This window comes from Miscanthus floridulus, chromosome 18 (assembly GCF_019320115.1).
Source record: "Miscanthus floridulus cultivar M001 chromosome 18, ASM1932011v1, whole genome shotgun sequence".
Classification (NCBI taxonomy): Eukaryota; Viridiplantae; Streptophyta; class Magnoliopsida; order Poales; family Poaceae; genus Miscanthus; species Miscanthus floridulus.
In genome coordinates, this window is record NC_089597.1 from 105,231,599 (window position 1) to 105,303,687 (window position 72,089).

General features: G+C 44.5%; 1 protein-coding gene across 2 annotated transcripts; it reads right to left on the reverse strand.

Annotated features, from left to right (window-relative positions):
- Positions 1-36,584: 36,584 nt before the first annotated feature.
- Positions 36,585-40,371, reverse strand: LOC136521646 (transcription factor MYB77-like). 2 transcript variants are annotated; one of them, XR_010775599.1, is made up of 3 exons: positions 39,190-40,371; positions 36,865-37,064; positions 36,585-36,784 (listed from the first exon to the last, which is right to left on the reverse strand). XR_010775599.1 is itself a non-coding variant. In XM_066515400.1 (2 exons), the coding sequence occupies exon 1, from the start codon at positions 40,150-40,152 to the stop codon at positions 39,214-39,216; it is 939 nt and encodes a 312-aa protein (XP_066371497.1). In that variant the 5' UTR covers positions 40,153-40,371; the 3' UTR covers positions 38,506-38,923; positions 39,190-39,213. The 2 variants fall into 2 exon arrangements, 1 of the variants encoding a protein (XP_066371497.1); XM_066515400.1 differs by lacking the exons at positions 36,585-36,784; positions 36,865-37,064 and adding an exon at positions 38,506-38,923.
- Positions 40,372-72,089: the final 31,718 nt, after the last annotated feature.

Below are 72,089 nucleotides of genomic sequence, written 5' to 3' on the forward strand. Positions count from 1 at the left end.
TGATAACTAAAAGTAGATGAAATCAATCTGTGCCTGTGAATGGACGTACCGATTTGATGATTTCTAATACAAATTCACAATAGGATAGCTCAATTTTTTCTTCTACATTTTTTTGTCCCTTTGGACCAATTTGATGTAACTGGATCTGGATCAGGGTCGCTGTGCATAATCTCATGGTGGCGGCAGCGGCGGCGGCGTGGAAGCCTCCCTGTCAAGCAGCGTTGTTACCAGCTGTGTGGTGATCGGTCGTCGCGGCATCGGCTCCCGTTCGGCTCAGTGGCTGCTGCTGCAGCCAACAAGAGGAAAAATATTTGTAGCGATGAAATGGCAACTAGTGAAATGCGCGCGCGCGAATGGAGGTAGAGTTCTGAAAGGCTAGCAGCGTGGTAAGTGATAAGTGTGCTACTGTGCTGGCTTCTGGAGTGCTGTGATACATACTATGAAGCAGGTAGAGAATCTGGTATAAACTGGTATGTTTATGGAGCACCAGTAAGGTGGAGAAACACTTATAGCTGACTTTAATATTACACAGATAAGGTTCACAGGTGTAGCGACGATCTGACTGTACATAGGGTTATACATAAGAGTTAGTGTAGCAGTGTTTGGCATTCGACGTTTTTATACTCTGGGTACGGTGTCTTACTTTATACACAGAGCCTACTTTGTACACATAGTGGTAGGTAGGCTAATTGTACATTTCGATCTGGAGGGCCGTGATGATTTTTGTAGTATGTTCGCTTGTGGTCCGAAAGGCCTGTGTCCATGGAGGATATGTTGTTGCTGGATCAATCTGTTGGTGGAACTAAGTGTGTAAGTCTTGTTTTGCCTGTGAACTGTTATGTAAGGATATGTAACACGGATGACTGACAAGTGTACCTGAATTTTGGTAGCGACACATGCATTCCGTGTGGTCGCTGCATCCGGATACAGAGCCTGGTAAATATCAAGGTGAATATATAGTGACGGTTGACGCCTCTTTTGTTATCGTTTTTCTTATATATATATATATATATATATATATATATATATATATATATATATATATATATATATATATATATATATATATATATATATATATATATATATATATATATAAGAAAAACGATAACAAAAGAGGCGTCAACCGTCACTATATATGCATATTTATTTGTTTTTTTTAATTACCTTGATATGTATATGTATCAAAATACTCCAGTAGGCTATTAGTGGTTTTAAGTAACATAGGATTAAGCTGTGCACTGTTTGGATGAATCATGCTGTACCTGTGGAGTAAGGCGGCGAAATGTTTCCTTCATGGTCACTGTAGTCTGCAGGAATGATGTCATTGCAGCTAACACACTCTTGATTTCTTGCCATGACGACTTCGTCTGTCAATCATTAACAGTTTATTAGTGTGGAAAAATTTTGAATTACCTTTGTGTGAGTGTGGATGGTAACTGGTGTGTTATTGCCTAAGTGGAACAGGCATGCATTACACAAGGAGCAATTTTAGTGTCTCCCTCCTCAACAAACACATAATCAAAGAAAATTGACAATTGACAATAGGGAGTGCAATCTAAATTGGCATTTTAAAAGAACCAAGATCAATGATTTAGTTATTTATTTAGACAAGATATTCAGTAGGGCAAGCCAGAAGCATGCGTAGCATGTTTACAGTATTCGGTAAAGTGCAATTTCATTGATCTATGTAGCGTTTAAAGTAATATAAAGATAAGAATCTTGGAAGCCATAAACTCAAATCATACTCGAGGGTATCATCCTATTGATCTGCATATAGTAGCTAATCAGGTACAACAGAGATATATTGGAGGCCTAGTAACTCTGGTTAAATACAGGATGTAATTTGATGTTGTTGTTTTTTGCACTTAAAATTGGGGGGGGGGGGGGGGGGGGGGGGGCGCATCCTACTGTAAGTACGACATCAAACCAGCTGCAAACCATAAATAAGTCACCTTTAGCTCATTTTTGTTTACCCTGTTGAGTAAACCCTTCAGGAAGTCATTAAAGTTCGCGCTCATATTATTTGGATATTTTACAGGATCCTAGCACATTGATGGAATCATATAAATCAGCTGTGACAATTACAAGACGCGGGTATAACAAACAAGGTAACTAAATAAACTCGGTAACCTTGACAATGTGCTGGATAAGTGCATAGACCGAATTTGCATAAAAAGGGGCCTGTCCAACAAACAATTCATACATGTTCAACCAAACAATAAATTTAGATTGATAGGTAAATTTATAACCCCAAGGGAGCATAAATCTGCTATGTGATTATATGGCGGTTCCCTCACCAGTTTTCGAGCCACATGTAAAGGCATTCCTGCATAGGAGAAGCAAGCTTAGTCAAACGAAAGGTCGGCAAAAGGAGGTCATCACAATATGTCCGCAAGATCAAGCAATATCAATATAGCATATGCCTCAATGATCCACAAATATGCAATAAGGGCCAGCACAATTGAAAGGAGACAATTTCATATAACAAAATACAACAGCTGTGAGAAACGATTTCACAAAATGAGGCATATGTTCATCATTGCTTTACACTGCAACCATGGTAGGCAGCAGCCGAGGAGAGGAAAGGTAGCGGCACCATGAGGGACAGTAAACAGAATGCAGGATGGGTACAAGAAGGAAACAATGAAAATGAGTCCAAAATCACGCAAACAAAAACAGGAAGCGGGACTGAAATCACGTATGTAGCAGAAGCAGTGGACTGAAATCGATAAGAACAGATTCTATCTATTTAAGGAAAATCTAAAAGAGGCAACGGATCCAAAAGGCAAGCATCTTTGTGCTATGTAGGACAAACACCGGAAGGCAGCGTAAATGCACAGAGCAGGGCTAAAATTTGCACAGTAGTAAAATTAGGACCTCTTTTTTTTTTGCACATATGCAAGAAAAGCAGCAGATTCAAAGCGATAAAGACATGTCTTGTGTATCTAAGGAAAGTGTAAAAGAGACGATGGATGAAAAAGACAGCATCTTTCCGCTATTTAGGACTAACAGCAGGTCCAAATGGTGAGCGACATCTATTTTGTATTTATGCAGAACCTACAACAGGCAACAAATTGTAGATGAAAACGACTGGTCTAACCATTTGAGGAGGTCTGATGAACTAATAAGCAAAGTATTACAGTTTTCAAGAACCCAACATATGTAGTACAAAATTTTAGCAAATAGTATCTGGCCTGCGTAGGGAAAAAAATATCTTGGATCCTTATTTTAGTAGCCTGATCTGCTCACTGGTACGCAAACCCACAACGACAACCACGTAAGACAAATAAGACTAACAGTGTTGCAATGTGCATTGATGGCTACAGGAAGGGAGTTCATAATTAAAGGACATAAAAATACCTTGGTTCAATGGTTGCCTAAGAAAAGGCTAGGGATCAACGTACATTGGTAAATCACATCTGTTAAAAAAGAAGGGTAAATGAATATACAAAAGTGGAGGTCATTTTGCAATATAAAAGAGAGAATAATGGTTTGCTAGTTCCACGGACCATAGAAAAATGTTAGCAGGGCAAGACCAATATTACTAACCATGTGAGAGAAACACAAAGTTACGACGACAGTTGCACTTGTAAGAATATTGTGATTATTTGGGATATTAAACCACTATATTTTTTTTCTATAGGTCTACATTGAGGACAACTTTAAATAAATAATGCACCGACCCTAGGAGCGCAGACACCAAAAATATAGAATTCACTACCTTATAATATTGCAAGTTAGGTAGGCAGCGCAATTTTAGAAGCAGCAAGAGTGGTATCAAGCAGAACAAATCGCACTCAACATTAATCTTGAACTCTCATGTGTCATGTTAAAAGGGGGTTACTAAGAGAACAGATGGTTAAATTCACACAAGCTTCACAGGCAGAAAACCGTTAACAATGTATGCACATACTGAAAATATGGAAACTTATATTACCTGTAAGACCATAGTTTTGTAGAAAAGCAAAAGTAGTTGCAACGTCCTAGTTATACCTGACAGAGAAACAAGGATCAATGTTATTGATTCCTGTAGGATATTTTGCTAATTCAGTCCTGGGAACCTTACTGGTGTTTTGTTGGTTCCTGCGCTCTAGGCTGTATCAAGTGCTCCTGAAATAACAAAATCTCAGTTCTATCACCAAATTGGCACAGTTAAGACAATACACTATATCAAAGTTCTGAATATGATGGCTTGACACCTGAAGCATGAATTAAGTGTCATGTTTAAGAATAGTGAGTTGTGGTCGCAGTGTTGCATTGTAGATGTCTAGATAATCACCTAAAATTGAAGTTTCTTTTGTAAGCTCCAAAATATTTGAAGGATCTATTTTTGGTACTTTTATTGTCTCAAACTGCAGTCTATCAGTAGCTAAGTATTCTATAGCAGATAACTACTATGTATTTTATACATGTGTTAAGATCATGGCACTTGCTAATTTCATTTTTATGGGGTGAGAAACAATTGTATGTGAAATGAAAACAGAGAAACTGATAGTGAGGATGTCAATGTACAGTAAACCAAAGCAGCAGACAACCATGAGGCTATCTGCATAAATCAACCTATTTTTTTAACGCAAAGAAATTAACCTGATTAAAAATGCTTGTCAGAGCCATGGAAATAGAACCATCAGCAAGAATCAAAAAAAAAATTCTTTTGGAGGCACTTATATAACATATACGTAATGATATCATCTACCAAAATAATCCTAGCGCTAACCTTTTTTCATGTTGCTATAGAGCAGAAGGTACTTCCCAATAACCTGATCACTGTCCTGACATTATGACTCAGGAAGGCTAACTTGCAAAATTGGCATCAATTCTTGTACTGAATGTTATATTTCTTGGCATGCCATACTATAGAGCCTATTGAAAAATTACACAAAGTCCTGAATGAGCAAATAAAAGCTTGTTTTTATACAGTACAAGAATGAGAGGGAAAAGTAAAAACCGGGAAAAGGATTAGAACCTAGACAACAACTAAGCAGATAGCTGAAGAATCGATGATGGTTCGAAAACCAGCATAAAGTATCACCCAAGGTCTACAGAAAACAGTATATGAATATAAATACAGCCAGAATGTAGGAACCATAAAAATAGGCAATTAACTGACCAACTACAGAAACAATAGGAACGAAAAGGAAAAGGAGGGAAAAGAGATCCTAACTTCAGTACTCAATGGACAGATGTAGCAATAGCTGGTGCTAGGTTCTAAAGATGCAAAAAATAGGACCTGGTGACTACAGGAGAATGTGCAAGATAAGCAGGCTCTGCTGACCTAAAATGTGCTTCTAAATCAGCCAAAAACAGCACCCAGTGACTGCAGGAGAATCTGAAACATAAGCAGCGTGAGCCGAGCTGAAGAGGCAAGGGAAGGAGGAGATATGGGGCATGAAATCTCCACAAGATAGTACCTAGACACTGCATAAGAATTTGAAAACGAATTTAGGTTGCAGTAAAGAAAACAGGCAGAATAAATATATAAAAAGCAGCCCAGAAATATAACCATTCATTATGAGGTGACAATATCAAACATAAGAGGAATACACAATAAAAAATAAGAGCTAAAAAAAGAAGGGAGCAAAGACCTTACCTAGACAGAGAGTAGGAAATCAGTTATGGACCACAGCTGGTGGCCAAATAAGCACTAAATATAATGCAGTCACTGTAGGGAAGCAAGAGGGAAAAATCATTACACCAAAACTGAGCAGGTATAAAAAATGTATAACTAAAAAAAGAGTAGGATGAAAATGTACGATGATGGACGGGCTATGCTCCGGCGCTGCATGTTGGGGTACTGAAAAATAAAACCAAAATCAGAACAACAGTCGCCAACAAATAGCTACATCAGTCCATTCTCAAATACTATCTGCAAGATATATTTTATCCCTAAGCACAACCTGATGTCGCAGGCATCAAACACAAATAGCTACATCAGTTCCTTCCACATGTGCCTATAAAGATGCTAAAGTACCAAATGAAGATATGTAAGCACCTAAACATATGGAACTACTATGCTCAAATAAATATGTCCTGAGGAAGGTCGCCATGGATTGGTAACAAAGAAAATGTAGTCCATCAGTCCAGATAGAGATAAAAATGGCATGACTTTAAGTTCAAACAGGAAACTATTGGAAAGAGCACATGGAGATGTGCACTAACTAATAGGTGCCACAAAACACACATGGAAAAAAAGGACAAAAAAAGCACTGACCTTGCTGCTCTTTCAAATAATGCTATTCCTTTTTTTATTTGTTAGCAAGAAGGCTTGGCAGTAGAGTCCTAATCCAGGTGCTATAGTCAACGCGATGCATTCCAACCAATTGCCAAGGAGCTGCAGTGCAACGAAAATCATGTAGCTATAAATTACGATTATTGCACTGCAGTGCCCAAAAGATTAAAAAAGAGATAAATTCGTAGATATTTGAAATAGTTTTGGATTGTACAATTAGGTAGCTGAATCTTTTTCAAATGAAGAATCAATCTATTGCAGCTTAGAGAACATACTAGTGTGTACTAGTGCAGGGGCTGCAGGCTGAACTTGTTGGTGATTTCAGCATGCTTTAGGAAGATCATGTTGTTTGCCATCATGAGAAGCATAGCATAATGGACCTTTACTACTTCAACAACGGATTGCTGTAATTCTATTTTGAGGTGTCATTGCATCACTTATCATACATGTGCATCTGCTGGCAAGAATATATTGCCATCATCTAAGATGGGAAAAGTATTCAGAATTCTAAAGATCAAATGTTTAATGTCATAACTTATAGATGATGTTTCCTAGCATAAACATAGAAGCAAATGTAATGAATTATTTGAGGTCTTGACACTACATGAGCAATATTGTAGATTTTGTTTTTCACACTGACCATCAACCCTGAGTATTAATGTTTTTTCTGTATAGTCACATAGGAATTAGAAACCTAAAGAAGGCCTCGCATAAGAGTCGTAAACCAGGTACCAGCAACAGTCTTTTGTAAGCAAATTCTTCAAGGGTTATAGATATGCACTAACTAATCACCACCATAAATCACACAAGGGGAAAAATGGCATTAAAAACACTGACCTTGCTGCTCTTTCAATCAATAAACACAATCCAATCCAAAGAGATGACAAAGAATAAACAATTGTAGTCCTCTTTTTATAATTATTTGTCAGCAATAAGCCCTGGCATAAGAGTCGTAAACCAGGTAGCAGCAACTGTCTTTTTCATAGCAAATTCATCGTGTTATAGTTACCGTGATGCATTCCAACCAATCTCTAATGGGTAATAGAAAATACAATCTCCTACATCTCCTACAACTAAAAATAACAAAGTGTGGACATTTTTTGGTGCGACATTTGTTTTAGTTCGTCCGTCTACCCACGCCTACGATTCCACGATAATCATGCACACTGTTCGCCTAAACGGTCGTTTAGCCCATTTAAACACCGTGTAAACGCTACACGGTGGTGCGCCGTTTCCGTTTAATCACTCGTTTACCCCGTTTAATTGGCGGTTTAGCCCGTTTAATGGGACGTTTTGCCCGAATAATGGCTAAACGGTAGGTGACCGATTGTTTACCGTTTAGCGTTTAGGAAAACACTGATCATGCATGGAAGGAAACAATAATTATGCATGGAAGAAAACGATAATCATGCATGGAAGGAAACAATAATCATGCATGAAACAATAATCATGCATGGAAGGAAACAATAATCATGTATGAAAGGAAACATCAGTGGTGCCAAATAAAAGATGTGCAGGTTATACATGGTGAGACTGGTGAACCTTCTAAAATTTTCTAAACAAATATTCCCACCATTATTATATAGGTCCATTCCCCTGCATTTCTTCGTGCTCCCATTAGCATATAATATGAAAGTATTATTGTGTTCATCACCACTTCCAGTTGACTACTCTCATTAGCATATACTTCCTCTACCCTAAAATATAAGTCGTTATAGAATGCGGGTAGGTCAAACTTTCTCAACTTTGACTAGGTTTGTAAAAAATACGTGCAACATTTATATCTTCAAATAAGTTTATTATAAAACTATATTTAATGTTCTATGTAATGATACTAATTATGTATTATAAATATTAATATTATTTTATATATAATTGGTCGAAGTTAAAAAAAAGTTAACTTCTCGGGAAGCGAGAATGAATTATATTTTGGGACAGAGGGAGTATATGAAAGCAGTGTTGAAAATATTTTAACAATCAAATTCGTCTCTGTCTGATTGGTAAGCTTAGACATCATAATAGCACAAAAAATTTCGACTCTCATGGACACCCTCGTGGATCAGTGCAAAGCATCCCAATCCTACAGCATACACAAATGGCAACCTTAAAGTTATGATATTTTTAAAGGATGGACAATAAAGACCATCTTAGATGTTCTGGCATTAGAGTATATACGTGCAGACACGTAGGCATGGTGGTGCAAGTGAGCAGCCAGCAGGAGTCGAGAGTCAGGGGTGTTTGGATCCCAGGACTAAACTTTAGTCCCTGTTACATTGAATTTTTAGATATCAACTAGGAGGACTAAACATGAGCTAATTATAAAACTAATTACATAAGTTGTGGCTAATTTGTTTGCCAGCGCCGTGTACAGGATGGTATGGAGATGTGGTGGAACTTATTCGTGGATTTGTTGGCGCACGAAAGAAATGGATATCGAAAATCTCTTCCTGCCGGTATAAAAAATGATATTAGCCGCATCACAGAAAGATCTACATAGTAGAGTTTGTGAGCCACGACGCCACGCTCTATGTGACTGTGTAAATTTCACGAACTTAGCTTTTTGGATTAAATGTCACTTTAATGTCGGTCATATACTTTTACAGTATTATTATCTTATCGTGCGATCTGTGTGTTTTTAGTACAAAAGTTTAGTTGTCCCGTAGCAACGCACGAGTACGAACCTATTTGCATATATACTCGAACCTGTGTGTACATGATTATATAGAGATGCAGCGAAGCTTATTCATGGATTTATTGGTGCATGAAAGAAATGAATATCGTAGAATTCTTTTTGTTGATATAAAATATTATCTTAGCCGTATCATGAAAGAGTCTATACAGTAAAGTTTGTGAGCCTGCGACGTCGCGCTCTCCGTGACTGTGTTAATTTCACAAACTTTGCTTTTTAATTAAATGTCACTTTAACGTCGGTATTTAATTTAACAGTATTGTTATCTTATCGTGCGATCCGTGTGTTTTTAGTATAAAAGATTTAGTTGTCCCATAGCAACGCACGGGCACGCTATCTAGTATTAAATAAAGGGAATAAAATTAGTAAGATGTACACCGGTAGGAACATAGTTTGTATCTGTCCCTGCAATATATTTATACAAATACAAATTAGGAAAAGCATTAGAAACTGCAGTTATCAACTGCCATAGAAATTGTTGTGAGGATCTGCTGATCCAAAAAAACATGAGGGAGAGAGGATTTGGGGAGGAGCTCATGGGACGAAGGAGGAAAAGAAGAGGATGAGTCACAGTGAGATCCAGCCACCGAGCTTTGCCGCCGCTGCCGCACAGGTACCTATGGTTTCTCAAGCAGAGGAGCACAAGCTCCCCAGTGGGAGGTGGCATTGAGGACCCCACACAGAGGATGGGGGAGAGAGAGGGGCCACCGAGCCCCACCCGCGTCGGCGCACCGCCCGCAGGGGGCGCCATCGCCTCGCGGCTGCCGCCGCCTCGCGCCCACCGCTGCCTCGGGAGGGAAGGGGAGAAAGAGAGGAAGGAGAGGGAGAAACGAAGGTGAGAGGCAGGTGAGGGAGGGCGGAGGAGGACGAGGAGGGTGGCCGCAATGAGCTATTAGTGTGTTTTCTTCTCTAAAAAACAGAAGATTTGCACTGATTGGTGGGTTTATTTTCATCCAATTGTTTTGTCTACGTGGACAACCTAAACATACAGTTCCCAACGAGCTGTACTAATTTTTGTATCATTCCTTCCCGTTTCCATAGGCTGAAGTTACACAGAGAACTAATAATACAAGGGAGTGGCAACTGGTAAATCGACCTATTGTCCGAATTTTTTGTTTTTCAGCCCTTTTTTTGAAAGATTTTCACAAATACGTCCCTGACAGTATACTTTCATAAAATAGACTCTGACCTCGGCGCCGAGCTTACATGTCTCGGCGCCAATTGCTTTGGCGCCGAGGTCCAGGGTCATTTTCTTCGTGTCGTTGAAGTGGCTGCTTGCGTGGCGCGGACGTGGCATGAGCTCGGCGCCGAGCTATGGAAATTGATAAATTTTAATTTTTATCGTGACTTGGATATTGAGAAATGTGGTTAACTCTAGATTTTTTTACAGTGACTTGTTGTTTGATCACTTAAAACAGTCTAGAAATACTTAAGATAAAAAATAATCTAGGGTTTATGTTCATGAACTAGCCTAAAAATGCTTCTAAGTGTTGGATCAATAGTTAACTCCTTTTTTCATGTTGCTGTTTTGACTAGGGTAAAACTATAATTTCTTTTCTAGATATGAAGTTTGACCTTTAATAGAAGTTATAGTTTGAGTTGAGTACAACAAACTTTGCTTTTGGACCTAAACCTAAATCAGTCTTTAACATGGCCGAATTGTGACGCTGTTTTGGCCCCTCTAAATTTTTCTAATTCCCTTATCGCCGGTAGTGAATTGACATGTTTGCGATATTTTATCTTCCAAATTTGTATAGCAACTCAATTTGATACCGTACTACGAGTTTGAATACTCTCGAGATGACAACAAAACAAGTTTCGTCAAGTTTGGACTTAGCCACGGTAAAAAATCAGACTTAGCCACGGTCATAAATTCTAGATTTAGCCATATTTCCACGTGCTTACAGGTCATGACGTGCTTACAGGTGAGGTGTATTGTGTCATAGAACTGACCAATTTATAAGAGTACAAGTACAAAAACAATCACCGAAACGATCAAATTCTCGCATTTGAGCCCACATAAACCCGGTAGTCAACTGAAACCACGAAGGATTTCAAACCAACTTGCATACAACCAAGATCACAGTAACTCAACATAACATATCATACGTTACAACATTTCACAAATGGTTTGCAAATATATTACAACACCTTAGAGTCATCGTTATTACAAAACAAGTCTTGTAAAGTAGCGGAAGCAAATAGTTTAACTTACACACCTGAGTTCAAATACAAGTACTAGTTTGCTGATCACAACTCACAAAAGCATTCGGATAAGATAAACAGAGATCATGCCCGTGATCTAGTCTTCGTCACCCGCCGGGTGGAGACAATACTTACAGAAGCCCTGATATAGAAGGTCATCTGCAACAAGAGGGAATAAACCCTGAGTACGAGAATGTACTCAGCTAGACTTACCCGTCGGAAACCAAAGCAAAAGACACCAAGAATCATGCATAGCTTAATTTAGTGGATCTGGCTGACACTTTCTTTTTGCGGAAAAGCATAAGTAATAATGATCAACTCTTAACCTGAACTAGCAGTGACTTTTAACCATTAACCTGTCATCTATATTAGCACCTGTACTAAGCAATCATTTGATTAAGATACAAATAGTAATAACCATAGCAGGTATAAATTGTGGCAACCTTATCATCATCATCCATTTAACCATATCGTTAAATTAATTGAATCTACGTTACTGCTGCTCAGTCAAGTTCTCACTATCCGGGAGAGACGGCGATTCGAATCGATTCCTATCCAGCTGGAGGGGTATTCCTAACACAAACATTGCTACCCCCATCAGGGTCACACACCTTTGGTACAATTCAGGAGTCGCGAGTCCGATCAGTGCCGCAAAATCAGAGAACCACTCTGTCATGAGTGCTCGGTGACTTAACCCGCCCTTGGGCTTACGCCAATGGCTCTCCACACATCCTGACTGCCATCTAGATTGTGACCACTGCTCGCATCCCCAGCCTAAATCGAGCTACTAGGCTTTGTGGCCGGAACGAGTTATCTGGTCAGCTAAATGTTAGGCTACGTTCAACATGACATAATGACGTATAGCATATCGGTCCTTAAACGACATAGACAGAGTAACTATGTCCAAACCTACACAAGACTCCGACTGGTCTTAATTCATTATTAACATGGTTCTTTTCCATGATAGCAAATATAGCCAACCATGATCCACCTCATCCTAAAGCTCGCAGGTGATAGGAATCACCCGACTTCTACCGCACTAAGCATGGCTAAGCATTTAGTCCATTCCTAAACTTAATTAGGATGCAAGTGCAATATCTGGACAAGGATAGATATATAATGCAACAATTAGTTCTAACCAATTCCTATACTTAATGCATCATCAACGAATAAAAGATACTCAAGATATTTGTAAAAACATGGGAGACTCAATATGTTCCGGGGCTTGCCTTTCAGGAAAGAGGACGGGTGGTGGTCAGGGCACTCGGGCAACTCCTCCTCGGCGGCTGCTTCGTCGATCGCCTGAACCTCGGGCTCCTCCTCCTGGCTCGCTCCCACGAACTCCAGAAGCGTCACTCCCTCTGGCACACCTATTGCATGTATGCGCAAGATAAACATCATGAATGCACATGAACAAAGTTAGGAATGCTCGGGGAATGCACATGCTCACTGTAGTCCTCATTTTCCGACTTAAGCTCTATTCAAATCACTTTAACTTACTAAGTTTATACAATCTAATGTACAATTGCTCATCTTCCATTAAGGACCTAGCACATGCACCTAAGCATGTTCTCAAGTGTAACACCCTAATTTTGCATTTTCTAAAAAAAATAGTCAAATTGATTTATTTAAGCAATTTATGTGAGCATTCAAACATAAGGAAGTAATAATTTTTATAAAACTAAAATAAAATATAAGATTAGATACAAGTGATGCATACATGCTGCTACATATTATTTTGTGAATGTTTGGTATTGATTAAAGATTTCAAAGAGAATTGAAATTTGAATTTAAAAATGGATTTGGAAAATTGTTGGAAAAGGAAAAGAATTATTTTTCCTCTCCCTCCCTTCTTTGATTTTCGGCCTACAGGCCTTTCTTTCTATAGCCCAGCTCCCCCTCTCCTCCCCCTTCTCCTCTGTTTTCGGCCCGAGCGACCACGCCAACCCAGCTCTGCGCTGGCCCGCTGGCCCAGCCTCGCGCTCCGCAACGGCCTACATGGCCCAGCACCTGCGCCGGCCCAGCCCCGCTCCGGCCCAGCCTTCCGCGGCCTTCCAGCAACTGCCGCGCCTCCCCTTCCGATCTTCCCTCCGCACTGACAGGCCGGGCCCACCTGCCGGCGCCGTCCCCTTCCTCCCACACGACTCAGAAACCGCCCGCACCTGGCGCAGCCGCAACCGCCGCCCACGTCGCGCGTCGTGGGAGTGCACCCCCGCGCCCCGGCCTCTTTTTAAGTGAAGCCAAGCCCCCCGTGCGCCCCCCTGCTGTCCCCGCTCACTCTCGCGTCGCCCGTGCCCGAGAAGACTGCTGCAACGTGGACGCTGTGAACCGCCGTCCGCCATCCGCGTCGACCACCTTCCCCGAGCCGTCTCCGACCATTTTCTTCCCCGCTGTGATAATCCCCGTGCTCCCCTCTATGTCTCCATGCATTCAATTCTTTGTTTCACGGCCCCTAGAGCTTTAACCGCTTGCGTCGAGGATCTCCGGCCGCCGTCCATGGCGACCGCCGCCACGGCCTTCCCCTCCGGCCACTTCTTTGGCTTGGCTGAGACTCCCTACTCCCCCCGCTAACTCCGGTGCCCTCAGTTCTTCGTTTCATGAACCCTAGCCCCCGTACCGCGCTCGCCGGCGAGCTCTCGCCGCCGTTCATGGCTGAGCCACCGTGGCCGCCCTGTTCCCCGCCGGCGTCTCCTTCTCTCTCCCCCGGATCTGTTTCTGGCCGTTCCTTTCTAATCCGACGGCCACCAGTGACCGATACCCCTTCGGGGGTCAACTTGCTAAAGAGACCCTGTAATTTTCTAAGTCCTAACCCGCAGTCCAAAGCGCATTTCCCCGATTACGCATTCTCGTTTTGAAAACGTAAAGTTCACTGCTTTAGTCTAAAATACGTTTTCAGTATTTACAGAAATGTCATTTGAACTGTTTTGCTTATAAAATTGTCGTTTTAGCTCCGAATTGATCCGTTCAAATCGCGTTAGCTTCGTAATTCCATAATCTACATGTTAGAACCACTGTTAGTCAAGTTTGGAACTTTTTAATTTCATGGTTAGATTTAATTAAATATATTGCTATAGGAAATCCCGTTCAAATCATAACTTTCGCATTTTAGCTCCGTTTTTCGTGAACTTCGCGTTGACGTGATCGTAGCGAGACATAGATTATTTTCACAAACATTTTATCTTGTTTTCTATACTGTTGGTGTACTGTTCTAATGATAGGAATGTTTGCTTTGCATGAATGCTTTTGGAATGTTGTATGTTGCCGTGTTGGTCGCGTTCAAACGGTGAGGAGAACGTTGGAGACCAAGAATTCTTCGACGACCAGCAGGACCAGCAAGAGTTTGTGAACCAAGGCAAGTATAGCATGGGCCTACCTTGATGTCCTATTTCACTTTAATCAATTACTCATTTGCATGTGTCTAATTTTGATACCCGTAAGGACATGCTTGTGATTGATTATCCTATTCCTTGTCTCCTATGGGTTATTTGCATATGGGTAGATTGCTAGTGCTCTAACTGAACTTGATCTACATGATGATGAATGATTCTATGGAACTAAGAGTTTAACATGATTTATAACAACTGTTCCATAGGGCGAAGGTGCAAATGACCTTTGATCATGTTGCTCCCGGCCCTCCATAAGGACTTATCTGTTGGCAAAAGCTGGGACTGACGGTGCAACCGGGAGAGTCATATGGCTCTGACTTTAGCTCAGTAATAGGACCTTTTCTAGCTAGTTAGAGGTTACCTTTTTAGCGCAAATGGGGTTTGCCACGTTGGGTATAGGGCTGCCTCCGTTCCTATGTGTATAGCCGCGATGGACATGTGCCACAGGAAAGGGAGGTTCCTACATCTGCCTGCCAAGGAAACCTAACGGCCCTAACTTGTTAGAGAAACATATGAAATGGCTTCATAGTGTACCCTGGCCGCTCACCTTGGCAGTGACATGGGAGTAATTAACCCGGGCATATGGGAATCATGACTCGTGGTGAATGTGCACCACCTCTGCAGAGGGTAACAAACTGTTATAACAGCCGTGCTCACGGTCACGAGCGGCCCAAAAAACTCACAGAATAACTGGCTACTTGTTGTTGATCATTTCGGTTGTTCTATGATGATATATGGTACACTTGACCCTGATATATGTTCTTATGGGATTAAATGGGAGCTTAAGCATAATTTGATAATACCTGAGAATAAAAGCTTGACTTACTAAAAATGCTAACTGCAGTAAACCAGAGTCAACCTTTTTGAGCTTCATAACCCTATGTTAACTTGTTAAGTACAGGATGTACTTACGCTTGTTTATTTTCTTTATTTGGATAAAAATCCCGGATGGGTAACAGATGACAATGGGTATGAGGAATTCTCGGAGGATTTTTAGGCTTGTGGTCAACCAGTTGACCTTCCCTGTGATGAAGCCCCACGAGAGAGTTACCTTTTATTTCCCGCTGTGATGTATAAGACTAAGTTATATTATGATTCTGATGTATGAGACACCGTGATGATACTTTATGTAATTTGTCAGCTTGTGTGTGTGATTAATTCCTGGGCACACACGAGTTTTGCGCATTCAATTTTATCCTTAAAATTGGGTGTGATAAATTGGTATCAGAGATTCAACGCCCGACTACCTCACACTGCGAAGGTGAACTATGTGTCATCTGATGTAGCTCAGGAGACGCCTGAGGTCATGTTGGGTACATTCAGCGTCAACTCTATCTCTGCTAATGTACTTTTTGATTCTGGTGCTTCGCATTCTTTTATCTCCCAAGCTTTTGTTAGAATGCATAGCATACCTTTGTGTGCCATGAAAAACCCCATACTAGTAAATTCCCTGGGAGGTAGTATGCCCGCTTCTTATTGGAGCCCCTCAACTAGCATTTCCTTAAGGGGGGTAGACTTCAAAGTGAAGCCTATTGTGTTGAGAACAGCGGGAATTGATCTTATTCTGGGAATGGATTGGATGAAACAACACCGGGCAGTGATTTAGTGTTAGGAGAAAGCTGTGGTTGTGACATCACTCAATGGAGATAGAATTTGTGTAGAAGTGGTAGTGCAAGCTCAGCCTACAACCATAGTGAACCAGCTAGATGGTGAAGTCAATGAACAAGATCGTGTCATGGAGGAGTTCCCGGATGTCTTCCCCGATGACTTGCCAGGTATGCCACCTGACCGAGACATTGAATTCATTATTGAATTATTACCTAGAACTGCACCAATAGCTAAGCGTCCATATAGAATGGGAGTTAATGAATTAGAAGAGCTTAAGAAACAACTAAAAGAGTTGCAAGAAAAAGGTTTCATATGCCCTAGTTCTTCTCCATGGGGGGCACCTATGATCTTTGTGGATAAGAAGGATAGTAGTCAATGGATGTGTGTGGATTACCACTCACTTAATGAGGTTACAATCAAGAATAATACCCTTTGCCTAGGATTGATGATTTGTTTGATCAGTTGAGAGGAGCCCATGTGTTCTCCAAGATTGATCTCCACTCAGGGTATCATCCGCTTAAGATTCGAAACTCTGACATACCTAAGACAGCATTCACTACACGGTATGGATTATATGAGTACACCATTATGTCTTTTGGATTGACCAATGCACCTGCATACTTCATGGAATTTCTGGATAAATTTGTGGTGGTATTCATAGATGACATACTAATATCTCCAAGACTGAAGAAGAACATGCTGAACATATAAGGTTAGTCTTACAAATGCTTAGAGAGCATAAGTTGTACGCTAAGCGGAGCAAGTGTGAGTTTTGGTTGAAGGAAGTCTCTTTTCTGGGTCATGTTGTCTCCAATGGTGGAATAGCAGTGGATCCAGGCAAAGTGCAAGATGTGCTGAATTGGAAACCACCAACAACTGTAAGTGAGATTCGAAGCTTTTTGGGATTGGCTGGATACTATAGAAGGTTCATTGAAGGTTTTTCTAAGCTAGCCAAGCCTATGATAGCTCTGTTGGAAAAGAATGCTAAGTATGTATGGTCGGATAAATGCCTGGCAAACTTTGATGAGCTAAAGAAGAGATTGACTATAGCTCTAGTATTAATTTTGCCCGATTTAAGCAAGAACTTCTCTATATATTGTGATGCATCCCGTTTGGGCCTTGGATGTGTGCTTATGCAAGAAGGAAGAGTGGTGGCATATGCATCTAGACAACTAAGGAAGCATGAGTTGAATTATCCTACTCATGACTTGGAATTGGCAGCTGTGGTTCATGCTTTGAAGATCTGGAGACATTATCTAATTGGACATAAGAGTGATATCTATACTGATCATAAGAGTTTGAAGTATATCTTTACCCAATCAGATCTAAATCTGAGACAACGTCGTTGGTTGGAATTGATCAAAGACTATGATTTGGAAGTGCATTATCACCCGGGAAAGGCAAACGTCGTAGCGGATGCACTTAGCAGAAAGAGCTATGCCAATGGACTTCAAATGACATCTATGTCAGTAGAGTTGTGTGCTAAAATGGAGTATCTCAACTTGAGCCTTGTCACTAATGCAATGGAATTGGTGATAGAGTCTACATTGGAGCAAGAGATACGCAAAGGTCAATTGGAGGATGAAAAACTTAAGGAGATAGCAGAGAATATAGTGCTTGGAAAGGCACCAGGATTCAGAATGGATGAGAATGGCACTCTTTGGTTCGAAAAAAGGATATGTGTACCTGAAGTGAAGGCTATCCGTGATGCAATTCTGCAAGAGGCCCATGAGTCTACCTATTCTATACATCCCGGAAGTACCAAGATGTACTTGGATCTCAAGGAGAAGTATTGGTGGTATGGTTTGAAGAGAGATGTGGCAGAATATGTGGCTTTGTGTGACACTTGTCAAAGAGTGAAAGCTGAGCATCAAAGACCTACAGGATTACTACAACCAATGAAGATTCCTGAATGGAAATGGGAAGAAGTTGGTATGGATTTTATCGTAGGATTGCCCCGCACTCAAAGAGGCTATGATTCAATATGGGTAATAGTGGATCGACTCACCAAGGTTGCCCACTTTTTACCAGTCAAGACTACCTATACGGGTGCAAGACTAGCAGAGTTGTACATGGAAAGAATAGTGTGCTTACATGGTGTTCCCAAGAAAATTGTGTTGGATAGAGGCACTCAGTTTACATCGCAATTATGGCATAAAGTACATAGATCTTTGGGGACAAAGTTGAATTTCAGTTCTGCTTACCACCCGCAAACTGATGGACAGACTAAAAGGATCAACCAGATTTTGGAAGATATGTTGAGAGCTTGTGCATTATAGTATGGTGATAGTTGGGATAAGAGTCTGCCATACGCAGAGTTCTCGTACAACAACAGTTATCAGAAGAGTCTCAAGATGGCACCTTTTGAGGCGTTGTATGGACGTAAATGTAGAACGCCTTTGTTCTGGAATCAGACTGGAGAAACTCAAGTGTTTGGACCTGATGTCCTTAGAGACACGGAAGAACAAGTGAGAATGATTAGAGACAATTTGAGAGTGGCTCAGTCCCGATAGAAGAGTTACGCTGATACTCGCAGAAGAGAGCTGACTTTCGAAGTTGGTGATTATGTGTACTTGAAGGTGTCACCAATGAGAAGTGTGAGAAGATTCAATATGAAGGGAAAGTTAGCACCAAGGTATATTGGACCTTTTAAGATCCTAGAGAGACGTGGAGAAGTAGCTTATCAGTTGGAATTGCCTAAGAGTTTGTCAGGTGTGCACAATGTGTTCCATGTTTCCCAATTAAAAAAGTGTTTGAGGGTACCAGAAGAGCAAATTCCTTTGGAAGAACTTGCTGTTAAGGAAGATCTTACTTATGAAGAGTATTCGATAAAGATCTTGGAAACTGTCGAAAGAGTTACGAGAAGCCGAATCATAAAGATGTGCAAGGTGCAGTGGAATCGGTATACAGAGGATGAAGCTACTTGGGAAAGAGAAGAGGATCTGAGAAAGTCATACCCACAACTGTTTGAGTAAGCAATCACCCAAATCTCGAGGACGAGATTCATCTTAAGGGGGGTAGAATTGTAACACCCTAATTTTGCATTTTCTAAAAAAAATAGTCCTATTGATTTATTTAAGCAATTTATGTGAGCATTCAAACATAGGGAAGTAATAATTTTTATAAAACTAAAATCAAATATAAGATTAGATACAAGTGATGCATACATGCTGTTGCATATTATTTTATGAATGTTTGGTATTGATTAAAGATTTCAAAGAGAATTGAAATTTGAATTTAAAAATGGATTTGGAAAATTGTTGGAAAAGGAAAAGAATTATTTTTCCTCTCCCTCCCTTCTTTGATTTTTGGCCCGCAGGCCTTTCTTTCTGCAGCCCAGCTCCCCCTCTCCTCCCCCTTCTCCTCTGTTTTATTCCCGAGCGACCACGCCAGCCTAGCTCTGCGCCGGCCCACTGGCCTAGCCTCGCGCTCCGCAACGGCCTGTGCGGCCCAGCACCTGCGCCGGCCCAGCCCCGCTCTGGCCTAGCCTTCCACGGCCTTCCAGCAACTGCCACGCCTCCCCTTCCAATCTTCCCTCCGCACTGACAGGCCAGGCCCGCCTGTCGGCGCCGTCCCCTTCCTCCCGCGCGACTCGGAAACCGCCCGTGCCTGGCGCAGCCGCAACTGCCGCCCACGTCGCGCGTCGTGGGAGCGCCCCCCCCCCTCCCCGCGCGCCTCGGCCTCTTTTTAAGTGAAGCCGAGCCCCCCGCGTGCCCCCCTACTGTCCCCACTCACTCTCGCGTCGCCCATGCCCGAGAAGACTGCCGCGCCATAGACGCTGTGAACCGCCGTCCGCCATCCGCGTCGACCACCTTCCTCGAGCCATCTCCGACCATTTTCTTCCCCGCTATGAGAATCCCCGTGCTCCCTTTTACCTCTCCATGCATTCAATTCTTTGTTTCACGGCCCCTAGAGCTTTAACCGCTTGCGCCAAGGATCTCTGACCGCCGTCCATGGCGACCGCCGCCACGGCCTTCCCCTCTGGCCACTTCTTTGGCCTGGCCGAGACTCCCTACTCCCCCCGCTAACTCCGGTGCCCTCGGTTCTTCGTTTCGTGAACCCTAGCCCCCGTACCGCGCTCGCCGGCGAGCTCTCACCGCCGTTCATGGCTGAGCCGCCGCGACCGCCCTGTTCCCCACTGGCGTCTCCTTCTCTCTCCCCCGGATTTGTTTCTGGCCGTTCCTTTCTAATCCGACGGCCACCAGTGACCGATACCCCTTCGGGGGTTAATTTGCTAAAGAGACCCTATAATTTTCTAAGTCCTAACCCACAGTCCAAAGCGCATTTCCCCGATTACGCATTCTCATTTTGAAAACGTAAAGTTCACTGCTTTAGTCTAAAATACGTTTTCAGTATTTACAGAAATGCCATTTGAACTATTTTGCTTATAAAATTGTCGTTTTAGCTCCAAATTGATCTGTTCAAATCGCGTTAGCTTTGTAATTCCATAATCTACATGTTAGAACCACTGTTAGTCAAGTTTGGAACTTTTTAATTTCATGGTTAGATTTAATTAAATATATTGCTATAGGAAATCCCGTTCAAATCATAACTTTCGCATTTTAGCTCCATTTTTCGTGAACTTCACATTGACGTGATCGTAGCGAGACGTAGATTATTTTCACAAACATTTTATCTTGTTTTCTATACTATTGGTGTACTGTTCTAATGATAAGAATGTTTGCTTTGCATGAATGCTTTTGGAATGTTGTATGTTGTCGTGTTGGTCGCGTTCAGACGGTGAGGAGAACGTTGGAGACCAAGAATTCTTCGACGACCAGCAGGACCAACAAGAGTTTGTGAACCAAGGCAAGTATAGCATGGGCCTACCTTGATGTCCTATTTCACTTTAATCAATTACTCATTTGCATGTGTCTAATTTTGATACCCGTAAGGACATCCTAGTGATTGATTATCCTATTCCTTGTCTCCTATGGGTTATTTGCATATGGGTAGATTGCTAGTGCTCTAACTGAACTTGATCTACATGATGATGAATGATTCTATGGAACTAAGAGTTTAACATGATTTATAACAACTGTTCCATAGGGAGAAGGTGCAAATGACCTTTGATCATGTTGCTCCCGGCCCTCCATAAGGACTTATCTGTCGACAAAAGCTAGGACTGACAGTGCAACCGGGAGAGTCATATGGCTCTGACTTTAGCTCAGTAATAGGACCTTTTCTAGCTAGTTAGAGGTTACCTTTTTGGTGCAAATAGGGATTGCCACGTTGGGTATAGGGCTGCCTCCGTTCCTATGTGTATAGCCGCGATGGACATGTGCCATAGGAAAGGGGGGTTCCTACATCTGCCTGCCAAGGAAACCTAGCGGCCCTAACTTGTTAGAGAAACCTATGAAATAGCTTCATAGTGTACCATGCCCGCTCACCTTGGCAGTGACATGGGAGTAATTAACCTGGGCATATGGGAATCACGACTCGCGGTGAATGTGCACCACCTCTGTAGAGGGTAACAAACTATTATAACAGCCGTGCTCATGGTCACGAGTGGCCCGAAAAACTCACAGAATAACTGGCTACTTATTGTTGATCATTTCGGTTGTTCTATGATGATATATGGTACACTTGACCCTGATATATGTTCTTATGGGATTAAATGAGAGCTTAAGCATAATTTGATAATACCTGAGAATAAAAGCTTGACTTACTAAAAATGCTAACTGCAGTAAACCAGAGTCAACCTTTTTGAGCTTCATAACCCCATGTTAACTTGTTAAGTACGGGATGTACTTACGCTTGTTTATTTTCTTTATTTGGATAAAAATCCTGGATGGGTAACAGATGACAACGGGTATGAGGAATTCCCGGAGGATTTTTAGGCTTATGGTCAACCAGTTGACCTTCCCTGTGATGAAGCCCCACGAGAGAGTTACTGTCGATGCGGGACCCACAGGATACCCCGCAAAGGAGAAAGAAGATCTAGTCCAACTAGGACTCTTTCCATGTAATCTTAGTAGTAGAACTATTAAGTAATCCAAGTCTCGGAAACTACTTCAGAACACAAAATTTTAAAGCAACATAAAGGATCAAGACCCTCCAACTTTTTGTTCCAAATAGCAAGAGGCTCGGGGGCTACACTCAGTGAGTGCACTTTTTCTTTGAAAAAGCGCACGTCACCAAAAGACTTACTCAACGCAGACCACTTCAAGACATTACGACAAAAAGAACCCGAAACGAGCCATATTCGAGTTCTTTTTTCATAAAACTTCAACGAACAATTAGAGCAACTTCAAGACAAGATCCTCTAGCTCCTTGTTCCAATTAGCAAGAGGCTCGGGGGCTACAACCAGATGGATGTACTTTTTTCAAAAAAGCACTCACCACTCGAAGATCCCAAGAAGCGCTACAAGGTTTCACACCAGAAAGCACTCGGATGATATTTTGTTCCTACTCAACAAGACTTGAAAGAGCAAAGCGAGACTTTCAGAGCTCAACCATGAAGTGCTCGGGGGCTTGTCGATGCGGGACCCACAGGATACCCCGCAAAGGAGAAAGAAGATCTAGTCCAACTAGGACTCTTTCCATGTAATCTTAGTAGTAGAACTATTAAGTAATCCTACCAGGAAACCTCATTGTAAACCGACTAGGACTCTGGCCTCCTGACTATATAAAGGAGGGCAGGGCTCCTGAGGCAGAGAGAGAACAATTGTACGACACAACACTTGAGAATCAATCCAACGCAAAGGCTAAGGCCGACTGGACGTAAGGTTATTACTCGATCTACGATCGAGGGCCTGAACCAGGATAAATCGGCTGTCTCTTGCGTTAACCATCGAGTTCGGCATACGCCGAAGCCCGAACATACTGCCCCGGGTACCCCCGTGGCAGGCTATCGGTGGTAAAACATCGACAGTTACCTTTTATTTCCCGCTGTGATGTATAAGACTAAGTTATATTATAATTCTGATGTATGAGACACCGTGATGATACTTTATGTAATTTGTCAGCTTGTGTGTGTGATTGATTCCTGGGCACACACGAGTTTTGCGCATTCAATTTTATCCTTAAAATTGGGTGTGACATCAAGTTAGGCTAGCACCTAAACAATCAACAAGAACATCGCAACTGAGCATACACACGAACATTCGTATTTCAGCAAGGCAGAAACTTATATAGCGTTGCAGTAAACTGATCATAACTGGAGATCTACAAATCTAAATGACATGCAACAAGACAATTTAAAAAGCTTATGAAATTGCCTACAATTCATTTTCAAACCTCAAGGCATGATTCCAGCCTTTACCAGGTTGAATTTACAGAACTACATGATCAGGTCTAACAAGACAGAGAGCAAGCAAAACTGTGATCCAACTTTGAACGACTGTAGCTCCTAAGCTACTGGGTCAAATGCCACCAAATTTTGACAGGAGCTTGATACATAATTTATCTACAACTTTTGTATTCACCCCTTTTCCAGCAAACCAAAATATCATGGGGAACTTTGTAAAGTCCTGAGAACTGTCCAGAAAGACATAATGCCAGGAAATATTTAGTAACTCATGTTGTAAACATATAATTGGATAAAACCAACTTTACTCATTTATCACACATATCACAAGAACACCAAAAAATAAAGTGTTCACTCCCAATTCATTTCTTTTAATGCCTTTCTTAATTTATTTAATTAATTAAGAGGAATGATCAACATATATGAAAACTGCACCATTTAATCTACACAAATTACAGTAGGTACTACATGCTCCAAGTAGACTACTATAAAAATTTCACATCGTTTGAGCAAGTATAACATCCTACACAAAAATAACAAGGCATAAAGGCTTAAAATGACATAATTAGGAAACCCTAGTGAAAAGTGTCAAGCAATAGATTTTATATTTTTCCTAGCATCCTTAAGGTACTAGGACATCCTCCAATAAATTTCATGGTCATTGGATTCATAGATAAATTACTAAAATTCACACAAGGATCATTCAATGATAAAAGGAAAATCTATAACTCAAAAACCATACATGCAATGACTCTCAAATTTTTACCAGAGCTTCTAATCAGCAAGAAGAGTTCACCAACAAAATTTCATAATTTTTGGAGCACAGGAACTCAAGATATAATTTAAACAAGTTTGCATTCATCTAAAAACACATTTCAAGTTTTAATTTAATTCTTCCAAAAATTCCACTACAAGTATCCGTGTTATATTTTTCCTAAATACTACACTTCACCATGATACTAACAAAATTGGAACCACCTAATTTGGATTTACAAAACTAGACATACATTTTTTACAAAACAGCAATCAAATCTGAGTTAATTGAACTATCCTTTGAATACTCAGTCACTATCAGGCGGGGTCCACTTGTCAGCTGGGCCCGCATGTCAGCGACATGAAAAACAAGGGACACGGCTTGCTCAACGCGAACCCGGCAGAGCTCGCCGACGACGACGATGACGGCACTAGCGTGACCACCTCGACCTCCTGTGTCGATTGACACCCTAACCTCCAACTCTACCGACCCCTAAGCACCCCGGCCATGGAGCTCGGCGGCTCGGCCATGGTGCACGGCGGCGCGCGGCCGTGTTCCGGCCTAACTGGACCGGCGTGGACGGTGACATCTTCACCCGAGCATCAGTGCGTGATGGAGAAGGCTAGACGGGAGCTAGGGAAGGAAGAGAGGAGTGGTGCAGTGCTGGCCATGAAGAGCGCAACTCCGACGAGGTCCGGACGGTGGCGGGAATTGAAATGCGGCACTACCTTGGTTCACCAGCTCAACGGCGTGGTGGACGAGCTAGAGGGGGCTACGGCGGAGCTGTGGGTTAGCTAGAGGCGGTGATTTTGCGGTAGCGAGTGAGATAGGCGACGGCGCGTGCTCGGCGTCGATGGCGGAGGTGGTGCGGTCACGGCGGACGCTGCGCTGAGGCGAAGGCGGAGGCAAGGCGTGTGCGGGTGAGTGGAGAGGCAGCAGAGCATCCTCCACATTAAGCCGGCCAGCATGCAGCGCGGTCAGGGCAAGCCGAGAGCGTGGCGTCCACGCGGCGGCCACCCTTTGGCCTCGGTCGGCCATGACCGGCCGGATCAGAACGGCCATCAAGCCTGATGGAGCCGACTAACAGGCGATCTTTGATGGTACTTATCTCCTAATCGACTCGGCTAATTGCTAATCTAGTTGAACTACGTGATAGAGTTAGGTGAGTACTCCAATTAACTCAACATGAGCTCAAGCTAATTCACCATGGATTTCAATCTACAAGGCTCCAAAGTCCCCTTCATGAAATTAGAAAACAGCTCCAACACTTAGAAAATTTCTAAGTGCTAGAACAGCACTGATTTCTGGCTTGTGGGCCCTATTTGAGCATGTTCTACACATTTTCATGACTTGGCTCATAAACAAAGTTTGTTCCTTATAAAATTTGCTACAACTTTGCTTTAGGTTGCTCAGACATGCAAACACTCTAAGCTATACTTTTTAAACAGTCAAACCAAGGAGCTCTAGAGGTCAACAATAGTCAAACCATGACTTGGAAACTTAATTAGGCAAAATGATCAACATGAACATTGTTCCTAATGACATTCTAAGTATAACTAAGTTGCTTGAGAGGATAATTAGCCACACCACACATTGGTCACACCAAAATCAAGCATCACATGTATTGAAACAAGGAAAAATAAGTGACTTTGTTACTTCTGTTTCAAAACCATGTTTTATGTGTTTCATGAGTTTGTGGCATTGTCCTAGCTAACCATGTTTCACTAAAGTGAGGTGCACATGTTGCACTTGAGTGTTACACACTATTCATTTCCTAAAATAATCACACATAGAATATAACAATATGTTGCAATGTTTCAAAAGCATGTTTCATATAATTCTAAGCTCATGAATGGATGAATGATGCTCATGTTTATGAAATGCAAGTGCAAATGTGGAAGCCAAACACCTAGGGTGTTACATGTTGCGTCCGTGCTTTCATGCCTACACATGCACGTACGGTTTGTTGCATGCACCGATGCATCTCCGGTTAGCAATGCAATAGACGCATAGAGCCGAGCTCTGTATCGCCCCGCCATACTGCAGGAGCCGAGCTCTGTACTGTGTCGCTCGGACATGCTGTAGTTCCATTTGGTCAGGCAATTTTTTTATCTTAAGTATTTCTAGATTGTTTTAAGTGATTAAACAGCAAGTCAGTGTAAAAACTCTAGTGTTAGCCACATTTCTCAATATCCAACCTGGACAACATCCATGAGTTCTTTTCTGCCATCTCGTGTCTCAACCATCTGGAGTCCTTGTCAGTGCGACTCGATAAGAACATAGATGGTCTGTTTCCTTCTCTGGATGACACAATTGCTCGGCCGCCAAAGACCCTCAGTTATTGCTTTAAGCTGCATGGGCATATACGCATACTACCATCATGCAGCTGGATCAAGGAGTTTGTCAACGTCCAAAACTTGGACCTTGAGGTAACCTTACAGGAACAGCATGACATGCAGGTCATCCTGAATCATTTAGTATATCGTACCAATGGGCCCATGAAACGTCTCTGTATCAAGCCAGTATAGGCATTAATGATGAGCGGAGGTTCGCTGGGTTACAACTTGAGGTCCTTGAAATTGTTTGCACCATAAACTTATAGGCAACTATTGGAAATATATATAAATTTGGAAGATAAAATGTCGCAAACATGTCAATTCACTGCCGGCGATAAAGGAATTAGAAAGATTTAGAGGGGTCAAAAGAGCGTCATAATTCGGCCATGTTAAAGACTGATTTAGGTTTAGGTCCAAAAGCAAAGTTTGTTGTACTCATCTCAAACTACAACTTCTATTAAAAGTCAAACTTCATATCTAGAAAAGAAACTATAGTTTTACCCTGGTCAAAACAGAAACATGAAAAAAGGAGTTAGCTATTGATCCAACACTTAGAAGCATTTTTAGGCTAGTTCATGAACATAAACCCTAGATCATTTGTTATTTAAGTATTTCTAGACTGTTTTAAGTGATCAAACAACAAGTCACTGTAAAAAATCTAAAGTTAGCCATATTTCTCAATATCCAAGTCATGGTAAAAAATAAAATTTATCAATTTCCATAGCTCGACGCCGTAGTAATTGGCGCCGAGCTCGGCGCCAAGATCCACGGCGCCGAGCTCATGCCACGTTTGCGCCACCCAAGCAACCACGTCAACGACACGCAGAAAATTAAGCTCGACGCCGAGGTCAGGGTCTATTTTTTAAAAGGATATTGTTAGGGGCGTATTTGTGAAAATCTTTCAAAAAAAAGGGCTGAAAAACAAAAAATTTGGACCTATTGTCAACCATGAGGATCTTGGCCAAAAAAAAATCAGGTTTATTTGTTAGCTCCTCTGTTTCTTTTCAGCCTGGTTATCTTGTACAGTTCTAATGAATCAATAGAGCTTTCTAGTTCACTTTCAAGGGATAATTCTTTACTTTAGTTAGACTGCTGCCCAATTTTATTTTATAAGGGCATGAGACTAGATCATCCTGGGGCACTAATGTATTACAAAAAAATGCTTCACACCATCTTACTGAAAAAATTTAGCCTTGTACTATAGTAAATGAAAAGTGGAAGCGGACATCACCCATGGTTTGAGTTAATTCTATTTCACTTTCACTCTCCTTTTTTATTGCATACAGCCTCATGTATAGTGTGTAGTTGTTTGTCATATGGTGAAATGCACTCTTAACACGCTCTTATTTTTGAACTAATGTGGGTTGTCCTAAACGTCTTATATCTAAAAATGGAGTGAGTATCTATCTTTCAAATTCAAAACATATAAGCTGACCGAAGATATTCTGTAGTTTTCAACAGGAAGCCATGGATATAAATAAAAGGTCATGCTCAGGTGACTGGATTCCTTTCTGCGATCCATAGCAGAGATGCTTTCCGTTGTGCTTCTTAACAGTAAACTTATTGTTTTATCCCTCGACAGGGACAAGGTCTTCAGATGCTTCTGGCAAGCGAATGGTGCACAATCTGCCTGATCTGCACAGTCCATCTTCAGGTGTATTTTTGAAACAATACACTTCTAGTTCCCATCTTCATCTGTGCACTGAGTCTATTGCTGCAGTGTGTATATGAATGAACTGAATCATTTGCAAATTTAGTACAGTTGTTTTGAGAAGCAAGAAAGGGGTCAATTAAGAGTGTTTGTACTGCCACCGTTAACTTTGCTGCTGTTATATGAGAAGATCTGTGTAGTGGAAACTGGTAGGATATGCCATGTTTGTGATGAAATTTAATCTGGTACTGCATTAGCTGCAGTTTGCGTTTTACTATCGGGAAATCTAAAACTTGCTCGAGTGTTTTGGAGCTTGCCAAAACTCAGTTTTTCGTGCATGCCAGTTGATGCTGTGATAAATTAGGGTTCAGGGTGTTGGATTAGGTTGTCACCAGGGCTCTGATGAAATCCATCGAGCTCTTAGATGAAATTTAGGTTTTTCATCCCTTGGAAATAAATCCGATGCGGCGGCAGTGACACACAGGGGGTGGAAATTTTGGACTGGTGGCATAGAACGGAAGAGAACATTTTTGGTGGAAAGGAATCAAGGATTTTGATAAGATTCAATGGTATAAAGGGAATTACCTCTCTTGGCCTCATGACAAACATAAAAAAATTCAAAGTTTACCCTATGTTAACCTGCCACAATCGGACCTCTAGTGATGCACTATGTTTTTTTATGGAGAAATATAAAATTAAAGTATAACAGTGACCTCCTCCACATTGCATCTATGTTTTTTTATTATTTCTATTTATGAATATATACTTCCTCTCTTGCTAAAACCAAGGATCTGGTATGATTGCAGCTAATCGAGTTTGGGAGGTTGACAAGATGTGGCACGCTAGGGAGGAAGGAATTGAGGTGGATGTTTTTAAGATGAATTTCAGATCTATTAATCGAGTTTGGGAGGTTGACAAGATGTGGCACGATAGGGAGGAAGGAATTGAGGTGGATATTTTTAAGGTGAATTTCAGATCTATTAATCAGCATGTGCAGATGTACGAGTAAAGGGAGGAAGGGAACACCGAGTTCAGAGTCGGCAGAAGCCACTAATAAAGATCCGAGTCCTCAGACGATGAAGATGAATCAACTACCCCTGAGCACAGGAACGGGGAAGAAACTAAGAATGATGGGATGGGCACATAGTTCATGGCTGCCGAAGTAGGTGAAGCATAGCTCATGGCTGCTCTGCTGATGTAGGAGAAGCATAGTTCATGACTGCCAAGGTTGGAGAACAATGGATGCTTGATGAATAAAGAATGCGTGCAGAAAAAGGTTCTCTTTTTGCGTTTAACTGAGGCTATGTTCCTCAGTCCTCACTTGACTGAGAGACTTGTATAGTTGTATTATTCCAAAGACCCGACAATATGCAATAAAAAAAAGAATTCATGTTCAGTTTATTTATTGGCTATGCTCTGTTTGTTCGGCTGATAAGTCATGGCTGGAAGTACTGTTGGCTGATTTGTTGTAAGAGAAAAATACTGTTTGTTGGCTGAAAAAGTACGGCTTATAAGGCAAGCGAACAGGGCGTATAGCTGTCGACTTTCACAATGTTTTCAAGTTTTGACATTGCCACTGTCAGGGTGCGTTGCCGAAGATGTCGAGACATGTTTTTCCTTCTATACTGTTCTTTCCATCATTCTTGATATTTTTCTCTCTCTTGTTCTGCTTTGCACACAACAACAATGGTACCACAGGACAGATGTACATGTTGGATTTCTGTTGATTTGATCACCTTGAAGGGTACTGTGGCCACCCAATGGATATGACAATACCAGTTCAAAAGTAAGAAAAAAAACACTTTAATTCCACGAATTTGAGTTTTGTGAACTGTTTTCCTCGGCATCAATGGCGAAGCTGGACGAGGAGTCAGAGGAGTTGCACCAGAAGTTCCTGGAGAAGGACATCATCGACCTGCTGACCTTTGCGCGGAAGTTCAAGAAGCTCCGCGCGTCTTACCACAAGCAGGCGCTGCTCCATCTCGCCGGCCAGACATCACTCCGCTGATATCCGGCCAGACATTGTTGCCAACTTTGTATATACCTGCTCTCTCATTCTTGTTCTACACTCTGCTTGGCCCTGTTCTCTGAATGCAGCTTCTTCTTGTAGTTGTATGAGGGGCTTGCCAAAGATCAACCGGAGATCGCATGTATATATGTCTTGCAAAACGTCTTACCTTTGGCTGTCCTGGTGTTTACCTGCCGAGTGACCAAAGTTGGATTCATTTGCGGTAATCAAACCGTTGCCTAATAATTTTTTTATCATAAAAAATTCTTATGCTCAATGGTTAGTGGATACATGTCAGTTCATTGTTCTGACCAAAGCCTTGGATACTATTAAAAAGGTTTTGCAGATCACCAATATGGCAATATGGTAGTTGAGAAAAGAGGGAGCTATTGCGGCAGGTTCATCATCCCCTCTATTTGAGGGTAGTTGTGACAGCAAAAAAAAATGGTGGTCACTATTAAAAAGGATGGAAATGGAGATCTCTATCGGAGCAAGAGAAAAACATCTAACTCTGTCAATGGTAGACTTTCTTGAGAAAAGAAGAGAGGATCCGCTAAACCTGAGAACATAGTTTGCCACCACCACTGCCAGTGACGAATGGCCAAATAAATCCTTGGCCGAAACTGGCTGCTTGAGCAGCAGCCTGCGCTCTGCAGCAAGGCAGCCTGCTAGTCAAAAAAAAAATCGTGGAGGCATCAGGTGAGATTTTTTTTTAAAAATTTTAACATTTTTGCAAACTAATTTTAAATCTAACACGGTCGGTTTTTTTTTTAAACTAACACTTTTGGCTACGCCTATTGCCCTGGCGCGGCCAAATGCCTGTGCCGCGCCATGCATGGTGGCACGACAGATGGCTGACGTGGCGGCGACCGGAATCGCTGACCGCTGACGGAGCAGGGCCTGCCGCGCCACCGATCTTGGCGCGGCACTGCCGCGCCCTGATCCGTGGCGCAGCAGAGCCGAATAAAACCCCCGCCGCGGCCCGCATGCGCCAGTGGCCGAGCAGCCGCCATTGCCCGAGCAGCGCAGCAAGGCCACCGTGCCCGCGCCAATCCGCCGCCGAGCACGCCGGCCACCACGGCCGCGTCCGCCCGCGCCAGCCAGCCCGCCGCCGAGCACGGCACGGCCGCCGGCCGCCGAGCCCGCACGCCGGCGCGCCACCCCCTCTGGCCACGCACGGCGGCTGCCCGCCGAGGACTGCGCCTGCGCCTTCTGGCCCGGTCTAGCGCGCTGCAGCAAGGTACTCCCCTAATAAAGTTAGTAAAATTATTAAAGTATAATTAGTAAAGTTAGTTAGTTTAGTTTTTTTTGTGAATCGTTAGTTAGTTTAGTTAGTATAGGTAATATAGTAAGTTAATATAGTTAGTACAGTTATTGAGTCTAGTTATACATTGGATTTAGTCTAATTAGTTGTTGTAGTTAGCCTTGTATAGATGTTAATATTAGATTAGTTAGTATAGTTATAGTTAGAATATGTATTAATATTACTATGGACATTACGTACGACGATTTCGACGATTTGATGAAGTTTCTTGAAATGCTTTTGCAGATGGATTGTTGTGTTAAAGTTTTGTATGGAGGAATTGTTAGGAGAGAAGATTGTATGTTTGAGGATATGGAAGAAGAATTGGAATGGTTTGATGAACCTCCTAGCTTCAACGACCTTTGTGTCCGTTTGAATGCAAAGTTTGGCGGTGATTTCACACTGAAGGGGAGGTTTGATACTAGGAAGACTAGGGCACACTATATCCTCATGCCCTTGCGCGACCCTACTCACTGGTCCCGCTACACTAGGGTTCTCCAAGGTTCCAATGTGCCCATGGCTAAGGTGGTGGTGGAGAATGGGTACAGAATGCAGGGTGTTCAGGACGGCCCGTCCATTGACGGTGTTGGAGGCAATGAGCAAGAATTGGGGGTCGAAGGGGAAGCAACTCAGGGTAATATGGATTTGGATGGTCAGTTGACGCAGGAGCAGTTTCATTCAACTGCAGTAGGTTGTATAAGTAATGACTTCGATGTGAATGATTTCGAACGGGAAGAGGGGGAGGAGGACAGGATCGGTGATGTAGTTAGCAGTGATTCAGACGTTTCTGATGATGACCAAGAAGGTACAAATGTTATGCCAACACCGGCTGATGCCATACCAGTACCGGTTCATACTATGCCATTACCAGTACCAATGAGGTTTTGCATGGTATCCAGGCTCAGGGTAGACTAGTCATAGATTTAGCTGCAGATGATACCCCCTATGATTCATGGGCTAGAATTAGCGAAGCGCAGCAGTATGTTCCACCACCACCTTACACAACGACTGAGCTTGAGCAACTAAGGTCCAAGAACGTACCTTTTATGGGCGTTCCGAACTATAGGGATGTCAGCATGACGTATATGGCAGTTTGTGACACCTGTCTCCAGATATGTAGGAATTCATTGTATAACCATGAGAAAGAAACCCTTAGGAAGGGGATGATATTCAACACAATGTCAGAGATAAAACTCTTCCTTCAGGACTATGCTGTGTACCACCATAGGTCATACACCGTCACTCATTCGGACCAGGAGTTGAGGTACCACATGATATGCAAAAACGGTTGTATGTAGAGGTTAAATGCATGAAAGAGACAGAGTGATGGCAAGTGGAAGATAACTAAAGTTGTCGAACCCCACACTTGCCTAGACAATAGGGGGAAGGAAAATCATCAGTAGCTCACTGCATGTTACCTTGCCTGTCATATATTGGGGCTCGTTGATGATAATAACGACATCTCGGTGTCTTCTTTACAATAGTCCATATCTAGATTCGTTAGGTACGATGTGACGTACGAAAAGGCTTGACGTGCTAAGCAAATTGCTCTGGCGATTCGATGGGGTACTTAGGAGGAAGCGTACAACAGGGTGCCCCGCATCTTATGTGCAATGCATTACTACAATCCTGGCATGAAATGGTTTGTGGACACCGGAGGGATGTTTTTTCGGGACCCATTGAGGCATGTCCTCTATCGTGTGTTCTGGTCGTTCGCGCAAACGGAACATGCATTCCAGTTTTGTCGTCTAGTCGTACTTGTTGATGGCAATTTCCTAACAGGAAAGTACAGGGGCACCTTGATGATGGCTGCTACTGTTGATACTGAGGACCAGATAGTACTCATGGCTTTTGCTTTGGTAGAGGGAGAGAACAATGAATCGTGGTCATGGTTCATGCGGCTTCTACGTGTGCAAGTGCTTGGCCCAACTCATACTATATGTTTGATCTCGGATCATCACGTAGGGCTTCTTAATGCTGCAGCTGAGCATATAGATGGGTTCCCGCTTCTAGTACATAGATGGTGCATGAGACACTTTGCCGCTAATTTCTGGCGGCGTCAACGGAAGCAGGAGGTATGTGATAAGGTAAAGGCTCTATGTTGTGTACGTACAGAGCACCAGTTCAAGGAGACAAAGAGAGAACTAGACAAGATGGTAAATGCAGTGGGAAAGGCCTGGTTAGAGGCGCAGATGGAACAGAAGGCTCAGTGGGCGTTACCATATGACGAGGGGGGTTTCAGGTATGGTATCATGACCACTAACCCCTCGGAAGTCCTTCAACCGTGTATTCACCGGAGTTCGATCGTTGCCTGCGTCTAGAATTGTTGAGTTCTTGTTTTATAAGTGCAACGAATATTTTGTGAAGAGGTGGGAACTTGCGCAGAGAAATATAGCTGAGCAGGGACGTTTTGGAAAGGCCAGAGCTGAACATTTAATGGAGCCCGAGGAATTGGCCAAGTAGCACACCGTCGAGCCATATGGACCCCGCCGCCATATCTTTAGTGTACGGGGCAAGGGTGGCACAAGCTTGGGCGGCGAACATTATGGTGGACGAAACTACCGAGTTGATCTTGAAAAGGTAGAGTGCAGTTGCAACGTCCCTCAGATCATGCATGCCCCTTGCTCTCATATGATCACGGCCTGCAGGGTTCGCGGGTACAACTATGAGGATCTGCCATATATGTCACCCTTGTATCTTCGTTCGAACACCGTTAGTATTTTGGAGATGAGCTTCGAGCCATACCTTAACCCGACACAGTGGCCACCTTATAATGGTTATGACTATGTGCCGCATCCGGATCTAATGAAGGTAGGGAAGGGTAGGAGGAAGAAGAAGCGACTCAAGGGGAACATGGACGCTATGGGAGGGTACGACAAAGACATGTACGGCGGGGGAGACTTCAACGAGACCCGTGGCAGGAATCTTTGCTCCGTTTGCAAACAATCTTGTCACAAGGCTAGCCGGTATAGAAGACGAGGGCAGCAGGTGATTTCGTATTGTGTTCATACTGCATAACAAGTAGTTCAAATTTTGCAATGCTACATAATGTTAATCTGAATATAGTTAATTTGAATACTCTAACCCTTTTTTATCAATTTATAACAGGATGGCTCCTCCCATGCCGCACCAGCTGTACCCCTTCTTGAGGTGGAGTACGACGACCCCCTTCTTCCACCGGACGACGAGGTTTCCAAGAGGCGTTCGAGGGATCCTTACATTCTTGGGATTTAGTTCATTACGTCGAACTTATGTCGAACGAATATTGTCGTCGAAAACTTGCAGACTCATAAACCAATAAAAATATTATGTGGCAACTTGTCGTCCATTTATTTGCTTCATGTTCGTTTCAACTTGCGCACGGTCGCGGCACCACTTGTAGTTTTGTACAGCACCGACAACAACTCAATTGAAGCTGGATGTTGTCTGTCCGTGTCACTACCGCGCCGTCGTCTATGGCGTGGCACTGACACGTCATTTAGTATGGCGCGGCACTGACACGTCGTGGACTCTGGCGCGGCAGAACCTAGGCTATGGCGCGACCGACCCAGTGGGCTACGACGCTGTATTCGAGATAATTTCACCCGATTACGTTCATTTTAGAAATGTTGAACGCAAGATACAAACAGATGTGATCACTTAAGATCGATCATGGGTAATCCGAGTACATGACACATGGGTACAATACATCAGTAGTTCAAATGGAATATAAGACAACACAATGGAATTTCTACTACATAGCTACATTGATCATTAATAAAGCATGGAACTAACAGTCGGCGCAATTAAAAACCCTCAGTCAGAAACATATTGAGTAAGTAACTCGTCGTGCGAGTACCAATCCTCAACCACAACCCTGTTGCTGTGGCTAGGCTCACCTACATTGCCTTGATCTACCTTTCGCCTGTAGTAAGCGGCCTTCGCTTCATCTGCGGCCTCTGCGCCCTAAGTGAAGAACACGTCGTCATCCTCCTCCGCCTGCAAGCCCGTCTCTGCTAGAGCGATGAGCTCGCTCAGTCTGTCAGTGTCGTCCTCAGCCTCCTCCGCCTGCAAGCCCGCCTCTGCTAGAGCGATGAGCTCGCTCAGTCTACCAATATCGTCTTCAGCCTCATCTACCTGTAAGCCCGTATTTGCTAGAGCGATGAGCTCGCTCAGTCTGTCAGTGTCGTCCTCATCCTCGTCCCCCTCATCAGACAACACAATCGGTGATTCAACGGTGCGACCAGCTCGCTTTCTGTGTTCATTTAACTTCTTTTCCTCGTACCTTGCATGAGCCACCTCTGCAACATGGTCCTCGCTGCATCCAATCCCTTCATGTATAAAATGCAATCAGTTAGCAACGCGACTATATTATATTTAAAATCAGGCAACGAAAAAAAAGGCTTCAAAGTACTAACTGGCACATAATAAAACAACATGCTCGTTCAAGACCTGCATCTGTACTCTTGTCTCCTCCCTTGCATCCTTTCTTGCCCTCTCCTCCTCTAATGTCATCCGTCTCTCCAATCCCCATTTGACAAGTCCAACATCGATCGGGTTACAAATACCGCGATGTCTAGCAAACTCACGCATCTTGTCTTTGTGATGTTTAACAAAAAGGTTGACGTAGTCAGGTCCATATCCCCTCTTTCGTGCAATTACTTGCTTCCCCTTCAGTTCATCCAAGAACTTAGCTTGACCATTATAACATTCCCATCTATATTTCCTAGTGCTCTGTTCAAACGATAAATTATATCATATATGTCTTAGCAAAAGAAATAAAATACGATTTTATAGTTACCACAAAAATAACCAACCTTATCATAGTCAATCATATGGCCGCAATAATGGCATATTCCAAGCTTCGAAGGTCTGGACTAGACCGTAGTTGGATTTAACACCACATTCGCACTTGACTGACGGTGTTTTGTAAATTAATCTTTCTTTCTTCTTTTGCTTTGCTTTTGGAGGTTCTTCGGGCCATTTGTTCTTAGGACCATACAACCACTCCTTGAAACGACACTTCGCCATTGAATACACCTAAATAACGTGACATTAGTACATGACACATATAGCTCAACATTTCAACACATACACTTTGCACTTACTTTATGCTTGTTTGGACACACAAACTTCAACGTATTGTAAGGGTTTATCAAGACTCGGTCTCCGCAATGGCACAGAGGAGGTTCCTCGAGTCGTCTAACTGTGGCTAAGTGCTTCTCCTTAGCCGTCATTGGAGGGGGGTTAGGGGGAGGTGGAACCCACCGCTCGAAGTGCTCTCGTGGACGTCTCCCTCTCCACCAATCATCGAAAAGGAGGTACCTGGGGTCAAACTTGTCTGCACCGTCAATCCACTGAAAGAAAAAGCACCTCTCATGGTCCTACACAACAAAAAATCATAAAATATTAGTAACCTAGTAATACAAATGAAGAAGAAAAATATACAGAAACAATTACTTACATTAAAATGACTGCACGTGTAGAAGCAACGAGCCGCTGTGTCCGGATGTCTCGATTGAAACACGTCGGCCGGACAACCACAGTCACAGTTAGGGACAGAGAGTTCAGGAGGGACGGGGCATCTTTGCTAGACTCGTCGGGGTACAATTCTCTAGGACGACCCCGTTTGCGCCATAACTGCTCCCGAAACATGTCTTCCATCTAATAAAACAGTTCAAATTAAACATTAATCAAAACAACGCAAATTAATGTAAAATATAATCATCATTCATAATTTTCCTCCTAAACTTATCTTCCATTCATAATATACTATCCAACATTCAAACGAAAATAAAATGAGCGTCGTTACCTTGCACGAGGACGAGGAGGGAGGGAGGCAGTCGGGGAATAGAAGGGAAGGGAGGGAGGGAGGGAGGCGGCAATGGAGGGCCGGGTGGGGGCCGGGTTGCCGGCGTTCGTGGCATGGCAGCCGGCGTGCTCGACGGCGGGCTGGCGCGGGCGGATGCGGGCGCGGCAGCCAGGCGGCCTTGCTGCTCGGGCAGCGGGACTGACGATGGGGGTTTTATTCGGCTCTGTCGTGCCATGGATCAGGGCACGGCAGTGCCGCGCCAAGATCAGTGGCGCGGCAGGCCCTGCTCCATCAGCGGTCAGCGATTCCGGTCGCCGCCACATCAGTCATCTGCCGCGCCACCATACATGGCGCGGCACAGGTATTTGACCGCGTCAGGGCAATAGACGCGGTCAAAAGTGTTAGTTTTAAAAAAAAAACGAGCATATTAGATTTAAAATTAGTTTCTAAAAAGTGTTAAAATTAAAAAAAAATCTCAGGTGAGAAGACACGACACGAGCAACCAGAATCTCACCCCCTCACGTTCCTAAGCTAACGGTAGGCCTAACTCCCTTGTCCATTTCTGACCTGCCGACAAGCGAAGCAAAGCAAAGCAAAACCCAGCCCAACCCGACGCTTTCTTTCGGCATGGCTCCACGCGACCTTTTCCGCGCACGACAGAACCAGAGGCGGCGGCGGCGTCCCGCTCATTTGCCGGTGAGCGATCACCATCGATCCATCCTGCTCGACGTCTCCTATCGCCAGTGAGAGCTGTTAAATCGAGCTCAGCACGAAGATGCCGCCGCAAGAAAGTACGATTGTCCTGGCGCCGGATTTGGACGAGGCCCTCGTTTAGTTGAGGCCAAAATTGGCGCCGCCGTAGCGCCTGTAGCTACAGTAGCTACTGTAGCTTTTCGTTTGTATTCGGTAATAATTGTCCAAACGTTGACTAATTAGGCTTAAAATGTTCGTCTCGCAAAGTACAACCAAACTGTGCAATTAGTTTTTGATTTCGTCAACATTTAGTACTCCATGCATGTACCGTAAGTTTGATGTGACGGAGAATCTTCTTTTTGCATAGTGCCAAAGTTTACATTTTGGGCCGCGTTTAGTTGGTGCCCAGATTCGGCGCCGCCGGACTGTCAGGCACTGTAGCGATACTGTTGGATACTGTAGTATTTTGTTTGTATTTGGTAATAATTGTCCGATCGTTGACTAATTAGGCTCAAAACGTTCGTCTCGCAAGGTACAACCAAACTGTGTAATTAGTTCTTGATTTCGTCAACATTTAGTACTCCATACATGTACCGCAAATTTGATGTGACGGGGAATCTTCTTTTTGCATAGTGCCAAATTCTGGAAAATATGGGAACTAAACATGGCCTTGGTGGAACTAAACAGGCCCGAGGTGGAGGGAGGAGGGGTTGCGGTGCAAGTGCATCTTCTCCTTCCCGTTCTGCTGCCAAGATGTGTCACGCCCACGCGACAGCAACTCGACGCCAAAATGCGTTGGTGCTGCGACGCGGTGTGTGTAGGGTAAAGCTGGCCGAGAGACCATGTGTTCGATCGTCAACTTGCGAGATCTGCTGGATTCGTTGCAGTTGGAGGCGCCAGATTTGCACTGACTGCATTATTTCCTTCCCTGCAGTACCCGCAGTACCCAACCGTGTGCTCTCCCCATCGACACGTTCAAACGGCAACGTTTCCTTTCGAACGATTCGGCAGAGCACAACTGCAGAACGACAAGGTTTTTTTTAGCAGAAATGGCGAGAGTTCAGATTGTGCGCGATCCTGTTCGTTCCGTTTCGTTTCTTTCCTGTACAGGGAGAGGCAGCGCCTTACATTCCATCTCTCATTTTTCAGTTGCGGACTCTGACTGCTGTTTCGGTTTCACAGAGGTTCGTCGAGAAAATAGAAATTTTAAAAAAGGAAAGAAACTTGCTACTATTAAGAACAGGTTGCGTTCGTCCTAGATTGATTGATGATTTGGGAGCGCACCGGAGCATCGATGCGAGCGCGGGGCTACTGCATCCGGCCGACTCGCTCGGCGGCGGCGCGCATGACGCCCTCCACCAGCTGCGGCATGCAGAGGTCGGCGCCGCCCGCGGCGCCGCACCCGGCGCGCACGCCCACGCTCGCCATGTACCGCTGCACCTCCGTACGGATCAGCTCCTGCATCGCCGCCATGAACTCGGGGCTGAACGGGTACGCCGAGGGCGCGGGTGGTGCCGCCGCCGCCGCCGCCGGAGGAGGCGGCGGGGAGGGCGAGGGCGGCGACGCCGGGAGCTCCTGGAACTGGCTGTGGGCGCGGTCGTGGTGGAACCGCTGGTGGTCCGTGCCCGGGAGCGAGAGGCTGAGGGAGGTGAGCGGGTCGTCGTCCACCCGCGGACGGCTCATCGCGCAGTCCGCCGGCTCGAACCCGCCGGACCGCGCCACCGGGCGGTAAATCTGCCCGGACCCGGAGCCGTGGCTGAGGTCGCTACGGTCGGACCTCGAACCCGACCCCGACCCGGACCCCGACGAACTGTCGGGCGAGAGGCTGACGCGCTTGCTCGGGCGCGCCGCCTCGATCTCGGAGGCGGCGGCGTCAGCGGAGACCACTCCCGACCCGGACACGGCGGCGGCGAGCTTGCGCTTGAGGGAGCAGTTCCAGTGGTTCTTGACGGCGTTGTCGGTGCGGCCGGGGAGGAGGCGCGCGATGGCGGCCCAGCGGTTGCCGAGCCGCGCGTGGGCGCGGACGATGGCGGCGTCCTCCTCGGGCGTGAAGGGCCGGCGCTCCACCTGCGGCGACAGCTGGTTGCACCACCGCAGGCGGCACGACTTGCCCGACCGCCCCGGGATCTCGCGCCCGATCGCCGTCCAGTTGCGCGCGCCGTGCCGCTCCACCAGCCGCCGCAGCGCGTCGTCCTCCTCGGGGCTCCACGGGCCCCTGATCCTGTCGCACTCCGCCTCGGCGCCCATCTCCGGTAGTCCGGGTCCGATCCGATCACCCGCCCCGACGGACGGACGAAGAAGACAAAAACACGACGACTTGTCGCGGACGACGGACGAGTGGTTGGTTGGTTAGCGGCGGAGCAAAAAGGCGTTTGGTTCCTTGCGGTTTCTGTCTCGCGAGTCGCGAGCAGTGGTAGTGGAGGCGGTGGTGGTAGTGGAGAAGACGAGACGAGACGGAAGGGAGGTGAAGGAGTTTCGTTGGAGCAATAGTGACGGGGGAGCGGCGGGTATTTATAGCGGCGCGGCGGCCGGTGACCTGACCGGCAATACAGCTGGCCTATGGACGAAAACGGATAACTGATACGGAAGTATTACATTTATTTTTTATATTTTAGATCCTGATTTGAATACGGATGATTTGAGCATTCAGATACGGATATGATACTGGATATTGAATATCTGAACTCAATATGGACAGATCTAAACCATTTTAAACGAATTTGATCTCGAATACGATTAAAAAAAATCTGAAAATATCCGTACATTTTTCCTGGCACCCAACGCACGCGTCGCGAGCCCCTGAGCGGCCGTACCCGCCCGCCCTTGTCGTTTTCTCCAGCCGTATGGCATGTGGGGGCCGAGTGTCCGTGGGCCCGCGGTCAGTGAGGGTTCGGCGGTTTGGCCCCCCCGGTGGTGGTTCTGGGGGTTCGTTCGCCTCGGTGGATTCAAAATTTGAACCGTGTCTCCTACTCTCTCTCTCGTAGGAGTACGTGGGGGAGTGGGAAACGGCCGGTTGGCTGGTGGTGCCGTTGCGACTTGCGGGGTCGTGATGGGTAACGGCCAACGGACGGGTTGGGACTGGAAGTGGAAGGTGAAATGGAACAGCGAGCCCGGTAATTCCGGTAATCTAACGGCGTCTGCTCATCGACTGGGATCGCTTTCCAGTTGCTCACTCCACTCGCGCACAGTACTCTACCGATGCGTGCACGGAGCCAGCTGTTTCTCTCGGACGCCATAAAATTCGTGGCGACCATCGATCAAGCTTTGCCGTTTCGTCGTTTTGTGGCACACCACGACAAGGCGTGGAAGAAGAAGTACTAGTGGTGGAGTGGACTGGAAACTACCCGGGGGAGTGGAAAGCCGCGCCGTGGAGTCGTGGCGGTAGTACGTGCCGTGCCCAACCAGAACAGGCACGGGACGCAACGCATGATGGGTGGAGGAAGGGGCAAGCAGCGGCGGTGACGCGACCCGTGCCCACCCGCCCGCCGCCCGATGCGTTGCGCGCTGCCTTTGCCTGTGCTTATCCGTCCACGGTCCACGGATCCACCCAGCCGCACCCGCACAGCACCACGCCCGCACGGAACGGTCCATCATCCATCCATCCCCCTGCGGGGCGATGCGGAGGTACACGCATCGCCGGTTCAGCGCGACCACCACCTCACGTGGGCCCCCGCCCCGACGACCGCGCACCGTACAGGCGTGTACCGCCCGGTACCTACTACCCGACCTGGGGCCTGTCCTTTCATTGCCGCTGCCTATGACCGGTGGTCCCGGGGTGGGGCAGGCGGGGGGTTCTGCATGGGCAGCCGATAGATATTGAATTGGCTGGCTAGAGCTGGTGTCACCCAGCCAAGCAGCTGTTTTCTGCGGCCAGCCAGTCCTCAGCCAATTTAAATTAGCTGAATAGCCATTTTAAATTTAAATTTTTCTCCTCAGCCAATTTCAGTTCTCTAAGTCCAACAAAAATACCAAACACTAAAAAAAAAGTATATAACCATGGTCATGAATTTTAAACTATAACTTAGATTTCAACGTGCACTGACACTAGTAAGATACTTATAAAGACGATTGAATCAACTGATGAACTACACTTGTATTAATTATTTCTCATAGTATTTCAGTCCTCCTTGCATTCAAATCCAGCTTGTTCTTTAGCCTCAACTGAGAACATCTTCCTGCCTTCTACGAACTCCTAACAAATGAACAAAGAATCATGAGCAATGGTCCAATCAAAGACAAAAGTCAATAACACTACAATGAATAGGGAGCGAAGAATTTTCTTCGATTCAGAGCAACAGATACATACAAAACAATCAAAAATCAAAAGAAGGCATCCAAGTTGTGTCATCCGGTTCTCGACCCCTACTATACATCTTCTAAGCAGGCATAACAACAACATGTACAAAGAAAGTAACAGTAGGCCAATAATTATGTCTGCCTAAGTGTTCTTCACAGCTCAGAATATAACAAAGAAGTAAAAGTATAATGGGCATGCCTCAAACAAGAATAATGGACTGCTGCCACCAGAAATAGAATTTCACAGCTTAAATAAAACATAAGGAAATGGATGTACAAATGAAGGTGCTCAAATTAAAGTAAGGACAATCTACTAACACCAGTTGCTAAAATGGAAGCACGACATGATATGCTTGTCCCTATATGATGCATCTAAACATATACAATATGCCTCGCTTTGTGCAAAAAGCTTGTCGCAACTTTACCATAGTTAAAGCAAAACAAGTAGCATTTAAGAGGGCTACTACATCTCGCATAGAAATTGCAAACATGTATGTATTTGGGTGCTAGGTCATTTTCCTCCCACTCTCACATATAACTTCACAAAATAAACTTACCAGGTCAGTGACATATTCAGCAGCAATGTCCTTCACTAGTGGCTACAGTTTATGGAAGTGGCTACAAAATCAAGAACACCACATATGAGCAAACAACAATGTAATTAGTTTTATTTTTTATTTATATTTAATGCTTCATGCGTCCAAATATTCGATGTGATGGGGAATCTTGAAAAATTTTGTAAAATTTTGGAAACTAAACAGGTACTTAGCTGAGTAGCCATTTTAAATTTAAACTCTTCTCCTCAACCAATTTCAGTTCTCTAAGTCCAACAAAACTACCAAACACTAACAAAAAAAAATATAACCATGGTCATGAATTTTAAACTATAACTTAGATTTCAATGTGCACTGACACTAGTAAGATACTTATAAAGACGATCGAATCAACTGATGAAGTACACTTGTATTAATCATTTCTCATAGTATTTCAGTCCTCCTTGCATTCAAATCCAGCTTGTTCTTTAGCCTCAGCTGAGAACATCTTCCTGCCTTCTACGAACTCCTAACAAATGAACAAAGAATCATGAGCAAAGTCAATAACACTACAATGAATAGGGAGCAAAGAATCATGAACAAAGAATCATGAGCAATGGTCCAATCAAAGACGAAGTCGACGACGTTGCCAGTGTCAGCAGCTTTGAGCACCAGCGGATGAAATGTTCCTGAAGTTTCTGCAGCATAAGAATATAGCATAATGTTTAGGTTCAACAAAACATAATGCATGAACAGTAGGTGATAGTACTCTTAAAACCGTGTACCAAGTTGTGCATATGAACATTATAAATCATGCAATATATTATTTGTAAACTAGGCAACAAGGACATATGAAATAGGTCGTTATCAAAATACAAATGGGGTACATACTCAAGAAAGCAATTACAACAACTAAGGTTAAACAAATGTAACAATTACAGAAGAGAGTAAGCCCAACTCACCGCTAATGGTAGCATATTTCAACTCAAATCAAAGAAAATCTTGTGATGCATGTGTACAAGACAACCGGTGTTCAAAGGGACCAAGAACACAAACTGGCAATAAGTAGTGAAAGCATCTAGGCTCCTTGTTGGGTTTCGGTGATTAATGACAATACAAGATTACTATGACTAACGTATATTTTGCAGAGGCAATTAAGTTAGGTAATGGTAATGGGGATCAATTGGGCAATCGAGGTGGTCATGCCCCTATGATGAAAATCGTTTCGGTTTTTAAAGGATGGACGACAAGGTTAAGGATGACTAGTTCTAAGTGTCGATTGGAGTTGGAGTGACACTTAGAGTAGTTTAGGACTTTGTTTTTCCTTTGGCCGTACTATTAAGGGGGTATGGACGGGTAGCTTGACCTAGATGAGTCTAGTGAGTTAGATGTGGTGCACACTTGTTAAAACTAGCACTAGGTAGCTCCACAACAGTCCTATGATCCTTTGGAGCAAACTTCATTCACATATGATCGAGAGTTGGAAGTGAATGGAGGGTCAAATGCTGACCGGACGCTGGCTCCGGTGCGACCGGACGCTGGCTCCGGTGCGACCGGACGCTGGCCGCAGGGTCCGGTCAGTTCATTTGATCAAGGAGATTGCGTCTGGCACGACCGGACGCTAAGAGGCAGCATCCGGTCGACTCCAGTAAGGTTCCAGAAGCGGTCAGTACTGACCGAACCCTGGGGGTTCAGCGTCTGGTCGAGTACAGTAAGGTTCTAGTGAGGGTTTAATGCGACTGGACATGTCCGGTCAGTGGTGATCGGACCCTGCCAGCGTCCGGTCAACACTTAAACACTGGTGTGCGGGTTGAACTGACCGGAGCGTCCGGACAATATGACCGGAGCGTCTGGTCACCCCGCAGAGGCACATAACGGTTCGTTTTTCAGGCTGCCTTATAAATAGAAGCTCCACTCGTGTGTGGAGTTACTTTTGCTCATTCCAACAGCTGAGAAACATGTTTATGAGTGCTAAGAAGAGCAAGGTCCTAGTGAGGTGATTGAGATTTGAGAATCCAAGAGAGTAGCCTCATTAGTAAATCAAGAGTAGCAAAGTGTGCATCTACCGTTCTCATTAGGCTTCGCGTGGTCAAGTGAGAGTTCATGCTTGTTACTCTTGGTGATCGCCATCACCTAGACGGCTTGGTGGTGATTGGGAGCTTGGTGTTCATCCGACGGAGCTTGTGGGTGACCCAACTCAAGTTATGAGCGGTTGTGGGTGATTCACCGCGACGGAGTATCGAAGAATCAACCCGTAGAGAGCACTTGATCCTTACGCGAATCAAGGGGGAGCTACACCCTTGCGTGGGTGCTCCAACGAGGACTAATGGGGAGTGGCGACTCTCCGATACCTCGGCAAAACATCGCCGCGTTCCTCTCTCTCCATTTACTTTGACCATTTACTTTAAGCAATTCAATACTTATTTTTATATTCATAGAATTGTCATGCTAGAGTAAGTTTGGAACATAGGTTGCAAGTCCTTTGTGCGTTAGATTGATAGAAATACTTTTCTAGGCACAAGAGGTTAATTGGGTTAACCGTAGAATTTAATTATTGCAAGAAAATTTAGAATTAGCCCAATTCACCCCCCCCCCCCCTCTTGGGCATCTTGATCCTTTCAATTGGTATCAGAGCCTCATGCTCACGTTTTTAAGCTTAATCGCTTTGAGCAAGATGTCTCATGGGGATGGACCTCCTCCTATCTTTGAGGGAGATGACTTTCTATATTGGAAAATTCGCATGAAGGCGTACTTAGAAGCTCTAGACGTTGGTATACTTAGAGCCGCCTCACAAGGCTTCCCAAAACCTTAGGATGCTACTAACTTACAAGGCGATGAGGTTAATTATGAAAAGTGGAATGCAAAGGCTCGAAACACCATCTTTAGAGGCCTTTGCAAAGATGTGTTCAACCGCGTAAGGAACCACAAAGATGCCCATGCACTATGGTCGGACGTTTGTGCGCTCCATGAGGGAATCAAGAGTGAGCGTGAGGAACGCTATCATCTTGTAATTAAAAAGCTAAATTCATTTGAGATGCTTCCCAAAGAATGTGCTAATGAGATGTATTCACGTTTAAATGTTCTTGTAGAGGAAGTCAATGGGCTTGGACTTACTCAAATGTCACCATCCGACGTTGTGAGAAAGATCTTGAGTGTCCTCCCATTGACAAATATGGGCATATTCTGACCGTGCTACATCAAGGTGATCTTTCCGCCGCTACACCGACACAAATCTTGGGAAAGGTAAATGCTCATGAGATGTACATGCACATCACGCCACAAGATGGCTCATCCTCTACCAAGAAGAAAGAGAAGGACTTAGCATTCAAAGCTAGCCAAGATAAGGGCAAAGCAAGACTTGAGTATGAGAGCTCAAGTGATGAAGAAGATGAAGATGAAAATCTTGCTCTCATGGTGAGGAAAGCCGCCAAGATGCTAAAGAAGCTAAACAAGAGTGGCATAAAGTTCAACGGCAAGAAGAAGAAGTTCTTCACAAGCTCTAGAAGAAAGCCAATCTCCGAAATGGATTTCTTCAATTGTGGTGAACTTGGTCATCTAGCACTTCAATGCACCAAGCCTAAGAAAGACAAGTTCAAGAACAAGAACAAGGGCAAGAAAGATGACTCAAGTAACGAAGATGAAGATGAGAAGAAGAAGAACAAGTCATACAAGAAGAGAGATGGCAAAAAGAGGGACTTCCACAAGAAGAAGAAGAGTGCAAAGGCCTATATCATCGGTGATTGGCTCACGGACATTGATTCATCTAGTGGATCATCTGATGATGATAGTAAAGTTGAGAAGGTGGCCGCCATTGCTATTGATCTTTCATCTTCACTGCCACCATCGCCATCATCCTCTACACACCTATGCCTTATGGCCAAGGGTGAACACAAGGTAACTAATAATGATGATAGTAGTGATGATGAGCAAGCTAGTGATGATGATAGCGATAGCGATGATGATGATTCACCTTCATATGATGATCTTGTCAAAATACTAAGAAAATACACTAAGATCATTAGAAAGAGTAGAGCTAAAAATGAAAAGCTTGATGCTAAAAATGATTCACTCTTAGCTAAATGCGATACATTGGAAAAGGCTAATGTTGAGCTTAAAGAAACAAATAATGCTATATCATCCAAACTCAAGGAGCTCAAATCTTCTAAGAAAGAGCTTAAAGATAAACATGATAAACTTGAGTGGGTGCACAATGAGCTCATCACTAGCCACACCAAGCTAAAAGATGAATACACTACTCTTAAGATCAATCATGATACTCTTGTTATTGCTCAAGAATTTTTACCAAATGAGTCACATGATGCTACTAACCATGTTGTTAAGATTGATATAGCTACATCATGTGATGATTTAATTGATGAGAACATTGAGCAAGGATCTAGTGGTAAAGGCAAGCAAGTGGTTGAGTGCAATGACTATGATGAGTATGTCAAGCTCAAGAGTGATAATGAGAAGCTCAAGAAAGATCTTGAAGAGATCAAAAGCCACAACGCCATTGTGCTAGAAACTCTTGATCATCATGAAGAGGTGATCCTTGAGAATGAGAAGCTCAAAGAAGAAAATAAGAAGCTCAAGGAAGAGAAGAAAGATAATGCTCTAAAGGAAGAAAATAAGAAGCTCAAGTTAGAGAAAGAGCATCTCAAGATTGGGTTGAGCAAGTCTGCTAAAGGCAAGCACCTCCAAAGTGAGCTACTCATGAACACCGTCATGAAGATGGATAGAAGTGGCATTGGATATGTGGCAAGTGTAGAGAAGAAGAAGGCTCAAGTTCAACAACAACAATTAAAGCCAAAGTCAAAGCCAAAGAGATGTTTTGAGTATGGACAAGAAGGCCACGTTGCTCATGAGTGCCAAACTCCACCGCCACAACACTTGTCCAAGCATGCTAGACCCTTTGCCTTCAATGCTCACTACATGCTTAAAAAGGATTCTAGTGGAAAGATGAAAGTCATGTTCTTAGGACCCCCTAACAAGAATAGGCCTAAAAAGATTTGGGTGGCTAAGTCACTTGTTGAGAAGGTGAAGGGCCCTCAACAAGTTTGGGTTCCTAAAGCTTGAATCTCTTGTGTGTAGGTGAACTACAAGACCGGTGGAAGTCATTGGGTTATTGATAGTAGTTGCACTCAACATATGACCGGTGATCCTCGTATGTTCACCTCACTAGATGAAGAGGTAGATGGACAAGAGAAAATAACATTTGGAGATAACTCAAAGGGCAAGGTTAAAGGATTGGGCAAAGTGGCAATATCAAATGATCATTCCATCTTCAATGTGCTTTATGTTGCTTCATTGAGTTTCAACTTGCTATCCATTGGATAATTGTGTGATCTTGGCTTCCAATGCTTGTTCACCGAGAAGGAGGTTGTTGTATCCAAGGTAGATGATAATCAAGTGATATTCAATGGATTTAGATACAACAACTTATATCTAGTGGACTTTACCTCCGAAGATGCAAATTAGAAAACTTGCCTATTCACCAAAACAACACTTAGGTGGCTATAGCATAGAAGACTTGCTCATGTTGGGATGAGTTCACTCAAGAAGCTTATGAAGAATGACTTGGTGAGAGGGTTGAAGGATGTGAAGTTTAAAAAGGACAAGCTTTGTAGTGCATGTTAAGCCGGTAAGCAAGTTGCAAATACTCATTCAACCAAAGCTTTCATATCAACCACAAGAGTGCTAGAACTTCTTCACATGAATTTATTTGGACCAATAATATACAAGAGTTTGGGAGGAAATCTCTATTGTCTTATGATTGTTGATGACTATTCAAGGTATACATGGGTATTCTTTCTTCATGACAAATCCGAAGTTGTATCTTGCTTCAAGAAGTTTGTCAAGAGAGCACAAAATGAATTTGAAGTGAAGCTCAAAAAGATAAGAAGTGACAATGGAAAAGAATTTGACAACACAAACATTGAAGCTTATTGTGATGAAGTTAGGATCAAGCATGAAGTCTCCGCAACTTATACTCCTCAACAAAATGGTGTAGTTGAGAGGAAGAACCGGACTTTGATCACTCTTGCAAGGACAATGCTAGATGAGTACAATACCCCCGAAGGTCTATGGGTGGAAGCAATCAACACCGCATGCTATGCATCAAACCGCCTATTCTTTCAAAAGTTCTTTGGCAAGACACCTTATGAGTTGCTCAACGGGAAGAAGCCGGACGTCTCCTTCTTTAGAGTGTTTGGTTGCAAATACTACATCTACAAGAAGCGGCAACACCTAGGGAAGTTCCAAAGACGTTGTGATATTGGTTTTCTTGTTGGTTACTCATCAAAGTCCAAAGCATATAGAGTATTTAATCATGCCACCGGCTTGGTTGAAGAAACATATGATGTGGAATTTGATGAATCTAACGGCTCTCAAGGAGCACATGAGAATCTTGATGATGTAGGTGATGAACCATTGAGGGAGGCTATGAAGAATATTCTCATGGGAGACATCAAGCCAAAAGATGATGAAGATGATGTACAAGTCATTGATCAACCTTCTTCATCAAGTGTGCCACAAGATAGTGAAAAAGATGGGAGAGTAGAAAATGAAGACACTCATATCTCCCATGAGTAAATGGTGGTACAAGCACGAGATGTTGATGCTCCACAACCACCTCCTCAAGTGGTCAATAGAAGAAATATACCTCTCCTACAAGATCATCCACAAGATCTCATCATAGGGAGTCCATCAAAGGGTGTAATCACTCGATCTCAAAAACTTGCTTCATTTATTGCTCATCACACTTTTGTCTCTTGCTATGAGCCTACCAAGGTAGAAGAAGCTCTTAAAGATCCGGATTGGATCAATGCCATGCATGAAGAGTTGAACAACTTTACTCGCAATGAAGTTTGGACTCTTGAAGAGGGACCAAAAGGTGCAAGAGTCATTGGAACAAAGTGGATGTTCCGCAACAAGCAAGATGATCAAGGTGTTGTTGTGAGGAACAAGGCAAGACTAGTTGCAAAGGGGTTCTCCTAAGTTGAAGGTTTGGATTTTGGAGAGACCTTTGCACCGGTTGCAAGATTAGAAGCCATCAGTATCCTACGTGCATATGCATCACATCATGAAATGAAACTATATCAAATGGATGTGAAAAGTGCTTTTTTAAATGGCTTTATTAATGAACTAGTCTATGTTGATCAACCTCCTAGGTTTGAAGACCCTAGATATCCTAATCATGTTTATAGGTTGTCCAAGACACTATATGGGCTTAAGCAAGCCCCAAGAGCTTGGTATGAGCGCCTTCGGGACTTCCTCATTGAGAAGGGCTTCACCATTGAGAAGGTCGACACTACACTATTCACCAAGAAGCTTGATGGGCATATCTTTATTTGTCAAGTATATGTTGATGATATCATCTTTGAATCATCAAATGAAGACTCATGCAAAGAATTTGGTGAATTGATGTAAAAGAAGTTCAAGATGTCAATGATTAGTGAGCTTACATTCTTTCTTGGTTTTCAAGTCAAGCAAATAAAAGAAGGCATCTTCATCTCTCAAGAGAAATACATAAAAGATCTTCTCAAGTGATTCAAGATGGATGAATGTAAGCCAATCAAGACACCAATACCTACCAATGGACATCTCGACCTAGATGAGAGAGGTAACCTGGTTGATCAAACTCTCTACCGTTAAATGATTGATAGCTTGTTATATTTAACCGCATCTAGGCCCAACATCATGTTTAGTGTGTGTATGTGTGCTAGATTTCAAGCTAATACTAAGGAAACACATTTAATTGCCGTAAAAAGAATCCTTAGGTATCTTAAGCACACACCAAACATTGGCCTTTGGTATCCCAAAGGAGCTATATTTGAATTAGTTGGCTATTCTGATTCGGATTATGCCGGTTGCAAAGTTGATAGAAAAAGCATATCCGGAGGGTGCCATTTGCTTGGTAGATCACTTGTGTCTTGGTCCTCCAAAAAGCAAAATAGTGTTGCTTTGTCCACCATCGAAGCGGAATACATTACCGTGGGTGCTTGTTGTGCACAAATATTATACATGAAACAAACTTTGCTAGACTTTGGTGTAGTTCTAGAAAAGGTACCTCTTTTGTGCGATAATGAAAGTGCGGTAAAACTTGTAAATAATCTGGTTCAACACTCTCGCACCAAGCACATAGATATCCGCCATCACTTTCTAAGAGATCATGTTGCTAAAAATGATATATCACTAGAAGGTGTAAGAACCGAAGATCAATTAGCAGATATCTTCACTAAACCGCTAGATGAGGCTACATTTTGTAGATTGTGGAATGAGCTCAATGTACTTGATTTTAGTAACTTCACTAAAAGATGAGATTGTGTTGTCCCTTGCATTCATTGTAATATACAACATGTTTAATTTTTGGTAATGCATATAGGGTCTGTCTAACATGGTTAAGATAACCGCCGAAAAGCGTGTGAAGAAGCTTAACCTTGGATCAAACTTGACAAGCAACTAGATTTACTTACAAGTATTGCATATGCATGAATGTTGTTTTGTCGTTTTGTTCTAGTTGCCCTTTTATTGCCTATTTTCATAAAAAGAATTATAGCCTAATGCAAAATATTTTGAAAAACTTGAGGGTTTGAGAGAGGTCTCTCACATCAGTCCCAATTGGTGTTTATTTGGATCTTATTCATGTTGGGACTTGATTGGGAACAGGCAATGCAAAGGAATATTGAAGATTTGCTAGAAAATAGTAACCGGACGCTGCACCGGACTCTGCAGTCTAGCGTCCGGTCAGTTCACAGGAGGTGAACTCGCTGCGAAGGAGTGACCGGACTCTGTCTTTCAGTGTCCGGTCAGATGACGTCTCAGCGTCCGGTCGTCTGAAGAAGACGAAGGCTAAGTTGACCGGACTCTGGCTGCGTCCGGTCGGTGTCCACCGGACGCGTCCGGTCGCGATTCCAGAGGAATTGGACCTCTCTGGAATCGACCGGACGCTGGGTGGTAGCGTCCGATCGCTACCACCGGAGTGTCCGGTCAGTAGATATCATGCGGCATCAGGTTTCTTTCCTATTTTCTTCTCTGTCACGTCGGGGGACCCTTATTTGCCTAATCCCGTCGCGCGTTTACCCTAATCGTCGCGCCTCCCTCATCCCGAGCCGCCGCAAGCCCTAGCCGCTGCACTGCCTAGCTCCACCACCGCCTCTCACGCGCGCCTCCCGGGCAAGCCACGCTCCCGAGCCGTCATGCCATCGTCGCCTTCCGCGCCACCACCGTAGCTTCCCACGCCGCAATCGCCGCCGGTGCTCGTAGCATCACCGCGCCCTGCTCTACGCCACCCAGCGCGCCGTCGTGTCTTCGTTCCAGCGCCATCAAGGTCCCATGCCGTGTGTTGATGCAAAAGTGGATCTGCAAACACAAAGGGCTAATACCCGAATCGATATCCAAAGCGTGCCAGTCGATTTGACCTGTTAATCGACAAGGATGAAGATACGAGCACTTTAGTCCTAACAACAGCGATACGCCCGGAAGTCACAGCCAAGAGGTACTCACGCGGAACTCGAGAATCGCCGAAGGTCGCACTGAAGCGATGCAACTCGCCGAATCAATGAGAACTCGTAAAAAGAAAAAATATGCAAATTGATGAAGTCGCCGAAAAGTAAGTAGATGCAAAATAGGAGTAAAAATTGGTTTTGATATTGATTGATATCTCCATTACATTGCCCCTCAATCTATATTTATACCCTGATCTAAAGAGACACAACCAAAATACAACTAGGACACCAAGTCCATATCTAAGGAAACACGTGACTCTTTACATGAATCATACTCTAACAAATATAGAAAAGGAAATTAACTCCTATCTATTTCCCTGTCTGCTCCAATTACGATGGAAATCTCACCAACCTCCTTTCCATCGGCATACTCCCTGTTTCATCGGCAGTAGTCTTCAAGCCTCCCTTCATCGGCATCGATAATAACATCTCCAACCTTATCGGCAACGCCCGAGTAAATCAACTTTTCCATCGATCACCACCATTCATCGGCAACCATCTTTACAAGCTGATTTTCATCGGCTGTCAACGTATACAGTAACTTTCCACCTGCCGATTAGCCCACTCTGATCATTTTGACACGTGCAAAAAATGGTGTCAACACATGCCCCCCAATTTCGGAGTATAAAACCATTAATGCTCCAAAATTTACTCTAGATAACGTTTGCCTTCGCCCAATTACCGTAACTCATCCTCCAAGCCAAAACTTGATCTGTTATCAAATCTAATCAAATCTAGTCCTGATTCACGCACCTCAGTAAATATCGCACAATTTCCAACCACTCTTGCCCTGATTATGGTTAAGATACCAAAACAATAATCCATCGGCAAGATCCTAACATAATAATGCCGCCATTTTCAGAATTAAAATATCCTGTACCGAGATCTCTTCCAAATCATGATGACTTGTCATCAAATCATCTGTACAATTCCTTGATTATCGTGTGAATAGTTACCATATCCATCTGAACCATCTCGACCTACATGCGCGCGACATAGAGATAAGTCCAAAATACCCCTACTCCAAGCGGCTTATAAATAGATTTCTCCGGAACCCTCGTTTTCTACCCTCAGACTCCAATCTTTGGCATTCTCTCTTTCCGACGGTGACTCCGACGAACAACTGCGCGACCTCAACCAACAAGAACTTTTCTCCAGCGTCAACCTCGAGTCTCCAGCTCGTGCCCCCATCTACCTCAAGATAATGGCAATCAACTTCGATGTCCCTGCGGTTTGTTCCACTTCTGTTACTTTTTACCTTGATTGCGAGTTCATACAGTTGGCAATTTTTTTCTCTTTTTCTTTGTTCTTCGGATCTTCTAAACTTAGGAACTTCGCAATAAATTAGTTATTCCAACCGATCAGCCGCATTTCCAATGCCTAGGACCAATGGGCAACCCAGATCCAACTGATCTGATTAATGCAGAGGTTAACAGAATCCCTTTTAGAGCCCAAAATTTCTCTCTGAATCTATGGAAAGATACATTCCGATCTTGGCCCAAACCCACCAAAGGGTGGAAAGATTGGTACTTGAGGGTCAACAGGTCGATGCAAGTACACTGGGCAGAACGGAAGCTAGACCAATGCATCAGGCTATCCATTACCGATATGCAAAAGAACGAGTCAATGATGATTGCAGCTGCTTACTTCTGGTCAGACACAACAAACACTTTTATGTTTGGACATGGCCTAGCTACTCCCACACTTGCCGATGTCTACATGCTCACTGGCTTGGACATTTCAACTGCCGATGAAGGCTCCATCTATGGCAGAAAATCTGAATATAGGGTGAATACCCGCAACATCGGCGGTTGGATAGGATATATTCAAGAATGCTAGAGGACCGGGACAGTTAACCAAAGGGAACATGCCACATTCTTGAATATGTGGTTAGAAAAATTTATCTTCTGTGGTCGATCAGTAGGACCAACCAGCGCCTTCCTCCCCGCGGCTGAACTCTTGGCCAATGGTGTAAGGTTCCCTCTTGGCCAATACCTTCTGAGCTCCACTTATCATCTTCTTCATCAAGTGTCTCAGAAACTTTTGCTTGGCGAACCCATCGGCAACTTAGGAGGCCCGTGGTGGTTTATCAACATGTGGCTGAATGCCCATATGCACAAACATTTGCAATGGGACTTCTTTGCCCAACAATTCCCACGAGAAATTACTGAAGACCACGTGCTTGGGGATGAGGAATCGGCAACACGCTCACCCCTCAATTTTGGTGAAGCCATAATTGTCCTCCCTGGGACAGAGGCCAATGAAGACCAGATCGGTAGATTCTTCCAAAGCCTCTACAATGGTCTTTCTCGTGATCATAGGGCCTGGGTACCTTATATCGACGAAGAAAACAGATTCCCCCTTCTTTTCAACTTTGCCGATGACACTCTGAATCAAGATAATGAACTCATGATGGCCATCATTACTCCCAGGGCAATCCCAGTAAACACATTCGGTAGCGGGAAAAACACCAATATCACGTATGAATTCTACAATCCATCAGGCAGTATCCTGTCAATTGGCTTTTGGGCAACTGCCAATCAAACTTTGTTTTGCCGATGTGATCAAACCCAGAGAAACAATCACCTGCGGAACAGATTGGAGCAAGGGTAGTGCAACTCTCCCCCTGATGCCGATACTACAGATGTCGATATATCCATCTGGACGCCAGCATCTTTCATCACCGAATCATATAAGCAATGGTGGCGAGAGTGGAGGGAACAACTGTTTGCAACATCTGCTCACACATATCGGCACATGATCGACCCTGAATACGCCATTCCTGATGACGCAGTAAGTTTCTTTTAACTCCCTTCTGCTTTTTCCTTTCATATATCGGTAACTAACTTTCTCGTGACAAGTTAACAACCCAGCACCATCTATGAGCAAAAGTGGGAAACCCTTCGATCTTCGGCCTGTTTCCCCGATATCACCGATCGGCTACAACGCCCCCACCTTAGCTGCTTTGGCTCACCAGAAGACCCATGCCAAAACCATCACCTCCAAGTCCAAATTGGCTACAGCTAGGGCCACTCCATTGGCCGCTGCTACAACCCTGGTCAAGGCATTCAAGGTAACAACCCTGTTTATTTCTATTCATGCCGATCACAAACTGTATTAACATTAATCATCAGGGTGTAAGAGCCGCTGCTGGATCGTCATCGGCAATTCCTCCGACATCAAGCACCACTACCTCTGGCAAACCTTCAGAGGTATTCCTTTGATTTTACATTTTATCTGTTAAATATCATACCTTACACTTGTTTTGCAGCAACAAATGGGTACATCGGCAAGCGTACCAGATGTTCAAGCTCCACAACCAACAAGTGCCGATGCCCCCCAGCCAACCGTTGCTGAGGCCCAAGCAAAGCGCAAAGCCTTAACAGATGCCGAGGCACAGCCAAAACGACAGAAGTCCATGCCGATCCCCACATCTGCCCCAACGTCTACAAGCCGGCCAGAATCAGTCGATGCAACTGAGCAAGCAGTTAATCCTCCTATACAGGACATACCATCGGTCATCATACCCCAAGGGCCAACCATCGACGAGGCCACAGAGGATATCCCATTGGCAAGCTCAGCCGATCCTCCACACGGCATACTCCAGGCTGCTTCCTCCAGCCAATTACAGGAAATTGCCTTGAAACAGGTAAGCCGATTGACCTAATCGATTTACAACATTCATACTTATCCTTAACTGACCTCTTTTTCTTTTTCTCAGGAATAAGACTCCCTAAACAACCTATTTTCCTTTGCCATTGATGTTTCTGACGATGAGGGAGAGGAAACAAGTTCTTCCCTTACATTGGGAACAATATCGGCAGAAATTAAGTCCAAGTTGGAAGCTCTCCTGGACTTGTTACAATAGGATACCGCCCAACTGGTAGATGACTCGGACCCCGCAAAGGCAATTTTCAAAACAATCCGTGGCCAGGTCCCTACCGATGTTGAAGAAGCACTCTTCCCAGCAGCCCATTTAGAAAGCCGCCAACTGCAATATCAACGGTCTGCTCAACGCATTACCGATAGAGCAGCTCAGGCTCAACTCAAAGAAGAGATGCTACAACTGAAGCAGATTGCCGATGAGAAGCACAAGGGCATCGGCAACTTGCAGACTTCGGGCGCTGAACTTAAGCAGAAAATCTTAGATTTATCGGCAAAGAGGATGGCTCTATTGGCTGAATTGAAAGAAGTCGAGGCAGCCTTAACTCATGCCCAACACGAAGAAAGCCAGCTACCCGATGCTATCAAGGCCCTTCAGCAAGAAAGAGACATCCAGGCTCGCAAAGCCTTGGCCATGAAGAAAAAAACTCAAGCCTATGGAGGGTGCTGCCGATGAAGACATCAAAGAAATGAAGGAAGCCGACCAGATTCGCCTGCGTGCGATATTGGCTATCCAATCCTTGTTAAACTTGTAAATCTTATCTATTGCATCGGCACTTTATGAGACATTGATATCCTTGTATAATTTTAGCCGATAGGACTGTTATCGGCACTTATACTTTTATGCATCCATCCAGATACTAGGGTAATATTTCTTTAAATATTTTCCATTTAATGCTCTGGGAAACACAACCCCTTCGAGGGTTTCTAGAATATATGCATTACCAGGAACAGACTGATTTATCCGATATGGACCTTCCCAATTAGGAGACCACTTTCCAAACTTTGAACTTTTAGTCCCAATCGGTAAAATCAATTTCCAGACCAGATCTCCATCGGCAAATTCCTTTACCTTCACCTTCTTGTCATACCATCTGGCTACTCTTTTCTTATTTTCTTCGATGCTAACTAAAGCCCTTAACCGATGACCCGCCACATCTTCCAACTCATCCTTCATAAGAGTATCATAATCATCGGCTGTCAGCTGATTTTGAGAACGTATTCGCCTAGAGCCAGTTTTAATCTCCCAAGGCAATACTGCGTCGTGTCCATATACTAACTGATAAGGCGTTACTTTGGTTGCGCCATGACATGACATCCGATATGACCACAAGGCTTCATTTAATACTGTATGCCACCTCTTAGGATTTTCTTTAATTTTGCGCTTAATGAGTTTGATGATCCCTTTGTTAGAAGCCTCAGCCTGACCATTAGCTTGAGCATAATATGGAGAAGAATTTAAAACTTTAATTCCCATACCTACAGCAAACTCATCAAATTCTCCCGATGTAAACATAGTACCCTGATCGGTAGTGATAGTTTGAGGAATACCAAATCGGTAAACAATATGCTCTTTCACAAAATCGATCATATTAGCCGATGTCACCTTCTTTAAAGGAATTGCCTCAACCCATTTTGTGAAATAATCGGTAGCAACCAGAATAAATTTATGTCCTTTGCTCGATGGCGGATAAATCTGACCGATGAGATCGATAGCCCATCCCCGAAACGGCCAAGGTTTAATTATAGGGTTCATAGCCGATGCAGGCGCTCTTTGAATATTACCAAACTTTTGACACCCCTGACATCCTTTAAAATATCTAAAACAATCTTCAAGAATAGTCGGCCAATAGTATCCATTCCTTCTGATCATCCACTTCATCTTGAAAGCCGATTGATGCGCTCCACACACTCCTTCATGAATTTCACCCATCAAACTTTTCGATTCATCACTGCTAACACATCTGAGTAAAACTCCATCTATAGTTCGATAATATAATTCATCATCGAGGAGCACATACTTGGTAGCTTGGAACCTTATACGTCTTTCAACCTTTTTATATGGATCCTTTAAATAATCGACAATCTCCTTTCTCCAGTCATCGGTATCGACTGCCGATGTTAGCACTTCCTGAATAGGCTGATACCCTAAAGCATGCTGAGCTAGTCGATTAGCCTCCTCATTATGCAGTCGAGAAATATGTTCAAGACGAAAATCTCTAAACCCTTTCAACAATTGCAAACATCTTTCATAATACGAAATTAAAACTTCACTTCGGCATTCATAAATCCTAGCCAATTGATTTATAACTAGCATAGAATCACCAAAGATTTCAACAGCATCGGCACGTATCTCCTTCAGCAATTCTAACCCTTTTATCAAGGCTTGGTATTCAGCCTGATTGTTTGTTGATGTAGCAACAATCGGCAATGAAAACTCATACTTCCTTCCTTGAGGTGAAATCAACACAATGCCGATCCCTGCTCCTTCACCACATGTGGACCCATCGAAGAAAAGTGTCCAAGGAGCAACCTCCAGAGAGTCCACTGTATTACAATGCTGAGTGACAAAATCAGCCATAACTTGCCCCTTAACTGCCTTAGTCGATTCGTAACGTAGTTCAAATTCTGATAATGCTAAAATCCACTTGCCGATTCTACCACTTAATATCGGCATCGACAGCATATACTTGACTACGTCGTCTTTGCATATGACCGTACATTCGGCAGATAACAAATAATGTCTTAATTTGACACAAGAAAAGTATAAACACAGACATAATTTTTCGATGGCCGAATACCTTGTCTCAGCATCCACTAATCTTCTGCTCAAATAATAAATAACACGTTCTTTCCCTTCAAATTCTTGAATAAGAGCTGAACCGATAACGGTATCATCAGTTGACAAATACAACCTGAAAGGTTTCCCGTGTTGAGGTGGAACTAGCACTGGAGGATTCGTTAAATATTTCTTAATTTCATCTAGGGCTAACTGCTGCTCAGCTCCCCATACAAATTCCTGATCGGCCTTCAATTTAAGTAATGGACTGAAAGCCTTGATCTTACCCGACAGATTAGATATGAATCTTCTAATGAAATTAATCTTACCGATCAAAGATTGCAATTTAGTTTTATTGGCAGGAGCAACCACCTTGTTAATTGCATCAATAGACTTCCTACTGATTTCGATGCCCCGCTGATGCACCATAAAACCCAAGAATTGACCTGCCGATACACCAAATGCACATTTATTAGGATTCATCTTCAATCCATGCTTCCTTGTGCACTCCAGTATCTTTCGTAGATCGGCCTAGATGTTTTGTGATATCTCCAGACTTAATCACTACATCATCAATGTAGATCTCCACTAATGTGCCGATGTATTCATGAAAAATAAAGTTCATAGCTCTTTGATAAGTAGCGCCGGCATTTTTCAAACCAAACGTCATGACTATCCACTCAAACAACCCTACATGACCTGGACATCTGAAAGCAGTCTTGGGAATATCTTCTTCAGCCATGAATATTTGATTGTAACCTGCATTACCATCCATGAAGCTGATAATTTGATGTCCGGCTGCAGCATCAATCAATAAATCAGCAATCGGCATTGGATAGCCATCCATCGGTGTGGCTTTGTTGAGATTCCTGAAATCAATACAAACACGAAGTTTTCCATTTTTCTTATAAACAGGAACCACATTAGAGATCCACTCTGCATATCGACACTGCCGAATAAACTTTGCCTCAATTAATTTAGTTATTTCGGCCTTAATGTCAGGAAGTATATTAGGGTTGCATCGGCGCGCTGGCTGCTGATGTGGCCGAAATCCAGATTTGATAGGTAACCGATGTTCAACTATCGATCGGTCTAATCCAGGCATCTCAGTATAATCCCAAGCAAAACAATCTTTATACTCTTTTAACAAATCAGTTATTTGCTGCTTACACTTGGAATCTAACTTAGCACTAATAAAAGTAGGTCTTGGCCTATCGCCATCACCAATATCTACTTCTACTAAATCATCTGCCGATGTGAACCCTTGACCTAATTTTCCATCATCGGCAAACCTATCCATTAAAACTCTTCTTCAGAACCGACTGCTTGGATCGGTGGAATTTCATAATCAGCAACTCTAAGGAACTCTTTTTCCCAAACTTCTCCTGATATGCATTTAGTTCGCTCATAAGTATCTGATTCTGCCGATGCGATGATATAAGAAGAATCACCAGGGACAACCTCAATCTTATCCCCAATCCACTGTACGAGGCATTGATGCATTGTAGAAGGAACACAACAATTAGCATGAATCCAATCTCTCCCTAGAAGCAGATTATATGCACCCTTGCCATTAATAACAAAGAACGTCGTCGGCAAGGTTTTGCTGCCGATGGTCAATTCAACGCATACTGCCCCTTTAGCCGGTGACACATTGCCTTCAAAATCCTTCAGCATCATATCGGTTTTGGTCAAGTCTTGATCTCCCTTACCAAGTTTTCGATACATCACATAAGGCATAATATTAATCGCAGCCCCTCCGTCGATAAGTATCTTAGATACAGGCTGCCCATCAACTCTGCCTTTCACAAACAAAGCCTTAAGATGCTGTCTCTCGTCATCGGTAGGTTTCTCAAAAACAGCCATCATTCGGATCTAGTGTCAACTGAGCTACTTGATCAGAGAGAACAACTTCTTCCTCATTATCAGATAGTGCCAAAAACTCCATCGGCAACATGAATACCATATTAACATCTGCCGATGGACCCTTATTTTTGTGTTTTACCTGCCACTGCTGATGACCAGACCTCTCATTGGAGGAATTTTCCTCTCGGTATAAATCCTCCTGATGCTCACGTTGCATCCTCCTTTTCTGTGTCTTTGTCAGACCCTCCGGGCACCATCGAGGAAACTTGGTTTTCCAAACCGGCTGATAATAGGTCCCAGTTGATTCTACACGGCGTATATTAGGGTCCCTGTAGAATATTTCTTCATCGGGAACTCTTGCGTTTGCCATTTCCTCCAGCTCCTCTTGATTCCTTGGAAAATATCCAGCGCGTTTACCAAGCCTCTCATGTACACTAAGTCTGCCCCCCAGCCGATCATGCACTGATGCTCTGCCTCTGATCGGCTCATTGATAAATAAACCCTGATTGCCAGGTTGAAACCTCCTTTCTGACCGATTGACCCCATAATAACCATTGCACTCAGGGCAATTTTCAACAGTTGGCAATTTAATACCTTCTTCCCAGCAATGGATGAAAAACGGGCACCTCCAATGATCTTTATGCCGATACCATTCTTCCCGACGTCTCTCTTCTTGCTGTTGTCGATATCGGTCCTTATGCTGACGCCAACCCTCCTGCTGCCTTCGATGGGTAATCACAATGCCAGGTCGAGGAGGGTTTTTGGAACTACTGCTTTCTCCCAGCAAACCCTTACTTTTTGCATCATCGGTAGTTATCCGATGTTGGGGATCCACTGATGCGTTTTTCTCAGCAGCCTCTGACGTCAATACCTTGGTCTTCCCTTTGGCCTCCAACATATTTGCTGGAAAAGGGTGTTGATCAATTTTCATCGGCTTCTGGGCCTTGGAAGTACCAAACTTAATTCTCCCAGATTCAATAGCCGATTGTAACTGTTGCCTGAACACCTTGCACTCATTTGTACTGTGTGAAGTTGCATTGTGCCATTTGCAGTACAAGATCTTCTTCAACTCTTCTGCCGATGGGATCACATGATTAGGTGACAGCTTAATTTGGCCCTCTTGAAGCAGAAGATCAAATATCTTGTCGGCCTTGGTGATATCAAAGGTAAACTTTTCTGGCTCTTTCTGACCAAAGGGACAAGATATCGGCTTTTTATTCTTAACCCACTCAGCTAAGCCGATAACTGGTTCTTCATCAGAATCAGAATCTCCTACTTCTTCAACAAATGATACTTTTTTACTCCAATTCTTTTTAGGTTCAAAGACCCTAGTATCTTGATCAGAGATCCTTTGCACAAGATGACTGAGGCTTTCAAACTCCTGAGAAGCATATCTGTCTTTAAGATGTGGCAATAACCCTTGGAAAGCCAGATCGGCAAGCTGCCGATCATCCAGCACCAGGCTGTAGCACTTATTTTTTACATCTCGTAGCCTTTGCACAAAGCTTTCTACCGATTCATCATTACGCTGTCTCAATTTTACTAAATCGGTAAGCTTCTTTTCATGGATTCCAGCAAAGAAATACTTATGAAATTGTTTTTCTAGATCAGCCCAAGTAATAATAGAATTTGGTGGTAATGAAATGAACCATGTAAATGCCGATCCAGACAAAGATGATGAAAATAATCGAACTCTTAATTCATCTCTGCTAGCTGCCTCTCCACATTGAATAATGAAGCGATTGACGTGTTCCATTGTTGATGTATCATCTTGCCCAGAGAATTTAGTGAAATCTGGTACCTTGTACCGATTTGGGAGAGGAATTAAATCATATGCAGGAGGGTATGGAGTCCGATAAGAATAAGTATTGACCTTGGGCTTTATCCCAAACTGATCCTTCATAATTTCTGCTATCTTATCGGCCCAAAAAGCATCAGCCTCCTGCTGACGAACTGGCTGAATTTCTACAGGAGGTACCTGCTGATATCCCTCCACATATCTTTGTGGCCCACGATCTCCAGCAATCGGCATATTTGCCGTTACTTGTGGTCCATTAACCTGTTGGAAAGGATTCATCGGCTGAGCTGCCGATGCTTGATTCTGGAAACCAGCTTGCATATGACCTTGTTGAATCCCTGCAACCTGCTGATTTTGCTGAACTACATGTTGAACAGGTAACTGTCCTGACCAACCATTATTAGAACTCATCGGTACAAAACTTACCGATGGCTGGTAATTTGCTGACATTGTTGGATAATTATAACCAGCTTGAGGCATGAACTGAACCCCAGTTTGACTCATAGCAGGGGCTTTCTGCTGCATCGGCAGTAAGCTTGCCGATGGACTTGAATTGGGTGTTTGAACCAAAGGCATCTGGAAACCTCCTGGAGTTGGTTGCACAGTAGTTGCTGTAGGCATATTGAGGCACTTGAGCCATCGGCGAAACAGCCGATGGTATAGGAGCTTTTCCTACTGCATCAAACACTTGAGGTAACCCAGGATTGAAAGCAGATGACTCCGGAGGCATACCATATCCCCACCAATTAGCAGGAATCTGGCTATTCTGAGACACAGGGCCTGACATAGCTGATGCCGATAGATCTGTATTAAGCTGAACTCGTCCTCCTAGGTAGTACCGGATCTGATCGTATCGGTGTAGATTGAATATTAGGTAAGCCTACCGATACTGGAGGAGAAGTAACTTCTATACCCACAACGGCCGAGGGAGCCGATGGAGTATTGACAGATGCCGGCTCTGGTTGGTGATAGGCAGGCCCAACGTAATGCGGTGACGCTTGTCCTTCTTTGAGAGTTCGAACCACAGCATTATGAACAGTATTGGACAGCACATTGGAATGATTAATCAAAGCATGATTTACTGCAGAATTAACCATCTCTTGAAGTTTACCAGGATTGGAGTCAAAGGTAACCTGCCGAGGCAACGGCAAATCTTGCTTCTAGATGACTTGTCCACTCTTGTTCAGGCTAAACGATTTCAGACAAAGCTGCCTGTATTCTTCTACAGCCTTTTCCATAGCCTGCCTCTGCTCTTCCTTAAGATCTTCTTCTGATACCGCGATAATGTTCCCTGAATCGATCTCGGAATTGAACATATTGATCGGATTGATTGGTCCCACCGAGGCGTGCCAAAAGATGTGTTGATGCAAAAGTGGATCTGCAAACACAAAGGGCTAATACCCGAATCGATATCCAAAGCGTGCCAGTCGATTTGACCTGTTAATCGACAAGGATGAAGATACGAGCACTTTGGTCCTGACAACAGCGATACGCCCGGAAGTCACGGCCAAGAGGTACTCACGCGGAACTCGAGAATCGCCGAAGGTCGCACTGAAGCGATGCAACTCGCCGAATCAATGAGAACTCGTAAAAAGGAAAAATATGCAAATTGACGAAGTCGCCGAAAAGTAAGTAGATGCAAATAGGAGTAAAAATTGGTTTTGATATTGATTGATATCTCATTACATTGCCCCTCAATCTATATTTATACCCTGATCTAAAGAGACATAACCAAATACAACTAGGACACCAAGTCCATATCTAAGGAAACACGTGACTCTTACATGAATCATACTCTAACAAATATAGAAAAGGAAATCAACTCCTATCTATTTCCCTGTCCGCCTCAATTACGATGGAAATCTCACCAACCTCCTTTCCATCGGCATACTTCCTGTTTCATCGGCAGTAGTCTTCAAGCCTCCCTTCATCGGCATCGACAATAACATCTCCAACCTTATCGGCAACGCCCGAGTAAATCAACTTTTCCATCAATCACCACCATTCATCGGCAACCATCTTTACAAGCTGATTTTCATCGGCTGTCAACGTATACAGTAACTTTTCACCTGCCGATTAGCCCACTCTGATCATTTTGACACGTGCAAAAAATGGTGTCAACACCGTGGCCTGCGCCGCCATGGTCTAGAGCCGCCTCTCTGCCATCCACATCCAGCGTCGGTAAGGGTTTGACCTAATGCCATTGCCCTTGACCTAGCTCCTAACCCACATTGCCTCGCTCATAACCTAAATCGATTTCAAAGCAATGTTCTCCATTGCATCCAGGTCTATCAATTAACTGCTCACTGCCAACCCTAACCCTAGATTCGGTGGTTCCCCTATGTGAAGCTTCTCTCCTTTTCTTCGGATCATTGGTTCGTCAAGTAGCAAGCCAGTCGCTTCAATTTTGCACCTACATTGTTTGCTCTCATAGGGTTTCGCATCTATTAGATATATCGTATTTACTTGTATATCCTTCTATTCCATCGTGCAGCGAGTTAGTGCCGTTGAGGTGTCAGTGGCAGTTGACAGTCAACTCGGAGCTAAGCTCGCGAGTACGGATCGAGGCCAAGCCTTGAAAGTGTTAGTGGACAGCTGGTCTTTTCAGCGGCAGTGGTTCTAGTCAGATCAGATGGCTCGCACGAAGAATGTTGGTGGTGGTCCAGGAGATGAGGATCGGAGGCCCCCACCTCGCTAGCCTGTAGGACCTAAAGGCAAGGCGACGAAGAAGACTGCATCAAAGAAGCGCAAGTACCCTGATGCAGAGACAGCGAGAGCAGCAGTAGTTGTAGAGGCCGTAGAGCGTGCCGAGAGAGGAGGAGCCCGTAGTGGAGTTGTCATTGCAGATCATCTGTCATCAGAGGCGTAGGGCATACTTAAGCAGATTGAGCGTCTTCATGGTAGTCCATCTGGGACTATCATGATGGCAGGACGACGTCTTCCCATTGTGGATCCTCAGCCTCAGGGAGAGTCACAGCTGGAGTCACAGCAGCAGCCCCCACCAGTAGAGCCTCAGTCAGCTCAAGAGACACAGGAGGGACAGTAGTCACAGCAGCCTCAGGTGGGTGAGGAGGGCCAGCAGGCTGAGAAGGCTGAGGAGACCAAGCAGGCACCCTAGCCATAGCTACGCCGCTCTGGTCGTTCTCGTGTTCCAGTCTCACCGAGGCCGCCGACTCAGCAGAGGGGAACTCGTCCACCGCCTAGACCACAGGGTCCGTCTCCAGTGACCCACCTTAACTTGAGGGCCACCACGGCCAAGCAGGTTCAGCAGCTTCGCTTCGTGGAGTTTGATGTGTGGTTTCCACCTAGGAGGAATGAGAGAGCAGCAGAGGATTTCTACACGCCACTGTAGGAGGATTTCTATAATGCCTATCTAAACAGTGGAGCAGTCTTCAGATCTCAGAGAGTCTGTAGCATAGAGGCTATAGTCGCAGCAGCTGGAGAGCACATTCGCCCCTACCTTGCATATCTGCCGGGGCTGATAGATCTGATTGGCCGGACAGGATTGTATGTACCATCTTGCGTTCGACAGTTCTATGCTTCACTCTACATTGACCCGCATCATAACTTTATACACTTTGCATTCAGAGGCAGAGACTATAGGATGATGAGTCATAGGGCCAGGGAGATACTGAGGCTACAGGAGCAGCCTATCAGGTTACATGAGGTATGTTATGGATAGCAAGAGCCTCCTAGGCATCCTCATGGTGGTTTGGTGCCCCTATAGATCTTGTGTGCCATTGCTTCAAGGAGCCCTTTGATGAGGGGTTGAGGAGGAACCCCAGTGACCTTACTCCTACAGCTAGAGTGCTAGAGGATATCATAAGGAGGACACTACTTCCTAGGATGGGATATAGAGAGGGCTTGACTCGCCTCTAGCTTTGGCTCCTCAATGCCCTGATGTAGCAGATAGTGTTCGATATTTGGGATCTTCTTCTGTCTGAGATGGAGGACACGATAGCTGAGGGCTTCAAGGGTCGCAGACAGCTTCCATATGCACATTGGATTACATTCCTTATTCTCAAGGCTGTGCAAGTTAGGACACCGGAGATGGTTGCAGAGTACAGAGGTGCCACTACAGAGTTTCTAGCTTATAACATGGCACAGAGGACCAGACATAGCACACCACAGGCATCCACTCAGCCTCACCGTCATCCAGATGTACCAAAGTTCGCAGCTCAGTAGGATGAGATTATCAGAGGCATAGCCGCTACTAAGGAGGAGCAGCTTGAGGCTCAGGAGGAGAGGAGCGAGTCTAGTGACAGTTCGGATGACGACTACCTACCTATTCCTCATATGCCTCCACGCAGACATGATGCAGAGGCCGGCAGTTCCAGCTCCGCTCCACCTGCACCACAGACGGACCCCGCTTTGATTGCTATCCTTGAGCGGATGCAGCAGGATTAGGCTAGACAGGCTCAGGAGACCGCTGCCAACTTTGCACAGTTTTAGGCTCGTCATGACGAGTTCCAGCGACAATAGCAGGTACTCCAGCAGCAGCAACAGATGCATCAGCAGCAGTTACTCATGCAGCAGCAGCTTTTGGGATTCATGCAGCATGTAGTGACAGCCATTGGGGCTCCACAGCCATAGCTCTCGCCCCAGATTGGTTAGCCTACTACCACTATGACGACTCCAGCAGTACAGCCCAGTGGGCTTTAGAGTCAGGGACAACCTCCAGCTCCATTTGCTTCTCCCATAGTACAGGTGTCCCAGTGGTTATCCTCGCCAGTGGTAGCTTCGCAGTTCACACCATTTCAGACGGGCTTCACACCGGATCAGTCACCCTCGCTATTTGTGCCTGACACGTCAGTCTCTAGGAGTCTTGGAGCATCTTTTAATGAGTTGATAGGGATGCCTACACCGCCACATATGTATGCCTCAGGTCCTTCTACAGCAGCTCCCATCGCCGTGACTACTCAGAGGCTTCCTTCTTCTGTCGCATCTTCAGATCCTACGACAGACATACCAGCAGCATCACAGGCAGCACCTGCCCCAGCTCAGACCCAGACCGCTTCAGCGACGCTTCCAGCCACAGAGGGTCAGTCAGTATAGAGCTTAGGGTCAGATGATGATGGCGCCCAGTTCCAGCTTGCTCCTCGTACCTCAGCGCCCGGCTCGTCCGCTGCAGCCCCGCCGACCGACCCTTAGGTTTTGATGTTTGACGCCAAAGGGGGAGAGGGTTCGAGTATATAGACTCAGGGGAGCGACTTTTAAGGGGAGCCTAGTTAGTTATTAGTTTATTATATGCATTTGGAGTTTTATTTGTGTGATACACTATTACTATTATGCATTTGTGTGTTTACTTTCATGCATACTATTATATCTATGTGATAGTGATATCTACGTGATTGTGATATATGACATGTGTGCTCTCTACTTTGAATTCATTTATATATCATATCACTTGTTTTATGCTCATTTGCCTTGCTTCCGCGTTTATACTCTGATGCAAATGAGCTTTATTACTTGTACTCATGCTTATTTCATATCTTTTGAGTACATCGTGTTGGCTTGGGTCATATAAGCTTGCCTAACTATTTTGTTCTTACTGACAAAAGCTTATATGAACCAAGCATGTCAAAAACCTCACTCTTTCACATACTCGAGGTGCTATTGTCATCAATCACAAAAAGGGGGAGATTGAAAGCATCTAGGCCCCTTGTTGGGTTTCGGTGATTAATGACAATACAAGATTACTATGACTAACGTGTGTTTTGTAGAGGCAATTAAGTGGTCATGCCCCTACGATGAAAATTGTTTCGGTTTTCAAAGTATGGACGACAAGATTAAGGATGACTAGTTCTAAGTATCGATTGGAGTTGGAGTGACACTTAGAGTAGTTTAGGACTTTGTTTTTCCTTTGGCCGTACTATTAAGGGGGTATGGACGGGTAGCTTGACCTAGATGAGTCTAGTGAGTTAGGTGTGGTGCACACTTGTTAAAACTAGCACTAGGTAGCTCCACAACAGCCCTATGATCCTTTGGAGCAAACTTCATTCACATATGATCGAGAGTTGGAAGTGAATGGAGGGTCAAATGCTGACCGAACGCTGGCTCCGGTGCGACCGGACGCTGGCCGCAGGGTCCGGTCAGTTCATTTGATCAAGGAGATTGCGTCTGGCGCGACCGAACGCTGAGTGGTCAAGTGACTGGACGCTGAGAGGCAGCGTCCGGTCGACTCTAGTAAGGTTCCAGAAGCGGTCAGTACTGACTGAACCCTAGGGGTTCAGCGTCCGGTCGAGTACAGTAAGGTTCTAGTGAGGGTTTAATGCGACCGGATGTGTCCGGTCAGTGGTGATCGGACCCTGCCAGCATCCGGTCAACACTTAAACACTGGTGTGTGGGTTGAACTGACCGGAGCGTCCGGTCAACATGACCGGAGCATTCGGACACCCCGCAGAGGCACATAACGGTTCGTTTTTCAGGCTGCCTTATAAATAGAAGCTCCACTCGTGTGTGGAGTTACTTTTGCTCATTCCAACAGCTAACAAACATATTTGTGAGTGCTAAGAAGAGCAAGGTCCTAGTGAGGTGATTGAGATTTGAGAATCCAAGAGAGTAGCCTCATTAGTAAATCAAGAGTAGCAAAGTGTGCATCCACCGTTCTCATTAGGCTTCGTGTGGTCAAGTGAGAGTTCGTGCTTGTTACTCTTGGTGATCGCCATCACCTAGACGGTTTGGTGGTGATTGAGAGCTCGGTGTTCACCCGACGGAGCTTGTGGGTGACCCAACTCAAGTTGTGAGCGGTTGTGGGTGATTCACCGCGACGGAGTGTCGAAGAATCAACCCGTAGATAGCACTTGATCCTTGCGCGGATCAAGGGGGAGCTACACCCTTGCGCGGGTGCTCCAACGAGGACTAGTGGGGAGTGGCGACTCTCCGATACCTCGGTAAAACATCGTCGTGTTCCTCTGTCTCTATTTACTTTGAGCATTTACTTCGAGCAATTCAATACTTGTTTTTACATTCATATAATTGCCATGCTAGAATAAGTTTGGAACATAGGTTGCAAGTCCTTTGTGCGTTAGATTGATAGAAACACTTTTCTAGGTACAAGGGGTTAATTGGGTTAACCGTAGGATTTAATTATTGAAAAAAAATTAGAATTAGCCCAATTCACTCCCCCTCTTGGGCATCTTGATCCTTTCAAAGTAGTTTACTAAAGGAAGCATGCATTACTAACATTCTGCAGGTCGAGCTTAACCTAGAATACCAAGTAATAGAGTCTTGTCTTGTTTGGAATTGTACAGGAACATACTACAACATTGATCACCAGGTTAGGACTGCACTAGCTTTGTCATCCTGTACAATTCAGAGGTAACACAGGACGGAACACGTCAACAATAAGTTATGTATGATCAACAAAGTTATCTTCAACATAGATCTGAAATACGAGCCTTCTCAGTGGGTGGATCGAAAACACCAGGAAGGAGCTGCCGGCGACCTGGTCACGGCGGGGATGGGGGGTGGGGTGCGGGGAAACCTACAAGACGAGGCCGTGGGGCTCAGATCCGGCCGGGTGAGACTGCGGCGGCGTGGGATCCGGGAGGTACCTTGCTGGAGGCAGTCGGTGTCGATTGAGGCGGGTTCGGGGAGGGAGGCGCAGCTCAAGGTCTCTGAGGCTGTCGACGGCGAGACTCGGCGACACGGTGTACTGAGGCGGTCACGACCGCCGAGACTCGCGCGCAGAGCCAGGGATGAGCGGCGAGACTGCGGTGGAACCCTAGCCGCGCGAAGGGGAAAAGAGGAGGTAGAGAGGGGGAACACGCTCGACTGGCGTGGCTTATAGTCTAACCGTTCAGCTGGGGCTGGGCTGCCGAACAGGTCGAGGGACGGACCGGACGGTCCACAGCCAGGCTGGCCCGCATATCTGATTTGTTTTTGAAAAGCGGCGCGGTCTCGTGGGAGGCAGTTTATCGTATCAGCCATGATACGGTATTTTTTCTCACGATAGAACAGCATTAGCCGACTTATAAGCCACGTAAATGATAAAGCGAGCAGGGTTTATGGCTTTGCGGTAGTGGGCGTTGGGCCTTGGGCGCGGGTGTGACCTCGCTGCGCCACGTACGTACGTGCTCCGATCTCCCCGGCGACCGGGACGCCCGCCCGTCTGTCTGTCCTCTTTCCGGCGCCGCCCGGCCACAGGAACGGCGCCGCTGCTTGGCCGTGGACCGTGACACCACGGTTGCTCACAGTAAGGGCGTGTTTAGTTTCGAAAATTTTTGGCTTTTGGCTACTGTAGCACTTTCGTTTGTATTTGGCAAAAATTGTCTAATTATGGACTATTTAGGCTTAAAAGATTCGTCTCACGATTTCTCGACTAACTATGTAATTAGTTTTTTTTTTCGTCTACATTTAGTACTCCATGCATGTGCCGCAAGATTCGATGTGACGGTTACTATGCAAAAATTTTTGGCTTTTGGGTGGAACTAAACGGGGCCTAACTGAAAGCAACGGCGCTGTGGACTGCAGACAACCGAAAGACCCTGCTAGCTAGACTAGGGAGAGGAGGAATCGGAGTCCTCGACTCTCGCTTTCAGCTGCGCGATCAGCAGCAGGGTTCACACTGGGTATCCGTGGCTGACGTGCGGGCCAGGGAGAGGAAACCTGACGAGGGGAGGGCCCGAGTGGGGTGATGACTGATGAGTCACGAAGGGCGGTCAGAGACCGGACGTGGATGCGCGGCACCCGATGCGCGGCCAGGCTGGCGGGGCATTGAACGGCCCCCCACCCCACCGACAGGAGACGGTACCCCGTACTACTCCACCCGCGCGCGAGAGTTGCGGCTGCAGCTGCCACCACTACCACGGTACCACCCCGGTTGCGCACTTCCGGCCAGCGGCCGGCCAGCCAGCCAGCCAGGACACGGGACACCTCACCACACCACCGCCGCGACGCGCGCCCCGGGGCCGCCAGGCGAGGCGCAGAGGTAGGAGTAGGCGGCGGGCAGCTTCCTGGGACGGGACTGGATTTGTTTAACGCCTGCCGAGGCCGCGACGAGCCGACGAGATCTTTGCGTCGCGCGCGCATGTGAGATGTGCTGCCCGGGCGGTTTTGGTCTTCATGTGCTTTGGGGATTTTTTTTTTCGAAAACCTATGTGCTTTGGTGATTTGATTAAGCCACAAGGAAAGGAAGGGTTCCCCCTGCCCTGCTGACACAGCCCTAATCGCGCTGTCATGCGGGATGATGATGATCTGCGATCGCACCCCACCCGGCACCCGTGCAGTTCTGCCTGCCTGCCTGCCCGCCCTGCGCATAGGCATAGGATATTTGTCCCGCACGGGGCACGAGGCGACAGGTGACGTCAGTGGCCCTGTGGGGCGGATCCGTGGAGCGGTTGCCTGCACGGCTGCACCTGTGCGCGTTGTGCCCGGCGGCGATTAAAATAGCGTCGAATTCGTTCGGGTACGAACGGAAAGTTGGAAACTACTGTACTCCAGTTCTCTCGTTTGTCCGAGGACAGGAGTAGTGGCCATGTGGCGTGCCCTTAAATTTGATTTGATCCGTTTTTTTTTCATCCAAAACAGTATTTTTCTCTCATAAATTTCTCAAGATTCACATAAATTTCTTAAAAATTCCTCCAAACGAATGGAGCCGGTATTTGTGTTGGTGAAGCCACGGAATGGACTCGCCGATCTGACGGACGTGAGCTTTGTACTGTATTATAATATAAAATAATACATATTCACGGGTGGCAGCTGTGTGTAGTCGTATAGGTTCGTTGGTTTCGCTTAAAAAC

Excerpts from the sequence above, each read along its gene's own strand:
- LOC136521646 (XM_066515400.1), bottom strand. The coding sequence starts at position 40,152 with ATGGGCGCCGAGGCGGAGTGCGACAGGATCAGGGGCCCGTGGAGCCCC.